The 72089-nt window shown below is 47.7% G+C and overlaps 1 protein-coding gene across 1 annotated transcript; it reads right to left on the bottom strand.

The window, feature by feature from the left end:
- Positions 1 to 13966: 13966 nt before the first annotated feature.
- TUNAR (TCL1 upstream neural differentiation-associated RNA) lies at positions 13967 to 68449 on the bottom strand. Its single transcript, XM_060401464.1, has 2 exons — positions 68238 to 68449; positions 13967 to 16448 (listed from the first exon to the last, which is right to left on the bottom strand). The coding sequence occupies exons 1-2, from the start codon at positions 68247 to 68249 to the stop codon at positions 16263 to 16265; spliced, it is 198 nt and encodes a 65-aa protein (XP_060257447.1). The 5' UTR covers positions 68250 to 68449; the 3' UTR covers positions 13967 to 16262.
- Positions 68450 to 72089: the final 3640 nt, after the last annotated feature.

Below are 72089 nucleotides of genomic sequence, written 5' to 3'. Positions count from 1 at the left end.
CGCTTGTTCCTTGGAAGAAAAGTTATGACCAACCTAGATAGTATATTCAAAAGCAGAGACGTTACTTTGCTGACTAAGGTCCATCTAGTCAAGGCTATGGTTTTTCCTGTGGTCATGTATGGATGTGAGAGTTGGACTGTAAAGAAGGCTGAGCACCGAAGAATTGATGCTTTTGAACTGTGGTGTTGGAGAAGACTGTTGAAGGTCCCTTGAACTGCAAGGAGGTCCAACCAGTCCATTCTGAAGGAGATCAGCCCTGGGAGTTCTTTGGAAGGAATGATGCTAAAGCTGAAGCTCCAGTACTTTGGACACCTCATGCGAAGAGTTGACTCATTGGAAAAGACTCTCATACTGGGAGAGATTGGGGACAGGAGGAGAAGGGGAAGACCCAGGATGAGATGGCTGGATGGCATCACGGACTTGATGGACGTGAGTCTGAATGAACTCTGGGAGATGGTGATGGACAGGGAGGCCTGGTGTGCTGCGATTCATGGGGTCGCAAAGAGTCGGACACGACTGAGCGACTGAACTGAACCGAACTGAAGACCTCAGCCCAGAAAGGGAAGTGATGCACTCAGGCTTGAGGGACTCCTATTCTTCTTCAGATCTTACTGGACATAAGCTTCAGTCTCTAGGACCAGCTTCCTGTCATAGCCAGAAATCGAATGAGCACTGCAGGGTAGTGGTTAAGCATTTCAATCTGCTTGGGTTTAAACTGAAGCTCATCTACTTATTAACTTTGTCCCATTAGCAGATCTGTTCATCTGTCCAAGCCTCAGTATTCTCAATCGTAAAATGTAGATGATATATGAAACTACCCCAGAAAGTGTTGCAAATACTAGAGTGTTCAGTAACTTTTAGCTATGATGATGATGATGATGTCACTGCTTTGCCATTCAAGCCACAAACAGTCTTCCTAATCTTTAGTCTAATTGTTATAGGTTGGTTTTGGACCATTCAAAGTTGGTCACATGGGAGGTTACTCTGATTGACTCAACCATGAGCCAGTCAAGAGAAAGGGGGAGTGTGGAGACATAGGACTTAGAAGATGACAGTTCCTCACATCATGTCTACTACAATCATGTCTACCAACAGCAGAGCAGCATGAAAAAGAAGGAATTCTGTTTTTGCAAACAAGATTGTGGGTATCTATTACAAGATCCGGTAGCAGATTCCCCATTAACTAACAAAGCCACCATTTCAGAACCTCTCACATCTGAATATGCTTTTTAACAAGGCTCTGGGTGGGGCACGAGCAATGCATCACAGGGCCATAAGTCTGGTGAGAGTAATATATTTAACCACAATTGATTAATACTGCTGTCTTTTTCCCATCTGATTTCCCCTCCATCATACCTTCCTCTGGCTCAGGTAATATTGGAGTGGCTGTGAGCATATTTAGTATCTGGCTAAAGGGATGTTGAGTTGGGGACACATTTATTTTTAGTTTTGTGGACTAAATTTATGTCATTCAGTCCCTTTCACATACAGTTAAGCTATTGATAGCTCACTCATGCAGGAAGAGTTTCCAGGGAAATTGTCACTCATTTAACTGACTTAGCTGGCATTATGACTAAAAGTACAAGGCCAGAGATAGATTCTTAAAATGAATACAACCTATGGCACCCAGCAGCAGAAATATGTGGTTAACAAAGGAGGAGAAATAAGGTTTGAAATATACAAGGAAGAAGCTTATCTGGAAAATTTCTGATTCCTTCAAGCTACCAGAGTCTCATAGTTTGGATGGTTTTCAGCACACATGACAACTTGGAACTTAGAGTAGGAGTAATGAGGTCTGCACATGATAAAACTGTTTAAGTCCTGCACTGTGGGTGACATCTTGACATCTTAAAGGGGCTAGCAAATATTTTGGAAACTCAAAAGACATAAGATGCAGGAACTTTATTCTTAATGTGGGTGTGTAGTTGGCATTTTAAAATTTCATTTTCCTAATGATTAATGACATTTTCAAGTGATTATTGCTCATTTGTACATGTTCCTTTATGAAATTTCTATTCTAGTCTTCTGCTCATTAAAAAAAAATGGGATTCCCTTGCTTTTATTAGTGAACTGCGTATGATCTTTGTGTATTCTGATGACGATTAAATTATTATGAACGCTTTCTTCCAGTCTGTTTCAACTTTTCTAATGGTGTCTTTTGATGAACCAAAGTTTTAAATATTATGAAGTATAATTTATCAGTTTACTGTTTTTCTAGTGAGTGCTTTCTGTGCCCCATCTGGGAAATCTCTACTGATCTCAAGACTGAAGTATTCCCTTGTGTTTTCTTTAGGAAACTTTGTAGGTTTAGCTTTTTCATTGGTCTTAGACTCATATCGAGTTAATTTTGAATAATTTGTATAAGACAGGGAGTAAAGGTTCATTTTTCCCCTCCATAAGGATATTCAACTGATTGCGCATTATTTGTTGAAAAGATTTTAATTTCCCCATGAAACTGCACTAGAATTTTGTTAAAAAAAATCAACTGCCATGTTAGGTATGGGCTCATTTCTGGCTTTTTATGTTGTTCCATTGATCCCTTTGTTGCTCTTGACATCAAATACCAACACATCTTGTTAATTCTAGCTTCTGAGTGAGTCTTGAAGTTAAGGAAGTAAACCCTCAAACTTTGTCTCTTTTTAAAAAAAATTAGTTTTTAGATGTCCTTTGAATTTCCATATAAACTTTAGAATCAGTTTGTTTATTACTACCCAGAAAACCTACTGAAATTTGATAGAGATTGTTTCAAATACATAGGTCAAACTTGGGAAAACTGAAATCTTAACAATATTAGCTTCTGGGTCCATGAATATACAATGTCTATTTATTTAAATCTTTAAAATGTCTCTTAGCAAGTATCTATTGCTTTGATCACAGACCTGACATATACTTTTGAATTTATTTTTAGTGACATCATACTTTTTTGCATTAGTATTTTGTTCCCAATTATTTGGGGGAGGGAAGCATTCAGTTTTTTACCACTAAGATAAATTTAGCTATAGTCTTTATTTATGGATATCCTTTAGTACTTTGAAAAAGTTATGTTGTATTCCTAGTTTCCTGGTTTGCCCATAATTTTTATCACAAATGGGTGTTGAATTTTGTCATATTGTTTTTCTGTGTCCATTGATACATGATCTTATGTTTCTCCTCCTTTATTCTGGTATATAAATAAGGCTTTTAAGTTTTTTTTTATTTCTTTTTGAGTCACGTTTGACAACTTGTGTCTCTTAGAGAACTTATCCATTTCATCTAAGTTGTTAAATTTCTTGACATGTAATTGTTCATGCATGCGTGCATGCTAAGTCAATTCAGCCATGTCTGATGCTTTGCCACCGCGTGGACTGCAGCCTGCCAGGCTCCTCCTGTCCATGGGACTCTCCAGGCAAGAATACTGGAATGGGTTGCCACGCCCTCCTCCAGGGGAACTTCCCAACCCAGGGATGGAACCTGAGTCTCTTACATCTTCTCCAGATTCTTTACCACTAGCACCACCTGGGAAGCCCGTAATTGTTTATAATATGCCATTATTATCATTTTAATGTCTCTAGGCTACATAGTGATATCCTTTCATTCCTGATACCAGTAAATTGAGTCTTCTTTTTTTCTTGATCAGTCTTACAGATTTATAATTTTATCAATCTTTCCAAAGAACCAGCTTTTAGTTTCACTGACTTTGTTTCCTATTTTTCTGTTCTCCTACTTCATTGACTTTGCTCTTACCTTTATGCCTTTCTTTCTACTTACCAGGATTCTTACTTTGCTCGTTTTTGCATGGCTTCTTTATTTATGTATTTATTGCCTGTTCTGGGTCTTCACTGTTGCATGGGCTGCTCTCTAGCTATAGCGAGCTGGGGCTACTCTCTTATTGCTGTACAGGGGCTTCTCACTGCAGTAGCTTTTCTTGTTGTGGAGCACAGAATCTAGTGTGTGTGGGGCTTCAGTATTTGTGGCTTGAGAGCTCAGTAGTTGCGGTTCCCAGGCTCTAGAGCACAGGCTCCGTAGCTGTGGCACATGGGCTTCTTTGCTCCTTGGTTGTGGGATCTTCCCAGACCAGGAGTCAAACTCGTGTCTCCTGAGTTGGCAGGCAGAGTCTTTACCACTGAGCCACCAAGGAAGCCCTCCGTGTCGTGTGGCTTCTTCATGCAGATGCGTAGAATATGTGAGTGCTTAGATTTTCTTATTGAAGCTTATTTTATGTTTTCTGATGCAAACAGTAATGTTATGTCTAATATCATTTTTCTTTCTTTTTTTTTTTTTCTTTGTGGGAAAGAGGTATCACTTGATAAATTTTGAGTTGGGAATCAGCGAGTATGAAGCCAACAAGAAATATGACTTTTTTTTTTTTTTTTTAGTTTTTTATTTTTTAAATTTTAAAATCTTTAATTCTTACATGCGTTCCCAAACATGAACCCCCTCCCACCTCCCCTCCCCATAACATCTCTCTGGGTCATCCCCATGCACCAGCCCCAAGCATGCTGTATCCTGTGTCAGACATAGACTGGCGATTCAATTCTTACATGATAGTATACATGTTAGAATGCCATTCTCCCAAATCATCCCACCCTCTCCCTCTCCCTCTGAGTCCAAAAGTCCGTTATACACATCTGTGTCTTTTTTCCTGTCTTGCATACAGGGTCGTCATTGACATCTTCCTAAATTCCATATATATGTGTTAGTATACTGTATTGGTGTTTTTCTTTCTGGCTTACTTCACTCTGTATAATCGGCTCCAGTTTCATCCATCTCATCAGAACTGATTCAAATGAATTCTTTTTAACGGCTGAGTAATACTCCATTGTGTATATGTACCACAGCTTTCTTATCCACTCATCTGCTGTTGGACATCTAGGTTGTTTCCATGTCCTGGCTATTATAAACAGTGCTGCGATGAACATTGGGGTACATGTGTCTCTTTCCATTCTGGTTTCCTTGGTGTGTATGCCCAGCAGTGGGATTGCTGGGTCATAAGGTAGTTCTATCTGCAATTTTTTAAGGAATCTCCACACTGTTCTCCATAGTGGCTGTACTAGTTTGCATTCCCACCAACAGTGTAGGAGGGTTCCCTTTTCTCCACACCCTCTCCAGCATTTATTGCTTGCAGATTTTTGGATCGCAGACATTCTGACTGGTGTGAAGTGGTACCTCATTGTGGTTTTGATTTGCATTTCTCTAATAATGAGTGATGTTGAGCATCTTTTCATGTGTTTGTTAGCCATTCGTATGTCTTCTTTGGAGAAATGTCTATTTAGTTCTTTGGCCCATTTTTTGATTGGGTCGTTTATTTTCTGGAATTGAGCTGCATAAGTTGCTTGTGTACTTTTGAGATTAGTTGTTTGTCAGTTGCTTCATTTGCTATTATTTTCTCCCCATTCAGAAGGCTGTCTTTTCACCTTGCTTATATTTTCCTTTGTTGTGCAGAAGCTTTTAATTTTAATTAGATCCCATTTGTTCTCTCACTGTTTGCAGATGACATAATCCTCTACATGGAAAACCCTAAAGACTCCACCAGAAAATTACTAGAGCTAATCAATGAATATAGTAAAGTTGCAGGATATGAAATCAACACACAGAAATCCCTTGCATTCCTATACATGAATAATGAGAAAGTAGAAAAAGAAATTAAGGAAACAATTCCATTCACCATTGCAACGAAAAGAATAAAATACTTAGGAATATATCTACCTAAAGAAACTAAAGACCTATATATAGAAAACTATAAAACACTGATGAAAGAAATCAAAGAGGACACTAATAGATGGAGAAATATACCATGTTCATGGATCGGAAGAATCAATATAGTGAAAATGAGTATACTACCCAAAGCAATTTACAAATTCAATGCAATCCCTATCAAGCTACCAGCCACATTTTTCACAGAACTAGAACAAATAATTTCAAGATTTGTATGGAAATACAAAAAACCTCGAATAGCCAAAGCAATCTTGAGAAAGAAGAATGGAACTGGAGGAATCAACTTGCCTGACTTCAGGCTCTACTACAAAGCCACAGTCATCAAGACAGTATGGTACTGGCACAAAGACAGACATATAGATCAATGGAACAAAATAGAAAGCCCAGAGATAAATCCACACACCTATGGACACCTTATCTTTGACAAAGGAGGCAAGAATATACAATGGAGTAAAGACAATCTCTTTAACAAGTGGTGCTGGGAAAACTGGTCAACCACTTGTAAAAGAATGAAACTAGATCACTTTCTAACACCGCACACAAAAATAAACTCAAAATGGATTAAAGATCTAAATGTAAGATCAGAAACTATAAAACTCCTAGAGGAGAACATAGGCAAAACACTCTCAGACATAAATCACAGCAGGATCCTCTATGATCCACCTCCCAGAATTCTGGAAATAAAAGCAAAAATAATATCATTTTTCATTTGTTCATTTCTGGCATATATAAATTGTTCGCATATCAACCTTAAATCTTGCAATCTTATTAAATTCATCATTATTTCTAATAGTTATGTTGTGAATTTCATAAGATTTTCTATGCAAACAATAGTATGTTTGTGAATGAAGATTATTTTACTTTTCTTGATCCAACCTTTACGACTCTTACTTATTTTTTCCTCCCATCGCACTGGCTGGGACCTCTGGTATGTGGTTATGTGCGCATGCTCAGTCACGTCTGACTCCTTGACCCCATGGACCTGCCAGGCTCCTCTGTCCATGGGATCTTCCAGGTAAGAATACTGGAGTGGATTGCCATTTCCTTCTCCAACAGGTGACTAAAACTTACTTTCACTTTCACACTCTGGGCTTCCCTGGTGGCTCAGACAGTAAAGAATCTGCCTGCAATGTGGGAGACCCAGGTTCGATCCGTGGGTAGGGAAGATCCCCTGGAGGAGGGCACAGCAACCCAGTCCAGTATTCTTGCCTGGATAATCCCATGGACAGAGGAGCCCGGGGGGCTAGAGGCCATGGGGTAGCAGAGTCGGACACAACTGAGCAACTAAGCATGCAAAACATGCATGTTAGCAAACACGCCAAACGCTTTCATTCCACGGGGATCTTTGGTGCCCCTCTCTTAGGGTGGCTTTTCACCAACTCTTTGCTCTGCTGATTCTCTCATTTTGCACCAAAAGTATTGGATCCATCGGAGGCATTCACGATTACCAGGATTAGATTCATCCCATTCTGTACGTAGAGGTTTCAGAGTGCTGTGATATGAGCTTTCGGTGTATCCGTCGTGACTTGTGGCACAAACATCTAGATTAGTTTTATGTAGAAATTTGTTTCAGATTGTATGTTGTTTCTTTGTTCCTTGATCTTGTTTTCTAAAGTGGGAAGCATATTAAATACTCTTCCAAAAGAGGTTAGTGTGTTCAGTTGGGAACACAGACAGCTGAAAAAGAAAGCTGCCCTTTTACATGGTCACTGCCAGGAAAATCTCCTCAAAACCACTAAAAATAGTCATATTATATATTCTAGTCTATGGAGTAACATCTTTTTGTTATCCTGCCAAGATTAGGGAAATAGTACAGCAGTGATTTCTTTATAAATATTGATAGAGGAGTTTGGCATAGAATATTTAAATTATATCAATGACCAGGCACTTGGTATAAATGCCTAGAATGTGAATTGTAAATATAGTTATAATAATGTTTACAAATAGTGTTTACAAATTCTATTCTATAACTTAATGCTGACAAATAAACTATGGATTTAGTTTTGGAATTGAAAACTAAAAAAGAACAGCTATCAGCCCTAACAGTGAGTATATCCATGCTGGTGTCTACCAAAAAGACCAGCTCTGAAAGGAGGAGAGGAAACAGGATGGAGGGTCTAGAATGAGACACCCAAATTATCTTGCACCCAAATTATTGAAGACATAATTAGAATATTAGTATATTTCATGTATAAAAGTATTTACATTTATATTTCATAAATGAAAAATACTTTAAATTTAAGGAGGAATTGTAAGTCTTGGGGTGTTACTCTCTATCCCTGGAGACTTTATTCAGATATCATTGCCTCTAAAAAAGTGCTCATACACATAATTTGTCTCAAGGCCATACAACTAGTAAGGAACAGAACTCTTCAACTCCTTACACTTTTCAATGCAAGATCACTTTTGCAAGAGGAGTCTAGAATGCCATGTTAGAAAATATGGTTGATTGGGACAATTTACAACCAAGCAGTGCCTAAGACTCCATGCTCCCAATACAGAGGGACCCATGTTCGATCCCTGGTCAGGGAACTAGATAGATCCCAAAGGGCGCAACTAAAGACCCTGCATGCCACAACTAAGACCCAGAACAGCCAAATAAATAAATATTTTGTGGTTATTTATTTATTTGACTGCACCAGGTCTTAGTTGGTTGGTTACTAACATGGTTACTAAGGCTGGCTTCAAAGGAGCTGAGGAGTCCTGTGCTCTGACGTCTTGGGAAATAAGGCTCAGTAAGCACCTTCTGGGTACCAGACCCCATGCTAGGCACTGAACATGTGCTAGGCACATGAGCTATAAACCTGATCAAGTTTTTGCAAGACAGCATCCTATTTTATAGATAAGAGAGCTGAGGCTCCCAGAAGCGAGCCGAGGCTCACTGTGTAGGAGCCGCAGAGACCTAGCGCTATGGTGACCTCTTCTAGCAGCCGTGACTGTGACTCTGTCTCCTGGAAAAGTAAAGAGCCAGCAGAGGAAGGACGTGCTCGTATCCGACTGAGGCTGGAGGCTGGTCTCCATCTGCTTCATCCATTCCACAGAGATTCTTCTGAGCACCTAGAATACAGAAGCTTAAAGTACAGGGCACAATCTGTCTGCACGAAGGAGTTTTCAAATTTCTCATCCTGCCATACTGTTCACAACACATTCACATACATACCTTTGTCTTCCTAAAGAGTACTTTTCTGTTAATATTCTTTTTGAGTAAAAGACAGAGCTAAAATTTCAAATTACTGATGAAGAGCTGATTATACTCTCATTTTAATATAGGGCCACTTCCAAGTCTCCGATACTTAGTTTTTCAATTAAATAGACCTTTGCATCATCCCAGGTGAAATGAATCACTTAATATTGTCAGGAAAAGGATTCTGAAATACCACTGAATCTGATTTTTGTGTCCTTATTGTTATTCCTTAATGGGAAAAGATTTTTAAAGACATGTTTTTTAATTGCTGGTATTAATAGTTAATGGGCTTCCCTGGTGGCTCAGACAGTAAAGAATCTGCCTGCAATGTGGGAGACCTGGGTTCGATCCCCTGGAGAAGGAAATGACAATCCACTCCAGTATGCTTGCCTGGAGAATTCCATGGACAAAGAAGCCTGGTGGGCTACAGTCCATGGGGTTGCAAAGAGTCAGACATGACTGAGCTGCTAACTATTAATAGCTAATAGAAGCTTGCATTCCTTAGTTTCCAAAATGCTATTACATAAAAATGTAATCCCCTGGAGTAGGAAATGGAAACCCACTCCAGTATTCTTGCCTGGAAAATCCCATGGACAGAAGAGCCTGGTGGGCTGCAGTTCATGGGGCTGCAGAGTCGGATACGACTGAGTGACTGAGTACACAGCACAAAAATGTAATCTACACACCAGCACTGAGAGAGCAGACATTAAATTCATGACAGGAAGATGAATATTCTTTCAGAAATATTCAGGATCCATCTCAAGATCAATAGTCAATCAGTGGCAGAGTTGGGACTCAAACACAGATTTTCTGGTTTTGAGCCCCAGCCCCATTTCTGAAGGTCAGCCCAGTTCTTAAAATAAATGAGAGAGTGGTCCCTGATGCGGGGTGAGGGATAGATTTGATGCTCACGCTTACTGCTGAAATACCCACAGGCGACGGAATTATCCACCAGTTTTTCAGGAGGAAAGTGTGGGAGGAAAGACTTATTGCTCAGCTCTGGTGGCCAAGCTCACATCAAACCAGAGTGTCCCACTGAAGCTGAGTTCACACATCTCTTTAACACAGAGGCAGAATCTTTAGAACTTCAGAACCCCAAGTTCTACAGCAGAGTCGTCAGAACTAAAAACACTAAAGTTGGACTCTTAAGAACAGAAAGCAAAGAGACCAAGGAGAAAGCAGGGCCAGTCTGATCAGGTAATGTCTCAGAGGCCAGGACAATAGAGGCTCAGACGAGAAGGTAATACAACCAGGAGAAGGATAAGCATGTTGGGCTGTGTCCCCTGATTCCTATTCAGAATTATAAATACCAGTCTCTGGGAACTGACTAAGGGGTTAGCTAAGCTAACGATGTACGAACTCCAAAGGAACCTACTAGTTTATCCTGGAATGTGCAGGTTTGTGAGGAGGTGTTTGAAGTCCACACTTCCTGGGCTGGAGGTCCCAGAGATTCAGAGACCTGTAGGCATTCCAGGAGTCCTGATTTGTGGCTGGTCCATACCAGTAGGTCATCAGTTTGTGCTTTTGATCTTTTGTGATAGAAGCATCTTCCTGGTTTAGAAAAAGATGTCAGCTTGCAGGTCAGGCAGATGTGAGGAGCAAACTGGATCACCTCTGCTCGATTTAACTTTGATTCCTTTAGTCCCAATGCATGCCGCATGTGAAGTCGTTTCAGTTGTGTCCGATTCTCTGTGACCCTACGGACTGAAGCCCACCAGGCTCCTCTGTTCACGGCATTCTCCAGGCAAGAATACTGAAGTGGGTTGCCATGCCCTCCTCCAGGGGATCTTCCCGACCCAGGGACTGAACCCACTTCTCCTGCATCTCCTGCACTGGCAGACGGGCTCCTAACCATTAGTGCCACCTGGAAAGCCCAGTCCCAGTGAGACAGATACTAGTTTAAAATGTTGTCTTTTATTGCTGACTAGCTACTTCCAAGTACCTTAGAACCATTCAGCTGTTACCCTTTGGCTTCCTGCTGTCTGCTGAGCGTGGGGAGTGGATGGGATGCTTTGAATATCTGAATAGGACGTTGGGTTGTGCTGTCCTCCAGCAATTAGGGGCAGCTGGCAGAGCTGATGTCCAGGATTTGGAGCCAAGTCTCTGCATACCTGGCAGGCCGCTGTCCCAGGTAGGGAGAGGCATGCTGCAGAGACATCCAATCACGACTCTTACCTAATTTTGCATTCTCCATTATTGTCTAATAGAAATAAAGTAAATAAGCACACCTGTTAACAGCGAGTCTTGTAGTGAAAAATTATATATTATGTGATCTTATTTCTCATGGCAACATGTAGCCCTTCTATGAAAAGCACCCGCCAGTTTTGTACAACTTGTTTACAAACAACAGAAAATATTAAGTCTGTCCATTCCATCTGCTTCCCACAAGAGGAAAGAATCATTATGTAGTAAGGTCAGAAGGTACCCCAGTCCACAGGGGCATCTTTCTGGGGCCGTCTCATATAGAGGTCTTTCCTTTAGGGGGTGGGGCTACAGGGCACTCCAGGAGAGTCTCTCAAAAGAGAAGGCAGGAATTTGGCCTCTGGAACTTTCTCGTCCCAAAGTGTGACATGATCATAGCCAGTCTGGGTTCCCAAAGTAGCTGTTAGGAAACTGTTTAAGCAGCCAGTGAGACTGTCTCTATGAAAAACAGTGAAACAAGGCGGGGGGGTGCTTTCTGGTGTTCCGCAGGCAGTTGACAGAAAAAGGGAGCCCTTAGACTAAGTGTGGGGATGGCAACAGCGAGAGACGGTGAGCTGGGGCCCTGGGGCTTTGAGGCGGAGAGGGATGGGAAATGAACAGAGGACGGGAAAGACAGAGAGAGAGGAGGAGAGCGAGAGGGGAGTGTGGGAGAGAAAGAGACAGATAGGAACTGCTCCCACATTAGACACATAGAGGTGTTTGTTAGAAGCAATGTGAATGTAAGTTTTGATCCAGTGTTTCTTTAGCAAATGGTACTCATACCCAGGGGCTTCCCAGGTGGCCCTAATGGTAAAGAACATGTGCGCTAATGCAGGAGACATAGAGACATGGGTTCAATCCCTGGGTTGAGGAGATGCTCTGGAGGAGGGCATGGCAACCCACTCCAGTAATCTTGCCTGGAGAATCCCATGGACAGAGGGAGCTGGAGGGCTACAGTCCATGGGGTCACAGAGTCAGACACAACTGAAGCGACTTAGCACACACACACACACACACACACACACACACACACACGAACAATGACATGCGGGTTTAAGTGACATTCTTTGGCTGCAGAGGTGAAGGTAGCAGCTTCTGGACCCTTGGCCACATGACGCCATGGTCCCCTAGTCAAAGTGAAATTGCTATTTGCTCAGTCGACTCCTGGAGACCCCGTGGAACCCGCCAGTCTCCTCTCTATGGAATTCTCCAGGTAAGAATACTGGAGTGAGTGGCCATTCTCTTCTCCAGGGGATATTCCCAATTCAGGGATTGAACTCGGGTCTCTCACATTGCAGGCGGATTCTTTACCATTCGAGCCACCAGGGAACCTTTGCTAAGTCAACTCACCTTTCCAGGACACAGTTTCTGTATCAATAAAAATGAGGTTGAAACTCCTGATGAGACTTGGGGGCTATTAACACCCTCTATTGACAGATGAGGAAAATTGAGGCTCACAGAGCTGGTCATATCGATCATATAAGGCAGATGAAAGTCAGGCCCAAGCTGTTTCTGGCCATCGGCAAGCACTTCGCAGCCCCAAACCACCAGGGGCACACTGCCACGGGTGCCTGGCCCTCCCCTGCCAGAACCCAGGCTTTACGAGTTGCTTTCTGGGGTAGAAGTCAAAGGCATCGATTTAGACATGTTGGCCAGACCAGTTGTGTTATGACCCAGGAGAGGCAGGTGTAGTGGGAACCTGTGTGACGTGACTGGACTGGCCCAAAGACTCCAGCAGAGCTCAGACCCACAGCCTGGGCCACTCAAGGTCTGTGGATGGCACAGAGGTGGGACAGGTATGATTCTGCTGGTTTCGAGCTGTGTGACCTTGGAAAAGTCGATCAGCCTTTTTGAGCCTTTCTCCTCATCTTCCAGGGCTTCCCAAGTGGCTCAGTGGTAAACAGTCAGACTGCCAATGCAGGGGACGTGGGTTTGGTCCTTGGGGAAGACCCCATGGAGGAAGGCATGGCAACCCACTCCAGTATTTTTGCCTGGGAAATCTCATGGACAGAGGAGCCTGGAGGGCTACAGTTCGTGGGGTCGCAAAGTGTCGGACACAACTGAGTGAGTGAACACACACACACTTCATCTTGTGAGACGGGGTAGGCATGGACATCTCACGGCTGTTGTGAGGGTCCCTGAAGATGGGTGGGAAGTCTCAGCCCTTCGGCTGGTCATTTGGGTTGTTGCTATTCGTGCCAAGGCTGGGCTCGGCATACTAAGCCCCAGGGCCACCAGCTGCCTCCCCATCACATCCCCACGAGACGCCTTGAGATCATGGAGGAAACTATGAGTTTGCCCAGTCCGTGTTCTTGGGCTTTGCTAAATGAGGGCAGAAATGAAAGTCTCTCTCTACAGGAGAGAGCGCTGCCACTCGGGTTGGCAGTCATTGAACAGGCAGCTTTATTTCCAGGCTGTGGATTAGGACAGTGTAGAAGGACCATTGGGGAGCCGTTGAGAGAATCGGAAAGGCAGTTTTTCCCCTCAATAAATTTCAGATTAGCACACTTGAAAAATCACTGGGGCTTCCACAGTTCAAACAAAACAGTTTCATCGGAACACAGTCACATTCAGATTTGTCTGCTTAAAAAAAAAAAAAAAATCAGGACATCCCTGGTGGTCCAGTGGTTAAGACTTCACCTTCCAATCCACGGGGTGTGAGTTCGATCCCTGGTTGGTGAGTTTGGATTCCCAAACAACAACAACAACAAAAAAACAAAACAGAAAATAGGAAAACAAACAAAGGTAAAACAGAAACAACATTATAACAAATTGAAAAAACTTCAAAAATGGTCCATATAAAAAAAAATCTGAAATAAAATAAAACAAAAATACACATAGGTAAAGGAATGACGTGAAGGTTTAAAAATACCAGGACGCTGTGGGGGGAAAAAGGACATCGATAGATTTTTTTTTTTTCCATTGCACCTTTATTGTTTACTTTGTTCACTGTTCAAAAGTCTCACAGTCTTTCTAGAACCACACGGAACCCGTGAGGTGGCTCCCTCCCGCGACAGTCCATTATATTTCTAAGCAGCCTCCTCCTGGCCTCCCTCCTCAAGTCCTCACGTGGCCAGCGTTGTGCCAGGATGCAAGGGGTTCCCAGGGGTTATTTATTCTTAGGAGGGAAGGAGGGTGGGGGCAGAGCTGGCTCTCAGCAAACCGTGGGTGTGCATCCAGTCCTGTGGGCCCTTTCCTGGCCAGTCCCTGCCTCTCCATTCCCTCTTTGCCCAGCATTTGATGCCCCTCAGCAGGCTAGGGAATCAGACAGCTCTGGGAATTTGCGTTCTGACTCACCACTACCAGCTACCTGACCTCGGGGAAGTTTCCCCATCTGAGTTCCCCTTTCTTCCTCTAAGATGTGGGACAGAGACTCTCCAGCTCATTTCCTGTGAGCATTCAATGACTGAAGGAATACAGGGTCTGGCATGGTGCCTAGCACACAGTATGTCCTGAACACACATCGACTTCCGTTCCTTCTGGTGGGGAAGAGAAGACTCCTGATGAGGGCCAGGTGCTCGGGGTATCTGCTTTAAAAAGAGCCTGGTCTTTAACACAGTCCAAGAAGTGACTCTCTATGTGTGAAATTTCAGACACCACGACATCAGGAGGGAGAGACCTGGCGGTCACCTCCTGGACATCATTCGACTCCACCTAGGCAGCCTGCTGCTCCTTTTGCCCACAGGTAAGGCTGGCACTGGCAGAAGGAACACTACCCTCTTTATAAGGCCGTGCTGCTGCAGCCAGTGAAAGGCCCATCTCAGGCAGGCAGGAGAACAGGGCACATTCATCCTGATTCAACTGCCCCTGCCAGGGAGGAAGTAGCTTCATGTGGGTGTAAACCAGGAGCTTGAAGAAATGTAGCAATCTTTTAGGGTGACCGGTGCATCCCCTTCTAGTGCTCTTGAAAAGTCACTTGTTGCAGGGGTGTGCTCTCAGCCTGAAACAGCCAGGTGAGCTCTTACAGGGGGGGAGTCCGAGTATCATCTACACCCCCACCTACTTTGCAAAGGCTCCCAGGAGGCTCACTATGGGAATTACGTCCCTAACGCTGAGCTTTCCCCGCCTTGTCCTTCCCACCCATCTTTCATGGCATGTGGCCATTAAAATCAAATCTCATCCACAAATGGTCACAAGAATGAAATAACGCTGCCAATGAGAAGCTGAATACTCCATCCTATAGTTGATCCACAGATGTAGCTGCGCCCTTCCTCCATGGTATTCCTTGTAAACAAATTTTTTTAAGCTGATCTATATCACTCAGCCCTGTTCATGCATAATTCTCAGTAAGGATACGGTACATCCAAAGTCCACACGCCCACGACCATTTTACATCTCCGGTATAACAACAAAAAGTCGCTCAGTGGACAATCTTAAAACATGCACCAACCAAGACCACAGCTGGTCTTATGGGAAAATGTCCTCCAGATCGAAAAGCATGAGAGGGAAATGATTCCAGATGAGAACGAGGACTAGAGCGATTACACAACAGAACAACTGCAGTCTAAGGTAGATACAGCAGGTAAAACCAAGGACAGCTGTATGGATCCAGGAGCGCTTCTCCAAATATTCGGTTCATGCTAAAAAATAGAGCACATTTATTAAAAATATATATTTATAAACCTTGATATGAACAGATAAACACATCAAGCCAATGAAAAAAAGAAAAAATAAGTTATCTCCCCAGTATCAAATAGTTAGACACTTTTGATGAATGGGATGCTTGTCAAAGATTGTCCCTGTGGTTTTTTGGTACCAAACAGTTCATTGAGCTAGGAGGAAATATGTGTCCTGGGAGACAGGCCGAGAGCTGTGTCTGCTGTGAGCTGCGTCCACCCCTGTTCCTCTTTTTGAATACGTGACATCCGTTAGTGACCTGGGATACCCCATCTTTGCACCCATCCACTTCCTGATGGTGTCAAAGGGTGGTTTTCCAAGCGTCCTTTCGGGTCCCCTGCCAACGATGTTGAGTTCCTTGCTGTGTGAATGAGTTTTGGTGGATTCATTGTGCTTTAGTGTCTGCTCCTTGCAGCAGGATTGGTTGATTTTGGTGACCCTTTATCAAGTTCGAAGGTGCATCTGATTGGGCGGTATGTGTCGGTCAAGGCTGCTTGTTGGCGCAGTGTCTGGTCACCGATCTGCCAACACACAGGACTCCTCCTGTCTTTTGGCCATCCCGAGGCCTGAGGACCCACTGGGCCATTCACAGAGTGGTGTAGATGTATACAAATATGATGACGATCAGATTCAGAATGGTCCCAATAATCCCCAGCATCGCCAAGACACTCTCTTCTTTACTCTCTTTTTCCTGGCCTCCTCTGTCTTCGTCATTTCCACTCGTGATTACCATCTTGGTGGCAAATGTCTTTATCTTCCTCCCTAGACTAATCTGCAATTGGAAAGAGGCAGCACAGAAAAAAGACAGTTTATAAGCATCCCTCTCCAAAGCCTGGCAGACTGGGTGGGGGAGTGATTTTATGTCTGGGGACTAGGTGTTGGGTGGGCCCGAAAAATCTCTCATGGAGAAAACCTTGGGACGCACTGCTCTTTGGCCATGGAGAGATGGCTGATCACTTTCAAGGATGAAGACTCTGACACTGGCATAAGGAGCTCAGCCCCGGGGCTCAGCTTGGCCACCACCCATTCTACTGGGATTTTGCTTCAGTCATTTTCCTTGAAGCAGAGACAGACAGCTGCACAGTTGTCCAACAAAAGCCCGTGGGCTCTCCCACAGCAGTGGGAACTTGACACGTGTTCACGTACTAGATCCCACCCTGGACAAGCGCAGTCTTGCACATGCATGAAGCGGGCAGGAGGGCATCATGGTCACAGTGTGCTTTAAACACTGGCCGCCCTGTGAACAAGGGTGACCAAACCTAGGGAGGGCAACTTACTGAGATCAGAGAGGATGGAGAGGGGGGAGGGGGACAGCATCATAAGAAACCCACATCACCACCAACAGGAGCACACACTGGTAAAATCATTCTGGAAAGTTCCCTGGCATTACCCAGAGAAGCAAAGAGATAGTCCCCAGCTGGGCTGACCTCCTACGTGTTCATCTAAGAGAAATCCCTGTACCTGTGAACCTGGAGACAGTGACAGGAATGCTCCTGTGAGCTTCAGCTGGGAAGGCAGAGGACCAGAAGTTACCCAAACAGGCATCAAGAGTTGAAGAAACGGACACGTGGCTCCTACGATGGACGCGTCCATACCAAAGAATATGACACGGAAGTGAAATGAACGCACAGCGGCTACACGCGATGGTGGGGATGAGGCCCCATCTTGTACGAAGAAGCATGGTACAGAGAACATCCACAGCACGTGTCAATTCATAAAGACTCAAATAAGGCACATCAAACAAGTATACTTAGCGACACACACTTTGGTGTTTGTAAAATGCAAGAGAATGACCAACAGAATTCAGGAGAGTGGCTACTTACAGGAAAGGACAGAGCGGGAATCCCCTCAGAGGAGCAGCAAAGCCCTTCAGTATACTGGTCATTTTCCATTTGTGAGGCTGTGCGGGAAGTATGTGGAGGTTCATTTTTTATCTTTATCCTTTCAACTGTTTCAGAGATTGCCTGACATATATGATGTATTTTGTAATAACTAAGATATTTCTATTTATTCTTTAAAATCATAAACATGACCATGCAGGGGGCCTGGTGGGCAGCTGAAGCCTTCTTTTCCACTGATGACTAATTCAAACAACGTGGGGGGTGAAAATGACTAATGTGTTTGAGATGGCAACAGCAATAGCCTGTCCTACTTGATGAGATGGGACAGGGACCGGGACAGGGACCAGGCCAGGGTCCCTGGCTGCACCTCTTCTATTAGAGAGCTGTGTCTTTTCGAGCTAGAAGGCTTTTCAGGCTCCAGAGTGGTGACAATTAATTTTCTGTCAATCTGACTGATTCCTGGATCCTGGGGTGCCCAGACATTTTTCAGACATGATTCGGGGTGTGTCTGTGAGGGTGGTGGCTGGATGAGACTGACATTGGAATCGGTAGACTGAGCAAAGCAGACTGCCTTGCCCAGTGTGGGTGGGCCTCATCTAAGCAGTCGAAGGCCTGAATAGCCAAAAAGGGCTGAGTGAGAAGGAACTCTTCCTGCCCGACTGCCTTTGAGCTGGGACATCAGCTGTTTTCTGCTTTTGCATCCAGACGGAAACCTAGGCTCTTCCTGGGTATTGAGCCTGCCAGCCTTCAGACTGAAATGAAACCATCAGCTCTCCTGAGTCTCCTGGTTGCTGACTCACTCTGCAGATCCCAAGACTTGGGGGTCTCCATAACGACATGGGGCTTCCCAGGTGACACGAGGGGTAAAGAACCTGCCTGCCAATGCAGGTTAGACGGAACGGATGCAGGACAGGAAGATCCCCTGGAGGAGGGCATGGCAACCCTCTCCAGTATTCTTGCCTGGAGAATCGCATGGACAGAGGAGCCTGGTGGTCCAGAGCATCGCACAGAGTTGGACATGACTGAAGTGACTTAGCACACATAATGATATGAGCCAATTTCTTATAACAAACCTCTATCTATCCATCTATCTATCTCTGTCTCTCTCTCATTGGTTCTGCTTCTCTGAAGAACTCTTGACAAGTCAGTTCAGGGGTCAAAGGATATCTCAGGACAAACATATTAGAAGAATCACAAAAAGGACTCCAGGTAGGCAGAGAGGGTGGCTGCCAGGTGAAACGCCTGCACACCTCTTCCTTCCTCTGGGCACATGAACCCCTGCAAGGGCCAAGTCACACCTTGGGAATCTAGTCTGGATTCAGGACACAGTGTGTGTGGATAGATTTCTGTGTGAAGGAAAGACACACAGTGAAGACCAAGGGAACAGATGCCACAGACACGTGTGCACAAATGATCAAATGTGTGCCTTGAAGGGAAGTCTCACTCCCTTCCCAACTTTGGTTTACTTGGCAGACTCAGTGTGGGTTCCCACCGCCCTAAAGTGGTCAGGGCAAGACTTCCATCATTTCAGAGCTATCCACTCTGTCCTAGCCAATGGAATGAAACTCATTGGAATAACACCTGTATACAGGATGTAATTTCTAATTAAAATTGCTTCTTAAATGAAAAAAAGTAGCTTTGGCTAGGCAAAGCTTCTAGGCTGGATATGTTTGGTTTTCTTTCTTTTTCTTGCCAGTACAGTTTTGTTTTTTTTTAATGATGTGTAATACACAAACAGAAAAGTGCACAGACTTTAAACATACTTGATGAGTGTTCACACCTGTTAGCTGCCACCAACATCAAGAAACAGAACCTTCGAGTACCCCAGGAGGCTCCCTATTCCATTCAATCCTTTCCTTCCTTCTTCTTGAAAACCGTTACCTTGATTTCTAACATCCTAGGCTAGTTTTGGAGAAGGAAATGGCAACTCATTCCAGTGTTCTTGCCTGGAGAATCCCAGGGACGGAGGAGCCTGGTGGGCTGCCATCTATGGGGTCACACAGAGTCGGACACGACTGGAGTGACTTAGCAGCAGCAGCAGCAGCAGCAGGCTAGTTTTGCCTGTTTATGGATTTTATGGAAACAGAACCATACAGGATGTCCTCTTTTGAGTCTTTCCCCCTTTAACGTTATATTGTGTGTAGCTTAGCGCATTCATTCTCATTGTGAACAGTACTCCATTATATAAACAGGCCTACTATGTATGCATTTATTTTAACTGCTGATGGGCATTTGAGTTGCTTTCAGTTTGAGGTCATTATGCTGTTCTGAACATTCATTTACATTTCTGCTGGCAAACACACATATGCATTTCCCCAATGTTTTAAATGAAAATTTTCACATACAGAAAAAAAAAAATTTATACTGAGCACCCATACACTCAGCAACTAAACGCCACTATTAGCATGTTACAATGACTGTGTGGATCACAATAAACTGTGGAAAATTCTGAAAGAGATGGTAATACCAGACCACTTGACCTGTCTCTTGAGAAATCTGTATGCAGGTCGGGAAGCAACAGTTAGAACTGGACATGAAACAACAGACTTGTTCCAAATAGGAAAAGGAGTACGTCAAGGCTGTATATTGTCACCCTGCTTATTTAACTTCTATGCAGAGTACATCATAAGAAACACTGGACTGGAAGAAACACAAGCTGGAATCAAGATTGCCGGGAGAAATATCAATAACCTCAGATATGCAGATGACACCACCCTTATGGCAGAAAGTGAAGAGGAACTAAAGAGCCTCTTGATGAAAGTGAAAGAGGAGAATGAAAAAATTGTCTTAAAACTCAACATTCAGAAAGGGAAGATCATGGCATCTGGTCCCATCACTCCATGGGAAATAGATGGAGAAACAGTGGAAACAGTGTCAGACTTTATTTTCTTGGGCTCCAAAATCACTGCAGATGGTGACTGCAGCCATGAAATTAAAAGACACTTACTCCTTGGAAGAAAAGTTATGACCAACCTAGATAGCATATTCAAAAGCAGACACATTACTTTGCCGACTAAGGTCCATCTAGTCAAGGCTATGGTTTTTCCTGTGGTCATGTATGGATGTGAGAGTTGGACTGTGAAGAAGGCTGAGCATTCAAGAATTGATGCTTTTGAGCTGTGGTGTTGGAGAAGACTCTTGAGAGTCCCTTGGACTGCAAGGAGATCCAACCAGTCCATTCTGAAGGAGATCAGCCCTGGGATTTCTTTGGAAGGAATGATGCTGAAGCTGAAACTCCAGTACTTTGGCCACCTCATGCGAAGAGTTGACTCATTGGAAAAGACTCTGATGCTGGGAGGGATTGAGGGCAGGAGGAAAAGGGGACGACAGAGGATGAGATGGCTGGATGGCATCACTGACTTGATGGACGTGAGTCTGAATGAACTCCAGGAGATGGTGATGGACAGGGAGGCCTGGCGTACTGCGATTCATGGGGTAGCAAAGAGTTGGACACGACTGAGTGACTGAACTGAACTGATACTTGCTTTTAGTCACTCACCTAGAGCCAGACATCCTGGAGTGTAAAGTCAAGTGGCCCTCGGGAAGCATCACTACGAACAAAACTAGTGGAGATGATGGGATTTCAGCTGAGCCATTTAAAATACAAAAGATGATGCTGTTCGAGTGCTACACTCAATATATCAGCAAATGTGGAAAACTCAGCAGTGGCCACAGGACTGGAAAAGGTCAGTTTTCATTTCAATCCCAAAGAAGGGCAATGCCAAAGAATGCTCAAACTACTGTACAACTGCAGTCATTTCAAATGATAGCAAAGGTATGCTCAAAATCTTTCAAGTCAGCCTTCAGCAGTACATGAATTGAGAACTTCCAGATGTACAAGCTGGGTTTCAAAGAGGCATAGAAACCAGAGATAAAAATGCCAACATTTGCTGGACCATGGAGAAAGCAAGGGAGTTCCAGAAAGCCATCTACTTCTGTTTCACTGACTACACTAAAAGCCTTTGAATGTATGGATCACAACACACTGTGGAAAATCTTTAAAAGATGGAAGTACCAGACCACCTTACCTCCCTCCTGAGAAACCTATATGCAGGTCAAGAAGCAACAGTTAGAACCGGACATGGAACAATGGACTGGTTCAAAATTGGGAAAAGAGTAAGACAAGGCTGTATACTGTCATCCTGCTTATTTAACTTATATGCAGAATACATCATGTGAAATGCCAGCCTGGATAAATCACAAGCTGGAGTCAAGATCACCAAAAGAAATGTCAACAACCTCAGATACACAGATTTTACCACCCTGCTGGCAGAAAGCAAAGAGGAACTAAGGAGTCTCCTGATGAAAATCAAAGAGGAGAGTGAAAAAATTCGTTTAAAACTCAACATGCAAAAAATGAAGATCATGGCATCTGATCCCCTCACTTCATGGCAAACAGAAGAGGAAAAAGTGGAAGTGGTGACAGATTTTACTTTCTTGGGCTCCATAATCACTGTCAACAGCGACTGCAGCCATGAAATTAAAAGACACTTGCTCCTTGGAAGAAGGAAAGTGATAAGAAACCTAGACAGTGTATTAAAAATACAGAGATATCACTTTGTTGACAAAGGTTCGTAGTCAAAAAGTTACGGGTTTTTGCAGTGGTAAAGAATCTGCCTGTCAATGCAGGAGACGCTGGAGATGTGGCTTTGATCCCTAGGTTGGGAAGATCCCCTGGAGTAGGAAATAGCAACCCACTCCAGTATTCTTGCCTGGAAAATTCCATGGACAGAGGAGCCTGGCTGGCTATAGGCCATGGGGTTGCAAAGAGTCGGAGATGACTGTGGCACACATCATCTTTCCAGTAGTCATGTATGAATGTTTCAGTTGAACCATACGGAAGGCTGAGCACCGAAGAACTCATGCTTTCATACTGTGGTGGTGGAGAAGCTTTTGAGAGTCCCTTGGACTGCAAGGAGATCAAACCAGTCAATCCTAAAGGAAACCAAACCTGAGTATTCATTGGACCGGACTGATGCTGAAGCTGAGGCCCCAATACTCTGGCCACCTGATATGAAGAGCTGACTCACTGGAGAAGACTGATGCTGGGAAATATTGAGGGCAGAGGAGAAGGGGATGGCAGAGGATGAGATGGTTGGATGGCATCATCGACTTGATGGACATGAGTATGAGAAAACTCCAGGAGATAGTGAAGGACAGGGGAGCCTGGCGTGCTGCAGTCCATGGGGTTGCAAAGAGTCAGACATGACTTACTGAACAACAGCATTTGTTTTCTCAGACACCTATCCCTGCATCCTATCCAGCCATCTTTTGGGGGTGCATTTCAAAGCAACCTGCAAATATCATTATCTGTGTCAGGCGCTCAGTCATGCCTGACTCTTTGCAACCCCATGGATTATGGCCTGCCAGGCACCTCTGTCCATGGGATTTTACAGGCAAGGATATAGGAGTGGGTTGCCATTTCCTTCTCCAGGGAAATATCATCCATTTAAATACTTCCCTTTAAGTACTGCAGTTTACATGTATTAACTAGAGTCAATGTTTGTTTGCAGTGTTTTCTTTTGATGTAGATCTGTGCGATTTCCTGCTGGCTCCATCCACCTAAGAGAAGAACTGCTAGGGGATAAGGTATAAGTGGTTGTATCCACTCGCTTGTTTCTGAGCGCGAGGACGGCCCCTTGTTTTATCTCGGTGATTCCATGGCCTTTGCATGAGGTCACAAGAAGGCAAAGGGACATCCATTCCCTTCTCTGCCCTGGACAGACATCTACCCAAGCACCAGTTATCTCTCTCATGGGTCTCTTGTTTCCTGTAGTTCCCTTAGCCAGACTTCAAGCCCTGAGAGAGCAAGCTTTTGAAACTCCAACACCGAGCACAGGGCTTGGCACGGACCAGGCATTTGGGGAAACCGCCCTGAAGGAATGTGCAAGTGGGTGCTGCGGGTTGGGGGAGCGGTGGGGCGGGGTGTGAATCTGGCCATCCCCGTCTCTGCAAGGCAGGGAAAAGATCACCAAGGTCGGTCTAAAGAGACACAATTAGTGCTGCCCTTAAAACCCAACACCCATCATCGCGGTCACTCAAGCAAAACAAAGTACCAGTCACGGAGGCTGCTTGGTTTCAAGGCTTAATTTAGCCTCTTCCCCGAGTCAACCCAAGACAGCTCTGACTCAGGAGGAAGTGGAGGAGAATAATCGGGTCGACTGTGTTTACTTTCTGAGGTCTCTGCAGCAAACCGAGAGCCCGGAAGAGGCCTTCTCAGACTCCCAAGAGCTGCATTCCCAAAGTCTGCCTCCAAGGGGCTTGAGTCATCAGCCTGAATCTCCCCAGAGAAATCGCGCTGGGAGTGCAGCCGGACTCCCAAGGGAGCCACCGAGGGTTTCCTCGGAGAGACGTGATTGGAACATGCTTTTCCTTGGGAAAAGCTCTCTGGCCAGGGAGTTGAAGAGAATGAAAGAGGCTGGGGGATTAGCTGAAAACGAGACCAATAACAGAGATAGGAGGGGAAAACAGAACCAAAATAAAACAGAAAGGAAAGTTGGGGACTAGGCAACTTCTGACATGAAGCCAGCTGCATAGGCATAAGCTCATTCATCCAGTCCCTCACTTATTCCTACCTGCCAGGAGCTGGAGTGGGGCGAGGGGAGTGAGAGTTAGTTGCTAACGAGAAAGGCATTTTGGGGGGCATGACAAAAATGTTCTAGACTTAGATTTTGGAGATGGCTGCACAACTCTGAATTGTACACTTTGAAGAGGTGAATGCGGTGGTTTGTGGATTTTATCTCAATAAAGAGGTTTATCTCAAAAAGAGAGCATTTGCAACAGTAGTGGAAATATAAATTACCTAGAAATCAATCTAACAAAAACATGTAAAATTCTTTAAAAAGAAAAGTTTACAGACATAAAGTTGCACCTCCATAAGAAGGAAGGCACACCATCTTCAAAGAGTGTGAGAGTCAATATCTAGAAAACAGGAGTTCTACCTAAGGTGACCTATATACAGAGCTACCTCAGTCAAAAATTTCTACAGGGTCTTTGGTGCTACCTAGCAGGCTGATTCAAAAATGTATATCAAAGTGCAGAGAGATAATAATAGAAAAATTGTTTATTAATGAAAAATAAGGAAAGGGAACTTGCCTTATAAGACATCATGAATTATTATACAGCTTTAGGAGTTAACCCTTAGAAAAATAAGTCCAAAGAACAGAAACAGCCGCACATATATGGACACTGCTCATCACAGGGGAAAATGGGCTTCTGGATAAACAGTGCTGGAATAATTGGGTAACCATATAGGAAAAAAATCAAACCAAATTTCACCAGTTCCAGGTGGATTGCAGACAACTGAGAAAAGGAAAACTTAAGAACTTTTATAAGACAATATAAGTGAATATCTTTATGATCCGGAGGCAGAGGATACCTTATTGAGACATAAAAGCTCAAACTATAAAGAAAAATAGTACGAAATTCGAAAGCATTAAATTTAATACCTGTTTATTAAAGAAATGTCCTAGTTAAGCCATAATCTGGGATATATATATATATATATACACATACACACACACGTGTATGTACTATGTGTCTACATATACATACTATATACACTGTATATCATGCATATCATGTTAGTGTCATGCCAGGAAGAAAATGAGAAAACTCACAGCAGAAAACTGGGCCAAAACCATGTTCAGGCACTTCTCAAAACAGAAAGTAAGCACCGAGAAGCTAAACCTCAGTAATCAGAGAAACGCAAATTAAAATACGATGAGAAAAAAAATTAATAAAATACAGTGAGTTACTACCCAACAGGCATGATGGACAAGAGGTAAAAAAATCAGAGAAAACCATTCAATACTGATAAAGGCTGTAAAGCAACAGGGAGGCTTGTTCACCAGCTTCGGGAGTACCAGGGCTTTCCAGATGGCTCAGTGGTAAAGATCCTCCTGTCAAGGCAGGAGATGCAAGAGACACGGGTTCGATTGCCGAGCTGGGAAGATCCCCTGGAGAAGGAAATGGCAACCCACTCCAGTATTCCTGCCTGGAGAATTTCATGGACAGAGGAGCCCGGTGGGCTACGTCCATGGGGTTGCAAAGAGTCAGAGATGACTGAGCGGCTGAGCACACACAGAAGTACAACTTGGTCACCGTTGCTTTGTAAGGTAGGATGCTATCATCTTATAAAGATGAGCGTACTCAGACCCTGGTGACCCACCATCCCACCTGTGGGCACATACCCGGGTACACCTGCACCAATGTCCAGAGCAGCCAAGAATGCTGACAGACAGCAATGTCAGTGTTCGCAACATGTTGGGAACAACACAAATGTGCACCCACAGTGGCCTCTCATACATTCTATATGGCGAGAACAGGAGTGAAATGCTGCAGCCTGCAAGAATAAATTGCTACAACGGAGATTTAAAAAGTAAGCCGCCAAAGACTGCATAAAGGATATTTCCATCTATATGAAGTTCAGAAACAGGGGAAACTGAACAAGTTGTTTAGAGATAGAGTGAGTGAGTGAAAGTCACTGAGTCATGTCTGACTCTTTGGGACCCCATGGACTATACAGTCCATGGAATTCTCCAGGCCAGAATACTGGAGTGAGTAGCCTTTCCTTTCTCCAGGGGATATTCCCAACCCAGGGATTGAACCCAAGTCTCCTGCATTGCAGGCGGATTCTTTACCAACTGATCTATCAGGGATAAAATTACAAAGAAAAGCAAGAGAATAATAAAACAAAAGGCCAGGGGAGTGATTACTACCAAGTAGAGAGGGGGAGTGGATGGGATTGGGGACCCCTGAAGTACTGGTAATATTTCTTAAGTGGGGAGGTGGGTACAGGGTTGCTTGTTCTTTACACCTTACATTTTCTAAATAGACTTTTGTTATTCATCCAATAATTAATACAATTAATTATTGTAATTATTTCAACTGAATTATTTCAGTAATTATTTCAACTGAATACTTACTAATGAAACAAAGCTTATAATAAAAACAAATTTAGAATTCATTAAAACAACTTAAAAAAAAAGATCCACAGGGTTCTAAAGACTAGAAGTATTGAGTGCTATGTAAATATGTGTGTGTAAATTTCAGGGGGATCCCTGTGCTCTGTAACCAGGAGGGGCACCCTCTCGGCAAAGACCAAGGTGATGTTATGGAACTCTGCTCAATGTTACGTGGCAGCCTGGATGGGAGGGGAGTCTGGGGAGAATGGATACATGTGTATGTACGGCTGAGTTTCCTTGCTGTTCACCTGAAACCATCACAGCATTGTTAATTGGCTATATCCCATACAAAAAAAAAAAAAAAAAAAAGACCAAGGTGATTGTGCAAGGCAACAATGCCTCAGGTTTTGAGAAACTGATATTCAGTGGGAAGAAATGACAATGCAGCCCTCAAATGTATCTGACATCCTATCTTGGCTCTGTGGTTTCCCAGCTGTGCAAGTTGGGCAAGCGGCTTCACCTCTCTCAGAGACTCAATTTCCTAATCTGTAAGGTGCGGGTTAATACTCGGCTTGTAGGACTAAATAGAATGGCTGTGAACTGAACTACTGAGATTAATGACGATGATGTGGATGGTGACTGGCACTTGTTCTCGTGGCCCCATGAGCCTCCTTTCCTCCAGCTAAACACCGCCCACCTCTAACTGGTTTGTGCAGTCTCACCTAATCACGATCCTGCATCTGGAAAGACCCATTCCAAAATCACAGCATTTACGAGGAAAACAGTACTCCAGGAAAGGTCTTCCCAGCCCGGTGGGGCAGGGCTATGCCCTCCATCCTTCTGGGGCAGCACACCCACCAACGCTGCCCAGAACCACACTGGCTTTGGGGTCACTACACCATGCTATGGAATCGTCATGCTACAGAGCCACGTGGACCTCTTCCTGTCCGAGCGAAGTGAGTGTTTGGAAGCCAAAGCCAGGACTGAGTATTGTGACTCTGTTACATTTCAGCAGGCTGACTTTTGCCCATGGAGCCACCCCGTGAGGCCATCTCAGCTTCCAGAGAACCCCTTCTACCTACCCAGTCCTTCTCCTCCAACTTCAGATCGTCCACAAACTGGACATGCACACCCTCCACGCTGTTGTCCAGACGATTCATGTCCCAATTTTTGACCAGATTTCCAAGGTAATGCTAACGTGTTCGTAGCATCACAAGTCATTTGACTTCTACTGTTTGCTTTCCCCTTCTATGCATATTTCTCTATCTTTTTTGTAAGATGCCGTGAAGTCCAGCTAAGATCTCTAGGTCTACCACGCCAGTGACCTTGCCAGAGGAGGACACGGCTGAGAAATGCAGTCCTAGGGACTCACATTGGGTCCTGGTGCCCTAGGCTCCCCCAATTCACTTGCAGGGTCCCCTTCTCTACAGCCAATCCCTCAGAGCTGCTTAGTAAGTCACACATCTTCCTTCAGCTGCCACTTGGCAATCAACAGCAAACAGGGAATGAAAAAAAAAAAAAAACCTCACAGGATTATGAAACATTGCGCAGCAGTTTAAAATGAGGATCAAAAGACCAAGTGGCCTAAAGGCAGATGCCCCAGCTACGAGACGGGGGAAGAAAACCCACAAGATATTGCAATTCAGTCCTACTTAGGATTCCAAATAATAGTTTTAAAGCCTCACTGGAACAGGAGAAAAATGCCTGGGGGGAGACTATTTTGAAATTTTCTGTCATGTAGTTGATTATGTTATTTTAGATGTGAAGAGCTGACTCACTGGAAAAGACCCTGATGCTGGGGAAGATTGAAGGCAAAAGGAGAAGAGGGCGGCAGAGGATGAGATGGTTGGATAGCATCATCGACTCAACGGACATGAATCTGAGCAAACGCCAGGAGATAGCGAAGGATGGGACAGCCTGGAGTGCTGCAGTCCATGGGGTCACCAAGAGTCAGACCCGAATGAGCGACTGAATACACGTAGTTTATATTCCCTCATATTCAAAACACATATACGTGTAAATAAAACCATGAAGACTCCACATGCTTCTGCCTTTCTAAGAGCCTTAGAAAATTCACTATACGAGTGAAAAGGACAAAGCAGGCAGCCTTCTCTGTGACAGTATCTCTCTGCTGGGGGAAGGAAGTGGGGAGGGGGCTGGAATTTGAGCTGGGAAAGGGGTGTGGCTGCGTGTGGGAATGCCAAATGTTAAAAGTTCTGACAGTGTTTTTGTTCCACCAGAGATACTCAGGCCACATGGACCTGGCTTTGGTACCCTTTAATTCTAGCAGAAATTCGCCAGTCTTGGGACTAAACCTGTGCTCCCCGACATGCTAAGAGGCACCACTCATTCAAGACAAGGAGGGAGAGACTATTTCATTCAAATTCTTTCCAGGACTCGCTGACCACCTTCCCAGGAGCGGCTCTGGCTCAGCTGTAATTCCCAGTGTTTTTCCATCTCAAGGAACATTTTTATATTGTCGGGGGGAGGAAGTTTCATTCCATCCTATTTAACAAGGATGAGCTTTTGCCTGGACATTCAGAAACGCTGGATGACAAATCCAGTGGATGATGCCAGAACATTAAAGAACCACTGACATCTCCCTAGAGAACAGATCTCAGTGGTCACTTAAAACACAGCATCCCCTGGGGAACCTATAGACCAGGATTCCCATCAGTATCCTCCAAGCATCCACAGAGCATCCACCAACAGAAAACCAGGTCCCTCGGGCATCTCGTGACCCAGGGAGGGGGAGCCATAAACATCACTATGGTGATGTGAGCCCTGGGCACCGGGGAACGCACAATGGGGGAGTCCCCACTCACCTGAGAGGCATGCAGGGAATTCTCCCAGGAAGATGGGAGGGAGCTAAGCTGAGACCTGAATGGCTAGCAGGACTAGTTCAGCCCATTGTAGGAGAAAACTAGGCGTTAGGAGATTGGCAGGTGCAAAGAAAAGGTGAATGTGCGAATGGCCACATGCAGTGAGTCTGGGGCGATGAAGCATCCCGGTGAGTCTGGGGACAGCTGAAGTCTCAGGGGGAAGAAGAGGCTAGTACAGGGGCTCTTGTAAACCACACAAAGAGCTTTGGAATTTATTCCACAGACTATGCAATAAGTACATGGATGCTCGTTTCATATTTATTGTCTCAACCACACATATACACTATTTATACGTGAGATGGGCTTCCGCAGTGGCTCAGTGGTAAACAGTCCGTCTGCAATGCAGGAGACACGGGAGATGCAGGTTTGATCCCTGGGTCAGAAAGATCCCTTGAAGGAGAGCATGGCAACCCCCTCCAGTATTCTTGCCCGGAGAATCCCATGGACAGAGGAGCCAGGCAGGCTATAGTCCACAGGGTGGCAAAGAGTCAAGACTGAGCGTGAGCACAAGCACGCAGAGAAACTTCATGAAAAAATTGCAAAAACCCATTTAGCTCCTAAAATCAGACCCCAGTAAGTAAAAAATGACAACTTGCTCTCCAAGATGAAATGTTCGGACCAGGTGGCCTCCAGCTCTGCCTCAGGAAATCAGCCGGGAAGCACTGTCCAAGGCACAGACACCCAGCATCCAGGTCAGGTCCTCTGCAGAAGCTGGGCAAGAGTTCTCCAGAGGACAAACTCCTGCCCATGTGCCCACACCCAGTCTAAGCAGCCACAGAACAGCCTGTGCTTCATTAGATGCTACTCAAGGCAGATGGCAGCTCGGACACACCTGTGAATTTACCCCGAGGGTTCCAAAGAGTCATCGAAGAAAGAACATTTGTAAAGCATTTAACCTACTCAACAAAGGTTTACAATTGTTATTATTACCATTACTGAGTTCAAGTTTGTACTGCTCATCAGAGACACGTTGTTGGGTCAAGGAATAGCTACTTTATTTGGAAAGCTGGCAGACTGAGAGGATGGTGGACTCATGTCCCAAAGAACCATCTTGCCTGAGTCAGAATTTGGGCTTCTTTTATACCAAGAGGGGAGGAAGTAAAGTCAAACATTTCTTGGTTCTGGTCAGCCTCCAGAAGGGATGTGCTAGTTTTTCCCTTCCTGCAGTTATTCATAGGTGGGCCTGGCCAAGAGGTTTCCTATGAGCTAAACAAAGTTGTTTTAGCTTAATGTTCATTACCTGGGAGACAGGGTTCCCAGAGATGGGCCATTAGGTATAATGTAAGCTCATAGGCATCATCCCTTTAGTGATTAACTTGTAATGAAATACAAAGGTTCTCCTCTATTACATCATCATTATCATTGTCTTTTACTGACAAATATGCTGGATCTGCACATGAGACCCGTCATGACCTGACCAGTAACTACTTCTCTAGCTACCCAAGAAGATAACAATCGTAGCTGCTAATCAGTAAGTACAAGGTATGGGCCAAACTCTATATTGTCATCCAGCCTGTCAGCCACGTGAAAAATATTCATTGAGCACCTTCTGTGTGCCAGACCCTATTTGAAAGTACTGGGATACAGCAGCAGCAAAAAGAAGTGCTTGTCCCCTTTAAGAGACACAGAATTGAGACTCAAAATAGTTACTGAACACCTACAACATGCCTGGCACTGCCCTAGGCACTAGGGATATGGCCGTGAATAAAACAAAGAACTCAAAAACTGAGTCAGGATCGAACCCAGCAGCCAAAGTACCACTCATCCCCTGCCTCCCTCTCATGCCTCTCTCTCTGGTCCTACAGCCCCCTCCCCTTAACTCCCACCGTGTTCTCTGACCTCAGCGCATCTGCCCACTCTTCTCCCAGCTTGGACAACTGCCATTCATCCATTCAGGTTCAGCATACTTGGCAGCCTCTCTCCAAGGATCCCTTCTTGATGTCGGGAGGCCCACTGCAGACTGCGTTTTGAGCATACCCAGTCCTATTCTATAACCATCGCTTTATCCAGGTCCTTCCCTACTCAACTGTGAGCTCCTGAGTCTGGTTCATCTCCGTGTCCCAGCCCTCCCTGATCTGGAGTTCTAATGGTGCTCAGTGTACTGAAATAGCAAGTGAATGAATGAATGAATGAAAAGATGGACTCAAGGGAGCCTGGGGAAGCCCAGGGCATCTGTCTTCTCTTGTCTGCCATCTACAAATGGCGACACCATTTGCACTCAGAGTGAGCAATGGACAGACTGGGACCAGCCTCCTACCTGCTCCTAACCTGGGGAAGAGCCAGGGCAAATCTCTCTGCACTCAGCTCACCCATGTGGTCAAGGAGAGTGTGGGTCCAGATAATAAGATATAGGGGCCCTCGTCAGTCGTTGGGCTTGTTTTCTTTCCCACCTTGAAGTCTGATGAAAGGGAGGCTTAGTTTACTATGTGGAAGGTAAGAAAAGTTTAAATACTGATATAAACAGAAAAAACAGCTCCCTGTACTAACCCTTAAGGGACTGGTTCCAAATAAGAAAAGGAGTACTTTAAGGCTGTATATTGTCACCCTGCTTATTTGACTTCTATGCAGAGTACATCATGAGAAACGCTGGACTGGAAGAAATACAAGCTGGAATCAAGATTGCCGGGAGAAATATCAATAACCTCAGATATGCAGATGACACCACCCTTATGGCAGAAAGTGAAGAGGAGCTAAAAAGCCTCCTGATGAAAGTAAAAGAGGAGAGTGAAAAAGTTGGCTTAAAGCTCAACATTCAGAAAACGAAGATCATGGCATCTGGTCCCATCACTCCATGGGAAATAGATGGAGAAACAGTGGAAACAGTGTCAGATTTTATTTTGGGGGGCTCCAAAATCCCTGCAGATGATGACTGCAGCCATGAAATTAAAAGGCACTTACTCCTTGGAAGAAAACTTATGACCAACCTAGATAGCATATTCAAAAGCAGAGACATTACTTTGCCGACTAAGGTCCGTCTAGTCAAGGCTATGGTTTTTCCAGTAGTCATATATGGATGTGAGAGTTGGACTGTGAAGAAGGCTGAGCGCCGAAGAATTGATGCTTTTGAACTGTGGTGTTGGAGAAGACTCTTGAGAGTCCCTTGGACTGCAAGGAGATCCAACCAGTCCATTCTGAAGGAGATCAATCCTGGGATTTCTTTGGAAGGAATGATGCTAAAGCTGAAACTCCAGTACTTTGGCCACCTCATGCGAACAGTTGACTCATTGGAAAAGACTTTGATGCTGGGAGGGATTGAGGGCAGGAGGAAAAGGGGACGACAGAGGATGAGATGGCTGGATGGCATCACTGACTCAATGGACACGAGTCTGGGTGAACTCTGGGAGTTGGTGAGGCCTGGCGTGCTGCGATTCACGGGGTCGCAAAGAGTCAGACACGACTGAGCGACTGAACTGAACTGAACTGAACTGAACTGAATCAGTCTTTCTCCCACTCAGATGAGAGTACACTTTTTAGTTTTGGGAAGAGTGCATTATATTAGCCTAGACTTCCCTAAGATCATCAGGCAGCTCCAGGGCAAGACTGCTTAAACTCAGCAGTGAAAACAAGGCACAACCCCACCAGCCAGATCACACCTGCCTGCCTACTACTCCCTCTGGGCCAAGGACCCCACTTGCCAGGAGAACCCACTCCCAATTCTCAGGAGAAGCAGGAAGTAGGGAAAGAGGTGGGGACTCTGGGGAGCTGTATCTGAGTTCCAATTTGGCCCCCAATGAGCTGTGTCACTTTAAATACATTATCCTCTGTCTCCAGTCCTCATCTGTAATCAATTCAAGATGGACACAAACCTTGACTTTCAAGAAACAAATATTTTCCGACAGTGGAGGGTAAAGCTTACTGGAGGGAAAGTTGGCAACACCCAGTAGAACTGCATGTGCACTTATCTGCCAAGCTGGCAAGCTCATTCCTTGGACAGAGCTCTGAAGACATTGCCCAGCACTACAAAAATATCCATGCAGTTTATTCAATGCAACATCATTGGAAAATGCAAAAATGTGATAAGTAACCTAAACACTCAGACACAGGAGGGGAGCTGAATGAACTCTGGTATAGCCACACGGTAGAGTACTATGCAACTGTAAAGAAGGAGGGCAAAAGAGTGATACGAACTAATTTGGAGATCATTCCGGGACTTACGGTTAAATTAGAAAAGCAAACAGTGAGAGTGGAATGCTGCAATTCACTCAAGAATGAGGCTATAAGATATACAACCTGCTCATCAGTACAGAGGAAATACAGAAAGGCTAAATTAGAAATGAAAGAGATGGGCTACCTAGAGGAGGTAAGAAAGGGGTAGAGAGAAGTCAAGGATGAGATCAGATTGGCAGGGATGAAGAGGGAGTGACGTGTCTCCGAGTATATCTTTTGGTTCAGATCTGACGGAGAAGCACCGTGATGTTTCATATGATCTTCATACGCACACACAAAAGCAACTAAAAATGACCAAGATGTGAGAGAAACTCAAAATAGGATGTCAACACTAACAAAAGGACCAAATAAATAATATAACCACACTGAAGAGGGTGGGAAAGAAAGGCGTTAACTTCAGTGGCTTTGGAAAACCATGTTTTTGAATGTGTAGTGTGGCATTGAGGATAGAAGGTGTTGTCATCACTTAGTAAACGCATTTCTCACAGGGATGTGGGTCAGCAATTCTGAAACTACTCTATATTGGAGTTAAATACATGTATCTGAGATAATGAGAACTGGGCTTCTCACTGCTGGAGAAAGGAATTACAAATAAGGAAAGGAGGGAAGGTTAAATGAACCTTGTGTCGTTGAACCAGAATTAGAGCTATCAAGATAGACTTATGGTTTTTAATATACATACAGGTAGGTGGATACAGAAATACAGATGAGGATATATTCATGTGTTAGTGCATCACCATGTAATTCCCAGCTGTGTCCCTGCGAGGGTCTAAACGCAGTGACACCTCAGTAGCAGTGAGCACACCCAACACCCAGATCTTGGTTTCTATATACCATTCTCCAATGAAAGGAACCAGGACCCTTGGAGAAGCGGCTTGCCGCAGGATTTGGGAAAGGAAAATACAAGATAACTTTGAACATCTTACAACTTGAAAAAATAAAGAAATGCTCACAAAAAAAAAAATGAGTGGGGCTGGTCAAAAACACAAGTGCAAAACTGAAGGTGTTCTTAATATGAAGCCAAAGCTGGAACAACGTAAGCAAGAAAATAAATAGCCACAGCAACAAATCATAGCTTATAGAATAATGTAAATATCCAGGGGTCTATATAGCTATAAATAACCACATAAACAAATAAATGGGGGAGAAGAGATGGTTCTTTCTTACAGTAGAATTCCAAGTAATAAAAGCAGAAATAAAGAAGGAAACAGAAAATTATCATTAGGCAAAGATTACAGTAGTAACTGTTGTAGAAAAGACGCATTGATGGAAGCTAAAATTAATGGGTGAAAATTTAGGGAGAAACAGAGTTTGCTTAGTCTCCTGGGTAAAGTACCTCCCTCAAGACATCTATTAATCAGAAAGGAAAGAGAGGAACTTGACAGTGGAGAAGCCTGGCAGACAGCACCTTAAACAGGTGGCCAAGGTCAACATCACCAGTCATGAGACACGGACACTATGAGCCCCTGATAGGAGGAAGCGAGCAGGACATGGCATCACCTCCGTGGGATCCCCACCAAAAGTGGACCACCTCTGAACATCGCACAAACCCAAACTGAGGGTCATTCTGCAAAATAACTGATCAGTGCTCTCCAAAAGTGTCAAGATCATGAAGCACAAGGAAAGACAGACTGGAGGGGATGAAGGAGCCAGGACAATTAAGGGATGTGGGATCCTGGGTGGGACGCTGGAATAGGAAAAGAACCTTCATGGGAAACCTGCTGACATCAGAGTAAGGTCTGCGGTTTAGTTAGCAGCCGTGTACGATGCTCTCTGCCTGGGTTTGCTCACTGCACTCTGACCACGCAAGATGTGAGCTTGAGGGGAAGCTGGGGGAGAACTCTGCGCTGCTTCCACAACTGTAAGTCTAAGTTAGTCTTTTAAGAGGCAATGCTTAGCATCATCATTCAGTTACTTCACAACTGCTTCTGCCAGATCACCAGGCCTTTGCCGGGCCCTACACAACTGTCTGTGGCGTGTGTGTGGGCATGACCCCACGGACTGTAGCCTGCCAGGATCCTCTGTCCGTGGGATTTCCCAGGCGAGAATACTGGAGTGGGTTGCCTTTTCTATCTCGAGGGGGATCTTCCCGACCCAGGGGACAACCTGCGTCTCCTGCATCTCCTGTACTGCAGACAGATTCTTTACCTCTGAGCCACTTGGGAAGCCCTGCTAAAGTGCCAGTCACCCAGTAGGGGCTGGGAAGGGCACTGATCCTTGGTGAAAGGAGCTCCAGAACTGAAGGGAACTTGTGGCCCATTTGAATGTCCTCAGCCAGGGCTGGGGTCCTAAAGGGTGCACAGTCAGTCCCTGCAGAGGTCCCAGACTGGGCTGTCTCTCAGGTCCCCCACCCCTCTGCAGACACCCCACCCAACTCGTGCCCTGCTTCTCAGGAGCACCCAGGACTCAAGGCCTCCGCCTCTCAGGGGCTGAGTCTCAGGGCCCTAGGTTCCAGTCACTTCAGAGTCTGCATTTCCAGACTGACTATGGGGCCCCTGGTCAGCACCCACCTGCACTGCACTTCGAACCAGGCCTCTGCCTGAGCGCAGCTCCTAGTTCCCGTCTGAGAAGCTTGCTCGGTGACCCCAGGCCTGGGCTGCTGACCTTCATGTCTGTCCCCATCCTCCAGGGAAAGACTGCTTTGCTCCAGAAGCTGACTGTCAGCTGGCGCTCTGCTGCTGAGGCCCGTCTGCCCCTCAGCCCTGCTCATCTTGTGGCATGTACCCCACTGACCAGCGTCCCACAGAACCCCAATGCCAACTGCTTCCCGGCCTCAGTCTATCTGCCAGACCACTTTTTTCCCAGCTCCCCAAAGATGCAGGTCCTGGCCAACCACTCAGGCCAAGCAGCATATCTCCAGGTGTATCAGGCAAGATCCCAGATCTATTCTCAGGCAACTAGCAGAACCCACATTACACGGAAGTGAGCTGCCAAACACATCCACAGCCCAAGGCATCTGCCAAAACCCTCTTCCCAGCTGTGGTGGGTCACAGATGACCACAGAGCCTCTGACACGCTCTACCCTGGAGGGGCGGACCCACGTCCCCTCCCTTGGGGTGACACCACACAGTTGGCAGTGACCCTGTGCCAGTTTCTGGGTCCAGCCTTAAGACATTGGCAGCTTCCACTTCCTACCCTCTGGAACACTGCACTCTGGGGGAAGCCAGGTGCCCCGCAGGAAGGTCAACATCCCTAGGACTGCCTGCTGCAGAGAGGCCCGATCCTGGCCTGTGGAGAGGAACAAGGAAAGAGAGGCTGAAAACCCTGGCTGTGCCAGCCACCCCACCCAGGTACCAAACGTCTGCGCGGAGGAACCTTCCAACCACATGACTCCAGTGCAGGAGTCCTCACGCAGAAACTGCCCCATCAAGCCCAGTCCACCCACAGAGCCTTAAGAGATAATAACCACTTATATTTCAAGCCACTTAGTCCTGGCTGGTTGTGCAGAGGATGAGACAGTTGGATGGCATCACCGATTCAATGGATATGAACTTGGGCAAACTCTGAGAGATGGTGAGGGTCAGGGAGGCCTGGCGTGCTGCATGAGGTCGCGAAGAGTCTGACACTACTTAGTGACAGAACAACAACGACGGCACCGCAGCAAGAAATAACATTGGCTGAAAGAGGCTTTTGTTTGCAACCCCCCAGGAGAAAGAAGCTTGTCTTCTTCAAGTAACAGCAAGTGATTACAGCAGATAGTTAAACAGGCAGGCTGTCTTCTGGGAGAATAGCAAAGATCATGAACATCAGTTTTCTCATCTATAAAGTGGGTGTCATAATTCCCCAGGGAGTCAGATGAGAACTGGGTGACCAAGCTGGCTATATCTGAGATCTGTGTCCAATGGGTGTCATTGGGTGTGTATGGGGGTGGGGGCTTCATTCTGAAATCCATAGATGTGAGTTCAAATAGATCCAGACACCTAGCAGGGACTCAGGGTATCAAGTCTGGCTGCCCCTCACCTGGACAGTCCTGCTTGGCTAAGCCATCATCTCTCACTTCCTCCTTGGACACCCAGAGGGCAGTCAGGGGAGCATGGGGTGATGGAGCCCTTCCTAGGGGCCAGGCAGTGTTCTGGGCACTTCACATCCATGGACAATTTCAGCCCTCGTAACAATCACAGAGGAGGAAGTGCTGTCATCATATTTTATCAAGCAGCAAAGTCAAGCCAGTGAGAGGAAGGGACATCCCAAAGCAGGTCCCACAGCTGGGAGGTGTCAAGAGATCTGAACACACATCTGGCTTTAAGCCTACACTCCCAAGTACCCTGTTCTATTGCTTCCTGGCAAAAGGCCACAAACCTCCCTCCCTCCATTCATCTCTGAGCCTCAGTTTTCCTGGTGTACAAAATACGATGGAACACCTACCTGCTAAGTGTTGTTGAGAGCTGGACCATAAAGAAGGCTGAGCACTGAAGAACTGATGCTTTCGAATTGTGGTGCTGGAGAAGACTCTTGAGAATCACTTTAGACAGCAAAGGAGGTCAAACTAGTCAATCCTAAAGGAAATCAACCCTGAATATTCATTGAAAGGACTGATGCTGAAGCTGAAGCTCCAATACTTTGGCTGCCTAATGCGAAGAGCCGACTCACTGGAAAGGACCTTGATGCTGGGAAAGATTGAGGGCAAGCAGAGAAGGGGATGACAGAGGATGAGACAGATGGATGGCATCACTGACTTGATGGACATGAGTTTGAGCAAATTCCGGGAGAGAGTGAAGGACAAGGAAGCCTGGTGTGCTGTAGTTCATGGGGTCGCAAAGAGTCAGACATGACTTAGCAACCAAACAACAACAACTGAGAAAATGTATGTTCCTCAATCTCCCCAAAAAATCACACAAGAGAGAGGACAATCCTTTTAAGGAAACTCAAAATGAAGGTCTTGATCGATGAGGAACAGAAGAAGCTGAAATGACTGTGAAGGAATGTGGACCCTTCCTCCTGCAGGGGACATGGAAGCAAAAGTCTCCATTCTTTGCCCCCGACCCCAGTCCAGACTGAGAAGTTTAACTAGCATATGAAACAGATGTGGCCAGAAAAGTCCTTTAAAGCAGGTCCCCAAATCTTCAGAATCTAATGCCTGATGTAATGATGATAGAAATAAAGTGCACCATAAATGTAATGAATCATCCAGAAACCACCACGCCCCCACCCCACAGTCTACAGAAAGATTCTCTTCCACGAAACTGGTCCCTGGTGCCAAAAATGTTGGGGACCACGGCTTTAAAGAAGTGAGTTCCTCACCCCATCTCCTGATTACCCAGCACTTGTGTGTCCCCATTTCTCAATGCCCCTGGGGGAGGTCCTGGGGTTTCCGGAGGACACAGCACAGTGCCTGTAATTGAGATTTCTTAGCACTCAGGTCTTGCTGAGCAAACAGCTCAGCCAGCTAGCTGTGGATCAACAGCCCGTATTTCATGAATATTTTTCTTTGGAGGGTTGTACCCATCAACATTTCACTTTCTCAGGAGCATTTGCATTTTAATGTGAATTTTTTTTCTACACGACCAGACAGCTGGGTGGGGTTTACCATTGACTGAGATACCAAAATCCCATCTCTGCATATGGATGCTCCAAGGGTGTTTGTGTCCTCGCTGGAAATAACATCCATCTGAATGATAGCTTTTCTGAAGAAGCGGCTACTCACATGCAGAGAGAAGTAAGGGTTACAATTTTGATCCAATGCGTGTCTAAAACTGATGGGGAAAAATTTTTTTTAATGGATTTTGCTATCAGGTCTCATCCTCCCCCAAACATATATAATATAGCTCCTGCCTACCTGATTAAATTCCTCCTACTCTCCTTCTTCGTCTTTCCTGTACCAACTGCACCCTCAACCCTTTTGGCAAATACCACCCTAGACCCTTTGCACTTGACATTTTCTCTATCAAACACTTTGGCCAAACTTTTGTGCTGACTTGCTTCTATAGTATTCAAGTTTTGCTCAGATAATCTGCTATCAAAGAACTCTTCCTGGCTACCCCATCTGTAAAGGTCCTACCTCTTCACCCTTCATTCATATACCTACTTTATTTTCCTCAAGGTACTGATCATGACCCAAAAGCATATTATTTTTTATTCTTCCTCTTCTTCCTCGCTTGGAAGATTAGCCGCATGAAGGCAATCTTGTCCTCCAGCGAAGCCCCAGTGCCAAGAACAATGTCAAGTGAATTGAAGAGACTCCATAAGTTGCTTTAAATAAATGCATAAGTGCCCACTTTCCAGATGAGACAGTTGTGCCTCACTGGGGGGTAAACGATTTATCCATGACAGCAGGATCCAAGGGCATCAACCCTTACACTGTCATGAGCCCAAATCTATCAGATTAACTCCTACAGTCTCTACTTGCATGCCTTCTTTCTTTTCTTAATTATTTATTTGGCCACCTCAAGTCTTAGTCACGGCATGTGGGATCTTCGTTGCATTATGCGGGATCTTTCGTTGCAGTGCAGAGAGTCTCTAGTTGCAGCGTGCAGGTTTAGTGGCTCTGGGCCATGTGGGATCTTAATTCCCTGACCAGGGATCAAACCGCATCCCCTGAATTGCAAGAGAGACTTAATCACTGGACCACCAAGGAAGTATCTATATTTGCATAATTTCTATTTCCTGACTCAACCCAAGCACACTGGCTCCCTTGACATCTCCGACACCGACACCGTCTACATGGGGGCTGGTGCCCAGAAGATGCTCAGGCAACATCTGCAGAAAGAAGTCTGAATGCATGAGCAGGATTCCCTGTCTGTGATTCACATGGGGGAGAGGAGACGGGAACATCAGGGGTCTTCCCATCTGACCAGTCCCTGGTTGCTCAACCCCTTTTCTAATATCTTCCCCACAGGGGTGCCCAGATTTCTGCTGGAACATCTCAGGGCTGCAGGAATCACTGCCTCCTACGAGCAATCGCTCTCGTCAGAAAGTTTTTCCGCCAGCCAGACGATAGCTTGTGCTCCTTTCTCTGCTAAGCACATGCCTTTTGGAACTCTTCCTTGAATCACTTCCTACCCATCTCAAATGTTATGTTAGAAAATAAAAGAGAGAATCAATAAATGATCGCTGAAGATAAAAGGCTGGGGGAAAACACGCTCTTAAAATGCTAAAGAAGGCCGAAAAAGAGAGAGAAAGGAATTCAAGAAAAGCACTTGTAAACCGTGCGCCCTCAGTCCTGTCTATCTGCACATAAAACAGCCCAGAACTTCCCGTTACGAGACTGTCTGTCCATAAAATGGGGATGTGGGCCAGATGGGTTCACCGCTTCTAAAGGCAGTGCCGCCCCTCTCTTACTGCCTTTTGTTAGATGCTGACAGGTGGGTCAGAAATCCAGCACCACTTGCCCTTCCGGGACTATTCTCTGCCTGGGACCCTGAGCACCATGTCCTGCATGGGAGCAGCTGACATGGATGAGCACCGTGGCCAGGCTCTCCACTCAATGCCTAGCACAGCCCTGTACACAAGGCAGCCTCCGTCTGAAGCCTGCATCCAACAGACTTACGGCTCCCCAACGGGAAAGAGGGTGGGGGAGGGATAAACTCGGAGTCTGGCTTTAGCAGATACAAACTACTACCGATAAAACAGATAAACAACAAGGTCCTCCTGTATGGCACAAGGAACTATATTCAATATCCTGTAATAAACCGCAACGGATCAGAACATGAAAAAGAATATATGTCTGTATAACTGAATCACTTTGCTATACACCAGAAACTAACACGACATTGTAAATCAACTATGCCTGCATGTTACATCGCTTCAGTCGTGTCCAACTCTGCGACCCCACGGGCGGTAGCCTGCCAGGCTCCTCTGTCCATGGGATTCTCCAGGCAAGATTACTGAAGTGGGTTGCCATGCCCTTCTGCAGGGGATCTTCCCAACCCAGACATACAACCTCCATCTCTTATGTCTCCTGCATTAGAAAGTGGGTTCTTTACTGCTAGGGCCACCTGGGAAGCTCCCAAATACTCCAGTTTAAAAAAAAAAAAAAAAGGGAAAATAAACAGGAACCCAAGGCTGCAAATGGCAGACTCCTCCGCTGCCCTGGGCTCCGCCCGCTGGGGCCCAGCGACCCTAGAGCAGGACTCTCCTTTCCGCAGCTCTGGCCCCGGCTCTGTCCTCAGCCATGTCCTGCCATCCTCACCTAGCAACATTCAGCTCTCGCTGTGCACAGAGGCTGAGACTCACGCCGAGGGCAGACTGCCCCCTCCCACCCCTTGTAATTAGCACTGTTCTACGCTTACAGAAAGACTCTATACACATTTGCGGAATAAACAAAAACCATCAAGGAACAGCCAAAAGCTGCCAATACGTGCCTGCATCTCAGATCCCCTGTGATTTGAGGATCTTCCGAAGCTGAAGGGCTCCTGTGAATTTCCTGTAAGTAACTGTACTGTGTCCTCTCCACAAGTCAGAACATGCTAAGGAGCAAGCTCTCCCTAGAAGGGTAAGTGAACTGAAGTACCCGTGGTTAATGTTTATCCACATTTTCCCAATTTTGCACCTTATCTGGAGTCATGAACTCCTTTGAATTCTTCCCTATGCAGGCAGAAAGCCCTGGGCACCTAGAAGTCCTTCTAGGGGGCGCTGGTACACTGGTACACTGGGATGCCCATGTGGCCTCCTCAACGAGAGGGTCTCCTGTCCCAAGAGGGAGGACCCAGGTCTTTTCTGGGGTTGCAGGGAGCCTGGGAGTGGATTATGCAGGCCTCCCACCTGGGGAAAGGACATGGGGTCTGGGAGAAGCAACCAGTCTGGGACTGATCTGCATGTCCCCCTGACAAAACCATGGGACTCAGAAGGAACTCAAGCAGACCTCCCCCTGGGGCAGCAGAGACAAGTGCATGGGAAATGTGACCCCAGTCAGACAGGAAACGAGAGAAAAGGAGGAAAAGAAGCAAGCATCTGCACCTGAGCAGAGCAGACCTCCCCCTGGGGCAGCAGAGACAAATGCATGGGAAATGTGACCCCAGTCAGACAGGAAATGAGAGAAAAGGAGGAAAAGAAGCAAGCATCTGCACCTGAGCAGAGTGTGGGAAGTGCCCCTGCCCAGCTGTGTGACTGAGGCTGGCCACTCCCTCTTTGCAAGTCTCGCTGTTTCCATCTTTAAATTAAGTGAGGTGGACAAGATACCAGACAATCTGTGGGGCTGCTTCCAGCTCCTGCATCCCATTATTCAATAGCCTCAGTCGGGAAATATATGAGAGAGTAGATTGGGATCAGAAAGCCAGGCACCTGTTGAAGCCACCAGCATCTGCCAGCAGAAATAACTCTTCCTCCTTTGCTGAAAAGCTGGGCCAATTGCTCTCCCCAGTATGGCACAAGGCATGCTGCATCTCACTGATGCTCTGACTACCCTCGGCCTCTTCTGCTACACTTGGTCAGATGAGAAATGCGTCTTACTTCTTTCTGGATGGCCAGCACCTAGCACAGGGCTTGGCACGCTGTGGGCACACCGTAATACTTGATGGGTGGGGCTCCAGCAAATCGCCGGGATGGCTCACAACACCCACTCTGGTGGGGACTGCTGACTGCCTCACCAAGTCCAGGGTCTCCTTTTCCCTGGTACACAGCCAGGCTTCATTTCCCATCCGTCTTGCAGTGAAGTGTGGCCATGTGACTGAGATCTTACCACCGGATGTGAGTGAAGTGATGCATGCCAGGGCTTCGGGAGGTGGAGCAGTCGAGCTGCGCTCTTTGTTACTCTTCCAGCCTGGGACAAATGGTGAGAAGGTCTTAAGAGTATGGAGAAGTCCAAGATGGGGAAGCTGGGTCCCCACGCCACCGCCTGGAGGAGAGTTGTCCACCCACCAGGAACACCCACTGCACTGTTTATGCATGAGAGAGAAACTTCCAGGGTATCTGAGACAGTACATTTTGGGGTATTTGTTATAGTCCTTCTGTTTGCCCTAACATTCTCTCTGCCCTTTTAAAAATGGAAAACTGTTGAATCGGAAAAGCGGAAAGTTACAGAAAAGCTGATGCATTTGCAACATTTCATTTAGAACTGGTGTTTCCAGGGCTCTGAGGATCAAATCTCTCCTCTGCTTATTGACACACTGATGCCACCCTTCTCCCACAACCTACTATTAGCAGAAAATGCCAGGGCTCCGAGAGTCAGCAAAGTGAATGAGTCTGGGCCTAAAATCAATCAAGTCTCTTGAAAAACAGGTACTGAAGACCTACTCGTTATAAAGCACGGGGATGGATGCCCTAAATTTGCTGTCTGTGTTTCCAAACCCTAAATCAGTCTGCGTGGTCTGAGAGGCACAAGTACAATCAGCACAGTCAGAGGTGGCGGAAGAGCGTAACTGACATTGACAGAGTCCCAGCACTTCCAAGACGGATGGAACTCAGAGGGCAGGGTATCCAGACATGAAAGATACAGACCTTTTTATGGGGTGAGGTGGTTAGTCATATATGAAGAGAAAGAAGCACTCAGCTACCAAGAAACAAAGTTTTACTGAAGAGCAGATCAGAAAGCACAGGGTTGGGTACACCAGCTGCACTCTTCCTCCTTGTGGGACCCTGGCCAGCTCCTCAGTCTTTCTGAGTCTGATCACTCATCTGCCCGGGAAGAAACTTACAACAGCTGCTAGACTTTTCTCAACCCCAGATAAGCAGGCACATGAGCCAATGGGCAACATGAGAGAAAGATCCAGATAAGCAAACACAACAACTGACCTTAGAGGGGAGAAATAACTCATGGGTTAAAGCAAATAAAGAAATCACAATTTTTAATTCATATCCTACCACTCAGCATAATAATAGTTATGAAACAGAAATAGATTCTGAAATAGATTTCAGAAACAGAAATAGATTTCCTACCAGGAAAAGGAACAGAGAATACGGGAAAGCCCTTAGGACTTAAAAATATTTCAGCAAAGATGTTTTTAAAAAATGATTTTAAAAGATGGACTGGAAAATGAAATCAGCAAAATCTAGAATAAATAGCAGAAAGTAAAAAAAAAAATAAGAAAATACGAGAAGAAAAAATGTGGAAATACCTTGATCCATTCTGGAAGGGTTAAGGGGCAACAAGTAAGGGGTTCAGAAATGCAGAATGGACACAGATTGGAGATATGTTAAAAAATCAAATATATTATGATCTCCCACAGCTAAGGGACCAAGTCTTCAGTTTACAGAGTCCGTTAAGTGTCCAGAGCAATGAATGAACCAAGAGTATCCTCATGTAGTGCATTAATGTAAAGGGTGAAGACAAATTGCTAAAATCAGCCAGGAAAGAAAAGCGGGAAATAGACTACATGAAAGCCTTTGACCATGTGGATCACAACCAACTGTGGAAAATTCTTAAAGAGATGAGGCTTCAGTGGGAGCTCAGAGGGTAAAGAATCTGCCCGCTATGCAGGAGACCCAAGTTCAATTTCTGGGTTGGGAAGATCCCCTGGAGGAGGGCATGGTAACCCACTCCAGTATTCTTACCTGGAGAATTCCATGGATGGAGGAGCCTGGTGGGCCACAGTCTATAGGTCATAAAGAGTCGAACATGACTGAGTGACTAACACTTTCACACTTTACCTGTCTTCTGAGAAACTGTATGCAGGTCAAGAAGCAACAGTTAGAACCAGATATGGAACAACAGAATGGTTCAAAACTGGGAAAGGAGTTCATCAAGGCTGTTTTCTGTCACCCTGCTTATTTAACTTATATGCAGAAATGCTGAGCTCGATGAAGCCCAAGCTGGAATCAAGATTGCCAGGAGAAATATCAACAACCTCAAATATGCCTATAATGTCAGAAAGTGAAGAGAAACTAAAGAGCCTCTTGATCAGGTTGAAAGAGGAGAAGGGAACAGCTGGCTTAAAAGTCAACTTCATAAAACTAATATCATGGCAACCGGTCCTTTACTTCATGGCAAATAGATGGGGAAGAAGTGGAAACAGTGCCATTTTATTTTATTGGGCTCAAAAATCACCGTGGACAGTGATTGCAGCCATGAAATTAAAAGACCCTTGCTCCTTGGAAGGAAAGCTATGACAAACCCAGATAGCATATTTAAAAACAGAGACATCACTTTGTCGACAAAGGTCCGTGTAGTCAAAGCTATGTGTTTTCTAGTAGTCGTGTACAGATGTGAGACTTGGACCATAAAGAAGGCTGAGTGCTGAAGAAATGATGCTTTCGAATTGTGGTTATGGAGAAGACTCTTGAGAGTGCCTTGGACTGCAGGAAGATCAAATCGGTCAGTCCTAAAGGAAATCAACCCTGAATATTCATTGGAGGGACTGATGCTGAAGCTGAAGCTCCAACGCTCTGGCCACTTGATGTGAAGAGCCAATTCACTGGAAAAGACCCTGATGCTAGGAAAGATTGAGGGCAGGAGAAGGGAACAACAAGAGGGTGAAATAGTTGGATGGCATAATCGAAACAAGGACAAGAGTTTGAGCAAACTCCGGGAGATAGTAAAGGACAGGGAAGCCCGGTGTGCTGCAGTCCATGGGGTTGCAAAGGGTCAGAGACGACTTAGTGACTGAACAGCAACAGAAAATCTGCAAGGGATCTGGAATCAAACTTCTCATCAGCAAGGCAGAAAGCTCTAAAATCTTCCAGATTCTTTAGGAAAATGATTTTGAACCAGAAGTCTGCCCTCAGTGTGAGTATAAAATACAGATATTTTCAGTTTAATTTCCAAGTATCTTTTCTTAGGAGACCCCAACCCTGGAAAGGAGTAAAAGGAAACCCAGATGATCTCAAGGGAGCAGACATGCAGAGGAAGCAGCCTGCTTCAAAAACAGAGAGGGTCTTGAGAGGACAAAAAGCAAAAACAAAAAAACCGGGAGAGGCTTAACAGAGCAGGTGGTATGAACAATAGGGAGAGTATGAAAAAATGAAGATACAATAAAGGCAGATAAAGCAAGAAGGAAAAAGAAAGACAGTGAGAAATTCCAGCGAGGAGGAAAAAACAAAACACAAAACCCTGCATAATAAGGTCATGATCCAAACAAAAATATGACATGATTTTGAACAGTGGACGGAGTTTCAGCAAAGAGAATCCATCGGAATCTGTTATGGAACATTCTGCCATGAGGGACCCAGGGGTTGTGAAGCTGATCTTTGGAGGAAGCAATGGAACCCCAGGACACGGTTTAACCCAGCATCAGACACTTCTGCTAGAGCAATTACTACATTAAGTCACCTGTCGGTTTTGATTTTTAGAGTCAATTTACAACAAAGCATATGGCAGAAAATACAGGACCGGAGGTAAACAGAAACAACCCTGATGCAACATCAACCATATAAGGCGTATGATTCTGAACCTGAGAGGAAAGGCCGGAAGAATGGCAAGACACTGATAACCTCAACTTCCAAAACGTGGAGACGGAAGCGTCATGGAAGGGTAACGGGGAAGACATTTATATACATAAGTAAATAAAAGCACTAGAGGAGCTATTTGAACCTCACTTGGAAATAGTTTTTTTCTCCCCCCAACTTACTTATTTTTAATTGAAGGAAAATTGCTTCACAATACTGTGTTGGACCCTGCCAGGTATCAGCGTGAGTCAGCTGTAGGCACACAAGTGTCCCCTCCCTCTTTAGCCTCCGCCCCACCCCTTGCAACCCCTCTAGGTTGTTACAGAGCCCCGATCTGAGTTCCCTGAGTCGTACAGCAAACTCCCATTGACTGTCTACATTTTACGCACGGCAGTGTATACGGCTCCACGTTTCTCTCTCCATTCGTCCCTCTCCTTCCCCCTTCCTCTCCGCCCGTGTCCATAAGTCTGTTCTCTGTGTCTGCGTCTCCACTGTTGCCCTGTAAACAGATTCATCAGTACCATCTTTCTAGATTCCATATATTTTTGTGAATACATGATCTTCGTTTTTCTCTTTCTGACTTACTTGGCATATACCCCGAGGAAACCGAAACTGAAAAAGGCACATGCTACCCCGATGTTCATTGCAACACTATTTACAAATAGGTAGAACATGGAAGCAACCTAGGTGTCCATCATCAGATGAACGGATAAAGAAACAGGGGTACATATATACAATGGAATATTAAGTTGGAAAATAAGTTTTTTAAAGTTCCCAGGCCCCCCAAAACATCTGCAGACTTATTTTGTGTCTGTATTATTCGGAAAAACAAATATTTTCTGTTGATCAAACAACAACTTTCTGTTGATCGAATGCGGCAGTAGAGAGCTATATAGTTTGCAGACAGTTGAGGAGTGTAAAGAGTAGAGTCTCCCTCCAGCCTTCTCTCTGGGAAGCCTTCCTCACCAAAGACTTCCCCCTCTCACATTAGGCCTAGTGGTGGGCTAAATCCCTGATGGGACCTTGTAGGGATTCTAAATCATTGCTAAAATGCAGTAAGTCTCACTTTGTGGAAGTGTGAGGTTTAGTGACCTATGACTCTGACATGGGGGCTGACTCCTGGGACCTCCTGTGAGGCTACAATGGTAACTACGCGGCAGAGCACAGTTGCCTGGCTGATTTCATCGTGCCAGTGCCTGGACCTGGGCTTGACTCATCCTACAGCAACTCCCCAAGGCCCTGACCCTACACCCGTGAACACACATGCACCAAAAACAGGCCCACGCATGCTCTGCTGGAATCCAGTTCTGTGGACGCAGAGCTGGGCTGGGGCCCAACACTCCTCCCGTCAGCTCAAATCTGCATGCAGATCCGTCTTTCCTGCCCCAGGTCTGCTGGCCTGCCCCTCCCACTGATCCTTGCCAGGTCCCAACACGTTTTTGCCTAGAGCTGAGCTTCCAGGTAAAGAACCCACCTGCCAGCGCAGTAGACATAAGGGACGCAGATTCAATCTCTGGGTCGGAAAGATTCCCCTGGGGAAGGACACGGCAACCCACTCTAGTATTCTTGCCTGGAAAATCCCGTGGACAGAGGAGCCTGGCGGGCTATGGTCCATGGGGTCACAAAGAGTCAGACACGACTGAACTGACTTAGCACTCTCCCCTCCCCAGTTCTTCCTGCCCAGACTGCCCTCTTTGAGGAATTTATTCTGGTTTCAGTACTGGTCTGAGCTCTGACCATTATCCAGAGATGCCGCTCTCTGACCTGACTCCCAGAAGGGTGAGCCTGCCTCATCCAACTCTGCCCTTGGCTCCAGCCCAGTGCCACCAAAGAGATGCTGTCAGGAGAGGGCACACATGGACGAACGCTCCACCCAATGGAAATGCCACACAGTGCCCGGGCACTCAAACAGAGCTCTTTGAATGAGGATGCTTCTGGCCTCTGGATCCTCCCATCCTGCCCATCACTAAATACCTCCAGACCTTGGCTGTACACCCCTCCACTCCCATCAGTAGCTTGCCAAGGGGGCCGGTAGTCAGGCTCCTCTCTTTAGAGCTCTTGAAGCTCTGCAGTGGTACAAAAAGAAGCAGGTCAACTGGTGGAGAAGCCTGCTCTTTCAGGCACAGCCTTAGGGATTTTTTTTTTTTTAATGTAAAAACCTAACAATCTATAGACCTACAGCTCAGCACCTGCAGAAGGTCACGGGCCTGATGCCAAGCCTTCTTCCTCTGTCAACTGGAACAGTTTATACTCAGAAAAAAAAATGTTTTGATGAGCATGAAAGCCACAGAGGCCCTGCAAACCCTGAACCTCACGAAGCTAGACGGCCTCTGTCCCTCCCCTAATCTCAGGCGGCCCGGGGAGGGAGCCCAAAGCCCGCTGGGCTCCATCAGGGCGTGACGATCTAAACTAATTCATTTAGGGGTCCCCAACCCCTCCTTGCACAGATGTTGCACAGAGCGTGTGCTCAGTGACAGCTCATTAGTAGGAACTGCGGTGCCTAATCCCAAGCACACAAGTTCTGACAAAATGGCATTTGTTTCACCCCAAAAGGACACCAAGTCCAAGGACATGAGCTTTTCTTCCCTGAAACACTCTCCTGTCCCACTGACCCAGTGCGGGACCACCCCGCACAAGCTGCCCCTCTTCCCTCTTCTAGAAACTTGCTGTTTCCCTGAGCAGAGTCTGCCCAGTCTGGGCGTGGCAAATTGGCTCTCTGCTTTTGAAAAAACATATCTTAATTTATTTCTTAATTTTTGGTTGTGCCCTGCATGGCATGGAGGATCTTAGTTACCTGACCAGGGATTGAACCCATGCCCCCATGCAATGGAAGCGTGGACACTGAAGCACTAGGCCGCCAGGAAAGTCGACTGGCTCTCTGGTTTGAGTCAACAGGCACAAGGGTGTCTGGGCACCAGGCACTGTGCTAAATCCACCACACACATCACGTCTGCAAGGCGGGGCCTCAGGCTGGAGGATGAAGCAGGCCCAGCAGTGGAGCCGCAGTCAGTCCCGGTCTCACATCTCAGCCTTGGAGGCAGTGTCCGTGGGAGCTTTCTCAAGGACTGCTGTCCCGGCCCCACTGCAGACTAGCTGAATCCTAATGCAAAGCAGAAAAGACCCTGATCCTGGGAAAGACAGAAGGCAGGAGGAGAAGGGGACGACACAGGATGAGATGGCTGGGTGGCATCACCGACTCAATGGACGTGAGTTTGAGCAAGCTCTGGGAGTCGGTGACGGACCGGGAAGCCTGGCATGCTGCAGTCCACGGGGCTGCAAAGAGTTGGACACGACTGAGCAACTGAACAGCAACAAATGCAAAATGAGGAGGCCCAGGCGTCAGGACTCTCCAGAAGGTCCTAGCAGGCGGTTGAGGTTGCGGACTTGGGACTGGGCACGCGGCCTTGGGTAACGGGTCTTCTCAGTGTGCCCATGTATGGCGCACCTGGCGCTCTGCTGGCTGCGCCTGTGGTCTTTCAGAAACAGCCCTGCCCTCAGGGCGCATTCAGGCAGCATCCGGAACCAGGGCCACACACCGAGGGGGAAGCCAGCTCCAAGCTGTCAGAACTACAAGGAGCTAGTGGAGCATGGCCCTTGTGCTGAGGGTCCTGGGCCACTTGGATTCTTCCTGTCGGCCCCTCTTCCTTAAAGGGCCAGGCAGGCAGTACCTTCAGGTCTGCCACACCCATGCCCACTCAGATTGCCCCAGACTTCCATCTCCCAAGACCCGAAATTCCCATCCTCCAAACCTAAGCATCCCAGGCTGCCCTCTCTGCTACCAACAGGACAGACTGCTCCTGCCCAAACTCCCCTACTGCCCCCACCCCATGCCCTCTCTCCTCTTGGGTCTCCTCTAGGTCTTGGCAGAAGACCCCTTCTAGAACTCTCTAAAGGCTCCCTGCTTCCCTGGTGGCTCAGCAGTAAAGAATCCACCTGCAATGGGGGTGATGCAAGAGATTTGGGTTCAGTACCTGGACTGGGAAGATCCTCTGGAGGCGGGAGCGGCAACCCACTCAAGTATTCTTCCTGGGAAAAGTCCCATGGACAGAGCAGCCTGGTGGATTGCAGTCCATACAGTTGCAAAGAGCTGGACACGACTGAGCAACTGACCACACACAGACACACACACACACACACAGACATACACACACACACAGGGTCCCTGCCCATCCTCCTCTCTCTGGTCTCCTCTAGTGACAAGATGTTCCCACCCTGTGGGCCACAGTTGCCGCAGACTGGACAGATCTAGAGCATCGGGCATGTCCATGCTTCCACTTGCAAATACAACAAGTTTACGAGAGGGCCAACTCCACCCACCCCCAATCCTTTCCTCAGATCTGTTCCCACCCATCCCTGCAGCCAGATGGTGAGGAGCCATCCTTGACAATGCTCTGCTCTTCAATCAAGTCCTGCCACTTTCTCCTCAAACATCTCCTACATTATGACCAGAGTTGACATTTCTCAAGTGTGGGGTTTCAATGAACATACACCAGCTCACCATATCCTAAAGCAGCCCTGAAGTGCGCACAAAGCAAAGAGATTTGCCCATGGGCATTTCAGGGGCCCCCAGTGCCTGCCATGGGGTGACTGAGTTTGAAATACGTGGCAGTTCCCACGCATCCAAAGCTGTGCTGGAGGGAAAATAGAAGCCCCTGCCCTGAAGATGTCTGTGAACTGGTGGGGAAAGAACCAGACTAGCTCGAAGGTCTGAGCCACCTCCCCAGACACAGCTGCCCCTTGGTCTCCCTAAAGTCAGAATGATACCCAGACCGAGCAAGCACCAGGTGCCGTCTAGTGCCCTGAAGAAGGATGCTCAAGCCAGCCGGGCCACCCTGCATCCTCCAATACACCGCGTGCCCACGCTGCCACCCACTCACCACATCCAGGCTTTGGCAGCATCCCAAACAGATGCCCAAAAGGCACAACCTGTCCCCGTGAGCTGTAAGCTGGCAGCAGCTGACTTCTTGCCCCATCCTAACTCAGAAGCCAGAGGACTCTCCAGGAGTATGTGCCAAGTCAACCTGAGAAGGGGGCAGGTGAGACCCCCTTGGGCCAGAGATAAGTGACTACTCATAGAACCTTCTGGTTGAAGACATGGTCCACTAGAGACCCCGCCACCCAGGCAGTCTCTCAGAAGATGGATTGTATTTTGTTCCCCCCAAAGATACAATTCAACAAAACAAGTTCAAGTTCTGACCACCAGTACCTGTGACCTGATTTGGGTCTTTGGAGACGTACTCAGGTTAGGATGAGGCCACACTGGACCGGTGTTGCTTAGTCACTGAGTCGTGTCCCACTCTTTGCCACCCCCTGGGCTGTAGCCCACCAGGCTCCTCTGGCCATGGGGTTCTCCAATCAAAAATACTGGAGCAGGTTGCCATTTCCTTCTCCAGGGGATCTTCCTGACTCAGGAATCGAACCTGCGTCTCCTGCATTGGCAGGCGGATTCTTTACCACTGGAGCCACCAGGGAAGCCCCTATACTGGTTAGGATGGGTTTAAAGCCAAAGCCTGGTGTCTTTATAAGAGAAAAGAGAACGTTTGGTACAGGGACACTCGGTACACAGGGAGAACGTCATGGGATGGGGGCAGACACTGGAACGATACAGCTATAGGCCAAACACCACCAAGGACTGCCAGCAATCACGAGAAGCCTGCAAGAGGCAAAGGTTTTCCTCTAAAATCTTCAAAGAGAGCGTGGCCCTGCTGACACCGCGATTCCACTTCTGGCCTCCAGAATGCATTTCTGTCATTTTAAGCCATCTAGCTTGTGTTATTGTTACTACAGTCCAGGAAACTAAGCACTCAGCAAGGACACGGGACAAAGGAGCAGCCAGATCAAAAAGCCCCGCCCACGTGCAGGTGCTGTGCAGAATCACAGGGCTGTGAGCACGGTAGGAAGTCGTCCGTGGGGTAAGACCTGGCAGTACAGAGACCCTGGTCCACACTCCTGCTCCACCCGTGTGACCCTCTGGGCATGCTCCCAAGGCAGTCTGAGCCTTTTTCATCATCTGTCATTTCAGGCCATTAAGCACCACCCATCCACCCACAGAGCTGCAAAATTCAACCAGGCCCGAGATTGGCTTTATGAACAAAATGGTTGTATGAATTACAAGACTTTCATGGGAGAGCTATGACAAACCTAGACATAGGTTTAAAAAGCAGAGACATCACCTCGTTGACAAAGGTCCGTATAGTCAAAGCTATGTTTTTTCCAGTAATCATGTATAGATGTGAGAGCTGGACCATAAAGAAGGCTGAATGCCAAAGAATTGATGCTTTCAAACTGCTAGAGAAGACTCTTGAGAGTCCCTTGGACAGCAAGGAGATCAAACCAGTCAATCCTAAAGGAAATCAACCCTGAATATGCACTGAAAAGACTGCTGTTGAAGCTGAAGCTCCAATACTTTGGCCACCTGATTTGAAGAGCTGACTCACTGGAAAACACCCTGATGCTGCGAAAGAATGAGGGCAGAAGGGAGAGTCAGAGCATGAGATGGTTCGATGGCATTACCGACTCAATGGACATGAACTTGAGCAAACTCCAGGAGACAGCAAAGGACAGGGAAGCCTGGAGTGCTGCAGTCCATGGGGTCGCAAGAGTCAGGCCCAACTTAGCAACACAACAGTAACAACAAGATGGAACAAAGTGGAAGTTGTTCTAAAAGCCAGTGGTTTTCTCCAAGAAGGGAATTTAATGTTCAAAGTCGACGCTACTCTCAAGGCTGCCCTCTAGGGAAGTGAAACTCAGTATAGCTCTCTCACCAGAATGCATTTTCAAAAATCAGTTGACTCATTTGAGTGTCTCTGCATGCTGAAAACATTTGCTCTATTTAAAAGTGTTTTCCAGCAAGGATTTCTCGTTTGCAAACGTTGCTTCCACCTCCACGTTACCAATTGGGCTGTCCTTCTAAATCACAGACTAGTTGGTGTCACTTTTGTGCACTCCACGCTGGGCCGGCTCTGACTGTCAAGGTTCTCTGTGCTCTCCCAGACCTGCGTCCACATTCCTGCGTCCATCCCCCACCTGAGGAGCATGCTTCCTTCCTCGGGCCAGTGCTTCCTTCTCATCCTTCAGGGGCTGACTAAGGAAACACCTCTTTGCGGAGATTTCCAGGGCAGCTCTGTTAGTCTCTGAGCAGCGTGTTCATCATGTTAGCTCACCCATATCACACGCTTCCCTCTGTTATAGACGGGACCGTCCGTCACCTTCACCCAGAAAGACCCTTTTTAAGGAGTCAATACCTAGAATCAAATCTCACTCCTTTTTGTGCCATCTGTGCCACTCCGGACAAGGCTTTGAGCTTCATTTTCTCCACCGCACAAGGTGGAGGCAATAACAATGACTCCGGGAGGCTCGGAATTAAACAGTGCATGTCAGGCTCTGAGCCCAGTGCCAGCACATGTCACTATCATTAAGTGACCTCGGAGGCTTCCCTGGTAGCTCAATGGTAAAGAATCTGCCTGCAATGCAGGAGAGGCAAGTTCAGTCCCTGGGTCGGAAAGATCTGGAGAAAGGAATGGCACCCCACTCTAGTATTCTTGCCTGGAGAGTTCCATGGACAAAAGAGACTGGCAGGTTATAGTCCATGGGGTCGTAAAGAGTCAGACACAACTGAGTGACGAACACTTTCACTTTTTTTCACTTTCAAGTGACCTCTACAGGCTCCTTAATGCCCGTGGGTCCCCAGTGTGAGTCCACAGACCAGGGGGACCCACGGGCATTAAGGAGACCAAGATCTTAGCAACAAAAAGAATGTGTTGATTGGTTAATTAATTAGATTTAATTAAGTGAATTAGTGAAAAATAAATACTGTTTGGAAATACCAATAGTAGAGTCTTCCTATTTTTTCCCTTAGTATTCATCAACTGAGAATGCTAACAGAGAGCAGATCAGAATTTGGCAATCTCATGCTGATCCCTTGATTAAACAAATTTGCCCACCTGCGGACATCAAAAGGCTAGCAACTGCAACCCTACACCATGAAATGGGGAAGTGAAACCTCCCCTCCGCATGCGCTTCCTGGGGAATCATCCCAGTTACATGTAAGGACAGTCAGCTCTCCCTGCCATGTGACTCCAGCGGCCCAGCCACAGGTGCTTAGACCAGAAGCCTTGCACCCGAAAGCCAGGCTACTCAGCTTCTCTCCTGGGAATCTAGGCCCCCAAGGAGAGGGGTGAGTTGTGAGGTCATGCAGATATAGGGCTGAGGCTGCCACTTGGGGATGACCACGACTGAGCCACAAGCTCAGAGGAACAGAAGAGAAAGCCAGAGTTGAGAGATGAGAGCAGGAGGGGTGTGCCAGATGGTGAGACCTCAGGCTCCCGACAGGGCGAAGGGAGACCCCAGGCTCCTGACAGGTGGAAGGGAGGGTTCTGACAGCTGATGGTTTTTCCGTGACTATTTCTCCTTTGTGAGGCTAGACTGCACTTCTTGTTTTGATCTCCATGACAGGCCGATTCCTTATCCACCATCTCCTAGGGCTTATAATAATCCACGTGTTGATTTTTCTGTCTTTCTACCCCTCTGGGTTCCATGAGGGCAGACACTGGGTGAGTCCTATTGGGACAGAGCAGCTGCTCAATGAAAAGTCTCTGGGTGGATGGAAGGATAATTATAAGCCTGCTTATAGGGGTGGGGTGTCTAATTCCTGCCACGCCATGTGCCAGTTAAGACACAGGACTTCCCCGGGAACAGCCCTGAGAGAACTCATCTGTCTGTGCTGTTACCTCTCTAAATCTTCCAGGAAAACAAGAAGTGAGAGAGCCCGAAACCAGAACCAGACAGGGGTGACTGCTCGTGGGCTTATGGGGAAGAAGCCCCTGCCTAAGTCCCTTCTCACAAGCAAGGCCCATCCCCAGTGAAGGACCAGGTGAAAGAGGCGGCCCAGAGCCATCGGAAACGTTCTGTTCTCAGTCCTGGTTCCAGCCCAGAGGATGTAAGACAAGAACCTAGGGCATCATGGTCCAAGGCAGGAGAACGGCCTGCAGAGTCAGCTGAGAAGCAGTGCAGGCTGGGGAAGAAGAGAGGAGAGGACACGGAGCAATGGGAGGGCGGGGGTCGGGAGAGAAAGGAGGCAGGGAAGGAGGTGCAGGGAGGTCTGACTTCTCCACGAGATGCAGCGAGCACAGGGCTGAGGACCCATGAACATGTTTCCATCTCTTTTAAAGTGAGAAGGAAAAAAAAAAATACACTTTGTACTTAGAAGAAAATGTTACAATACATAATACAAAAGTATTCCTCGTGACATTAATTCAATCATGAGATACAACTTTTAATACTTTTTGAGGTGGAAAGGCCCATGGAGGCAAAAGGGCAGGTGAAAATGAGCAGGAGGCCTGGGTGCAGAGGAGGGAGGCAAGGGGATGAAAGAGGTGGTGAGGAGGGGTGATGACACGTGGTCTGCACCAGCGCATCTCTGAACCAACGAGCAGACATCAGACTCTTAGCAGCTTTGTGTGCTTCTTCAGGGAAGATGCCTGGAAGGCGGACAGGAGGGTACAGGGCTTTAGGGAGCTCCAGTTTCCCGCAAAGCAAGGTGGTCAGTGTTTGTAAATATCAGCGGAATGACCAGATGTGCTCAGGGTCTGATTGCCTGAGTCACACCCTACTCAGCCACCGACCACAGACCACCACCTGTACAAGCCACCCAAGCTCTCCACCGTGGCTTAAAACGTGTCTCAAATTCCTCAATATAATTCCCTTCAACGGGGGCCCCGATGTGGACAACCTTAGTGATTTGCTTCTAAGGGACAGCTTATGCCAGAAGTGATGCTGTGTGAGTTCCAAGACCATAAAAGGTAGATACAGACAGCCCTCCCACCCCTGGGTGCCCTCTTGGGACATGCGCACTGGAGCCCTGAGCCACTGTAGGAAGTCCCAGCTGACCTAGCCTGCCTAGCTGGACAGACCATGTGGAGAGACTGCCCAGAGATCCAAGGAGCCTCAGCTGTGCCAGCTCCCTCCCCCACACCCCCAGGCTGTGTGCATGCTCCAGGCCCAGTGCCATGCATGGAAGCGAGGAAGCTTCTGGATGATTCCAGCCATAGTCACAGCCTGACTGCAATCTTACATGAGGCCTTCAGCAAGAACCATCTAGCTGAGCCCAGGTGGCCCCTAGACTCCTGAGCAAAAATAAAGTTTAAAAAGCCACTATCTGGAGATGTTTTATAGGCAGCAATCTCTAAGCCTTAGTTTCCCCATCTGTAAAATGGGAATGATAAAAGTAACTGCTTTCTTGAGCTGTTGCTCAGATTAAATAGTCCATGGAAAGACATTTAGCAGTCTCCACCAAGACTAAGCACCTAGTATGTAAAAGCTATGATTATCATTGTTATTACAACCATTGTACAGAAGAGAAACAGGGCTTGACGGACTAAGGCAAACTGAACACACTGTGACTCAGATTCTGCATGGCTTGACTCCGAAAACAGGTTCAACTAAAACACGCATTCCCCCCGGAAGAGGCTGGGCCAGTAATCAAAATTTTCATTGATGGGACTTCCCCGGTGGTCCGATGGTGAAGAATCTGCCCGCCAATGCAGGGGACACGGGTTCCATTCCTGATCCGGGAAGATCTCACATGCCATGGGATCACTAAGCCTGTACTCCACAACCACTGGGCCACCCTCCTAAAGCCTCTGCTCTGCAACAAGACAAGCCACACCAGTGAGAAGCCTGAGCACCAAACTAGAGAATCACCCCCACTCACCTCAACTAGAGAAAGCCCGCGTGCAGCAATGAAGACCGGCACAGCCATAAATAATAAAGTTTTGTAAAAGGCACTTAAAAAAATCTCATTGAAGAACTGCCATTCCCATCTGGGAGGGGCTGTGTTCTTGACCAGAAAAGCAGAGGAACTAAAGTCAGACACTCAAAACATCTTCAAAATAATCACCCTGCCTATCTGCATGGCACTCAGACATTTTCCAAAACATTTAGCCTCCCTCCACAAGAGGATAATATTTTTTAGCTCTGCTCTCTTCTTTCGTTAAAAATAAGTATAAATAAGGCAGTGAAACCTGTGACACTTGCCAGCAGGTAGATTACTTCTGTCCCAAACTGCCGTAACACACGGGCCTCCCAAGATTATTTATCTAATACATATATTCAAACAAGTTTGGGGGTAATAACCTGGGAAAGTTTGCAAACAATTCCTTCACGTTCCTGAGGGCTGTGACGGATGTATTTTATGAACGGGAACTGTACTTATATATCTGCCTAATAAAGCCTTGAAGGTTTTACTGTTGTGAAATCAGCCGGCAGTACTGCCATCAATCAGCTCTCACGCATTTGGGAGCACCTACTTGATAAGGCAAAACACAGCCGGGAAAGCCAGGTTGCTACAGAAGCTCATCAAACAAGTCCCTTTCCAAGCAGCACCCCTCACTCAGCCCCAAGAGGCCTGGAGTCACTCCAACGCTAAGCGAGCTCTGTCCATGGTGCTGGACTTGCAGGAACAGAGACACTGATGGGGATACCAAGGGTGCTTTGGACTAAACTCAGGTACATCCAAGGAACTTGGAGAATCTGGGTGGCAGGCTTTCCTGGATGACTGATGGGGCTTTTCCAGATACCCCGAGCTCCAAACAGACCGCAGCCTCAGTGCTACGCATGCCCAGATCCTGAGAAGCATTCTAATTTGCTCTGATACCATTCTCTCGAGTCACATATCCACACAAGCTGCAGAACTGCAATGAACCACAAAAGGGCCAGAGACCTAGGGGGTCACTCCCTGCCCCCTCCAACTGGGGTTGCCCAGAACCCTGACTCTGGGCCTGGCTTCCAAGAGGAAAGGCAAACGAGCAAGGAGAAGGCCACATCCTTCCTGACTGGTTGGGGGCAAAGCAGCGCGAGTACAAACTGTCCATTTCCAAGTGGACTTGCGCCAACCCTGGGCACTGGCCAACTTCAAAGATCATGACCGGCTCCAGACTGATTTGATGCCCTGCTGGGCTCCAGTCCCACTGTGTGACCTTGGGCCAGTTGCTTCACCTCTCTAGGTCTCTATTTCTTGACCTACAAATGGGGCCTTTAAGAGGGTGGAGCTGTGTCCCTTCCCCCAGCCCAAATTCCCAGACAGTGAGCCTGCCAGTGGACAGCAGTTCTTCAAAATGCCCATGATGCTCTGCCCTTGGCATGATCTGGCAGTCAGCCTGCCCTAGGGAAGGCTCTTTTTCCAGGGCCAAACTCCCCAGAAACAGCTAAGAATTTGCCCGCTGGCCTACAGGACATGCTCTGTATTTCCCTCTCCTTCTCTTAGCAACAAGAAGGTGGAGGATAGAAGTGGCATAAACACATTCACTAGTGACCCCTGGGACCCTCTGCCTTGTGCCCACTCCACCAGCTCTGCAGAAGTCATCCGTCCTGCCAAGGATGCCAATTTCAAGGCTAACGATTAGATCGGCACAGGCTTGGGTTCTTGACACTGACCCATTTCCCATGCATCGAGTCCAACACCGGAGGGAGCTCAGGGAGGCCGGCCGGCAAACACACACCCTGGATTCTCTCAGCTGTGGATGTAGGTCTGGGAGCATCGTTTTTAGGCCAGGAGCAGCCTGAATGCACTTGCAGAGTCGCGGGGAGACCCATGGCTCAGTGAATCAGGCTGGGACACTGCCCGCTCCATTTCCTGTTGGCTGGAGGCCACAATGGCTGGGCAGCGAGTGCCGCAGCTAGCGGCTACCTCGCTCTCCCTCAGAGTCCAGCAGGGTCGGTGGAGCTGGGGTCTGGGTAGTGGGGCCAGACTGTATCTATCCCTCAACAGATACACAGCAGTAGCAGGGTGCAGGTCACAGTCACACTCATCCAGACAGTCACACTCATTCCACAGAGACAATGTCTTCTTTTTATACATCTGTGTGTTCTACACACCTTCACTGTAATGTAGACTTTATCAAGGAAGCGTGAAACAGGATCACCAGCTATCTTGTTAAAAGCCACACCCTTGCTCAAGCACTTCCCATGGCTCCCATCACCTGTGAGACCCAGTCTTCCAGACACACTCCCATGGGGCCAGGACTGACTCACCTGTGCTCCTGCAGCCTGATGCTACAGCCTTGCATCACCTGCTCATCTACCTGCAATGGCCCAGCCTCTGCACTGTTGCTCTTCTCTTCCCTCCTGCCTGGTATGCCTCTGGGCTTCGTCTTTGCTTGACAAATCCCTACTTGTCTCTCAAGACTCATGGCAAATGGCCCCCACCCTCCCCCATCTAAACCCACCTCTGCCTTCACAGTGCACATCAACCACTCTAATTAGCTATAGATAGTCACACGTTTCCCCAACGGTCTCTGAGTCCACTGAAGACAAAGAGCATCTTGCCAGGCTCCATCCCCACACCATCCTTCCTGATGGGCTCTTAGTGACGGCCTGGTCCCTGTGTCCACTGCAGGAATGTGCAAGATGGATGCTAAGAGTGAACATGCTTCCTTCTGCAAGATTCAAGGAAAAGCGCCTACTGTGGGCAGGACCCAGAAGGGTCTGAGGTTTGCATGGCCTTCTTCAAGCGATATACTGCCACAGACTGGCTTCAAGGGACCCTGAATTAACATTGTGTGTTAACCCATCTAAGATCATCTTTATATCTTCCATCTCTATAACAGGTCATGCACTCAGCTCTGCTTGGAGACAAATCTTACGAAGTGGTCCATCTCTCCCTCCTACTCAGCACACAATATTTCTGAGTGTGGTTTGCTTCATGCAGGCCCCAAGAAAGCCACTCTGATAAACCTTCCACCTCTTCCTTGGTGGAAGATGGAAGCCAGAGGACTCCAGCCCAGGCCTCACTGTTCCATCTGCATGAAAGCAAGAGCCAGTGCCAGAGATAAAAGCAAGCAGACGCCAGAGCCACTGCGTCTCTCATTTATGGGGGACCTGCAATGGTGCCTGGACATAGCTGGTGCTCTGGGCATGTTTCTGGAAGGAAGAGAAGGAGGGACAGCAAGCCCCCACCCCAGGATTAACTGTGGCTGAAGAAACATCTCACCCAGTGGAAGGAATGGAATCAGGGTCTTTTTAGAAAAATTCCTCTGGAAGAGAACTCCAGACCCACTTTGATGACCCCATCAGGGATGAATCACCCTATAATATGGTGCTCTGAGTTAAAGGGCTGCTCCTAAAACAATGCGTATGTGGCGGAGGGCCTGGAAGCTGAGACTGGCCCCGTGAGCATGACAGCATCACCTGGACAAGGTTTCAAAGCCATGGGGGCACGGAGCATGGCAGCTCATCAGGGCCGCTCCCCACCTGCTGAGCCCCCTTATCCTCCAGCCCCCAGGTCCCGTGGGCTCCTGGAGAGTAACAGGGCTGCAGGCAGTTGTGAGGGTTTCAGGAAAAGCATGGAAGCCAGTGTGCGGCTAGAAGGGGAGAAGCAAGGGGCGGGGCAGGCGAAGTCGTGCAGGGCCCTGGAGACAGCCCCTGTCAGTGCTCTCGGGGACACTGGCGAGCTCCCAGCAGAGAAGACCAGGATCCTTTAGAGGCTCCCTCTGGCGGTGCGGCGGCTGGAAAGCAAACTGCCGAGGGTGGCGGGGGAGGAAAACAAAAGGTTGTGAGAGAGATAAGAGCAGCCGGGGTGGAGGTGGAGAGACAGGTCAGTATGAGTCGGGTGCAGTATTCTAGGTGTTTGGGGGCAGGAAGGGGCATGAGTGATCAACCACCTGCAAGAGCCAGGGGTTCTCACTTGCTTATTGCTCCTGAGCTAAGAATTACCAGGAGGGTGCTAAAAATACAGATTCTGGGCCCCTACCCTCTGAGGTTCTGACTCAGTAGGTGCACAACAAGACCCAGGAATCTGTATTTTAGTAAGCTCCCCAGATGCTTTCATGGAAGTGGCCCCACTGTATCCCACTTGGTAAAAACCCTACGTTATGACTCAATCCTTGAACCTAACAGCCAGTGGAGAGTCAGAGTGGGATGGAGGCTTGTACCCTAGGGCCCAGGTGAGATGAGAGGGGGAGCCAGGCCGACAAGTAGTCCCCCTGACTCCCAGGCTGGGCCCTCCTCCCTGGCCTCCTTGCTCCACTGCAGATGGGCAGGGGTGCCCTCCCAGGCTCACAGGAGCCATGCACAGATATACTCCAGCTATCCATCGTCTATCAGTTTGGCCCCAATGCCCAGCAGTGCCTAGACAGAGCTGGTGTACAACAGATTTTTGTTCAGCCATTGATGATCAACACCTGTCCAATGGGAGAGTGATGGGGGCGGATCTCAGTGATCAAGCAGGACCAGAGAGGCACACAGGATGGAAGAGATGGCAACACTCCTGGACAGATGGACAGGGCAGCTCTCCAACTCCACAGGGATGTCCTGGAGCAGGCCAAGGACAACCAGACCTCATGGAGAAGCAACCTCAGCATCTGCAGAGATTTTCGGACCCATGTTATCTCGGTAAAATTGTGAAAAGCCTCAGCCTTCCCTTACAGTGAACAAGTTTATCCTTCCACTTCTGCCTTCCAGGTGGAGAATGCAAGCTTCCATGTCTATCTTTAGAGTTCTAGCACTGCAAAGCCAGGCTAACTCTCTTAGAAGTTTTCATTACAGCCCTCTCACCAAGTTAATAGGAACATGGGCTCATAAACTGTTTCCAGTTTAGGCACGATGCTCTCAAGGCACATTCACTTTATTTAAAAAAAGACTTTTTAATATCAATCATTAAAAGATGGTGACTGTCATTATCATCTATCTTCTGAATTTAAAAAAAAATCAAGAATCTTTCAATGGGGAAGGGGGTGCATGTTGAGGCCCATGTGACTTGTGTGCCTTATCTGTGGCAGAATGAGACAGTCTTGGTCAGGCTCCCAGACTATATTAGCAGATACAGGCTCAAAAGCTGGGATGATGAAAAAACAGGAAGCCCTGGGCATTCCTTATGTGTGCTTCTGCTTGGAGGTGCTAAATGAGGCATACAGAGTGGCTCATCACAGTTTATTAAGAAACTGAAGCAAGTGAGAATACACAGACCCTCCCCAACAGCCTATCTGACCTGTGATTCTGGTTTCAACGATGCTGAGTGCAGAAGCATTCAGCCTAGCAAATACTAAGACAAGTCCTCAAAGTCTACCAGAAGGGTTTACAAAGGTGCAGGCTTTTTAACCCCATGTAAGATTTCATTGACACTTATCACAAGCCACATATGAAGATGGCATGAGACATCTAGAATTCTTTAGTAAATTTATTCTGTGATTCTCGATGCTGGAAATGGATGTTAAATCATTTCTACTTACTGGCCCCAAATAACTGTTCGTAGGAATCACCAATCAGAGGCCAGGGACTTTACTGCCTTCTTGCCTCACCCTCCAAAGCCTCTGTAGTGCCACTTTTGTATTCTCTGTCATTGAAGAACCACATACTGAAAATCGGGCCCAGAACTGAAGCTACCAGGAATCTGTTCACTCAAGGTTTGGGTAAAACCTTGCCATCTTTGCTGATAGCTCCACAGATCTGGAAGAGTGTCATCCATACCCAGGATGGGTCTGTGGGTCTCTATGGGTCTCACTGGGGACAAGCCATGTAATTTCTAGTTCACCAAATCAAAAACACTGTGCTGGCTGCTAAGACATTTTGGTACTTTACCGATGACAGATGAATCACAATTGAGTTTTTCAACTCATTCTGTCTGCTTTTTTCTCATTAATCACCTACCACAAATCTCGATGCTCTTGGCATATAAGCCATTTAGGAATCCAGAGGAGATGGAGGGAGGGTCCTTTTTGTTAAGACATCACTTGCTCTGATGTAGGCAAGGCCAGAATCGGTGCTGAAAGGAATTTAAACTGCTGGTGAAGACAGTCAGCTTGAGTATCATTGCTAGCATGTAAGGATGGGTGATTTCAACGAGCTCCCTTTAGCATCTGTTTAAACTTGTGCGTTGCAGACAGGATTCTGGAGTCTCCTGTCCTGAGTATGGATGACACTCTTCCAGATCTGTGGAGCTATCAGCAAAGACGGCAACAGCTACACTAACGTGGGTGGGCTTCTGCAGGCTCCACCAAGTTTTGGCTACGACTGAATCTCTATTCCAGGGCTTGAAAAGTTCCTGAAACTGACATTCCCTCCTCCAAGCCCTGGAAATTCTTAAGAGCTGGAGGTGGGTCTTTACATGTTCCTCCTACTTCCTTCTCTCCTTTGTCGTGTGGGGGAGGATTAACCCGTGTGGCATCCTGGAACCGGAGTCATACTCATTTCGGAAGCTTCTGTTACATAACTTTTAGTCTGTGTCCCTTTTTGTGAGGCGCAGGCTGGCACTGCCTTTCAAAATATCCCACGTGTCAGCCTGTGATCGCTCCCAGGGTGACATGGGATCTACAGAGTTGTTTTAGCTTTCTCCAAAGAACCACCAACTCTAACCTTGATAGGGTAATACTTGACTTACTTCTAATGATCTTTTGAATCTAATACATTCGACACAGAGTTCAAAGAAACTCGACGTCCTGAATGCAGAAGTCTTTTCAAGAACTGGATAGCTCCCCACCACCACCCACGTTACCTACATCAGAGCTTCATGCTCTCTCTGTGCCATGGTGCTATTTAGAAATTCGACAAGAAAAACACAATTTGGTTTCCAGACACACTGCAGCACCCATGGAAATGAAGTCTGAGGGGCAAGGGCGGGGGTGTGTTTTCAACCCCAGCCCTTGAAATCGTGCTTTTTTCTGCCATTCCACAACTGTGACCCTGAGTGACACACTGCAGCTCTCTGAGTTCGGGCTCTGAATCTAGAACAGGGGTTCATAAGATCTACTCTGCAGCAGAGTCGGGAGGATTAAATGTGTAAAGACTGGTGGTTCCCTTCTTCCACCCTCTTTATCTGACAACAATTGCAGCTTCGCTAGGAATGCTGACCTCTGACCGCAGACTGCTTAAGTGTGACAAGCCAGCCTGCCCAGGGAACCCAGCAAAAACACCACTGCCAAATCGACAAACTTCTCACCATTTCTCAGCTTCAGCTGAATTCAAGGCTCTAATTAAAGTACTTTCCATTTTCAAAACAACTGCAAACGGTAATTACACACTTACCCTCTTACCTTCCAGGAACAGCCTGAAAAGACTACGGAGAAACCTCCACAGCCCCTGGACCTCAAGCTATACAGTTGGAAGTGACATTTCTCATACTCCGTGGGCCCAAATTACGTAAGGGCTCCTGCAGCTCCTGGCACAGGGACCCTAGAGAGGGTCCTGGCTCAGCCCTCTCAGATGCGTGCCGAGACTCCACCCTGCAAGGCGCCCTGATGGGGAAACTGGCATCACTGTTTTTGAGATGAAAAGTTGTTTCATCACATACTCAGGGTAGTGCTCCCCCTTAGGATAATCAAGACGATTGTTTGTAATGGCCCATTCTTTACTGTTTATACGGATGTTTAATAGGAAACGTTATGTAACCTTAAAGCACAGAGCATTCTGGAGCTATTAATAACCAGCTGCATCTAGATTCTGAGGACTCTTTGGGCTTAAGAGTTGAAGAGGACCTCCTGGCACTAATATACACACATGCCCAGGGACACAGAGACACATAAACATACAAGCTCACGGCACAGACGTAAATGAAGACCCCAAGAATGGGGACGACTCGTCCAAGGTCACAAAGCCAATTATCAGAGTCGAAAATAATTCCCAGGTCTTCTGGCCTCTGGAAGATGTTTCTTTTCTCTAGACACCCCCGCCCCGCCCCATAAGTACCTGTGTACCTCCTTAACCCTGTACAAGTACCACAGTGTCCAAACTGGGTTCTCACAAGGCAGGGGCTAGTCAGCCCCAATCAAGAGTTCCTGGTCTAAACACTCCAGCTAGAAATGGGACACTCATGAGGAAACATCTTGTCATTCATTTGTGATAAGACCCCTCCTGCCCTCTCAACAGAAACAGGAGGCACTGAAATATATTTGAACATGAGGCCATTATAGGTATGGTATGGAAGAGGTCCGCTTTAGAGATTTTCCAGAAAAGAAGTGGGTTTAAGACAAAGCAGAATCGAAAATGGAGATTTTGTTCTCAATCGCACACTTTCCCACCAGGAAGGTTAAAAAAAAAAAAAAAAAGAGCAAAAACAGAGAGAACTGATGAATTAAAAACTATAGATGAGGAACAAGGGTAACATTTTCCTGTGAAACTCGGCTTTGGGTAGCAACAGCATGATATATGACACAAAAACTGTTCTCTCATAATTACATTATCATTTTCAAAAGGAACTTCATGAAAATTGTTTCTCTGCATTCATTTTTATTCAAAACCTCACCCGTTAGACATGAGGCGCTAAAACACACAACGTTGGGAGATTAATATGCCCACACAAGATGCATTACTTGCCATTCACAGACCCTGCGAGCTTGTCAAAAATAAAAGCTCTGCTCTGGTTCTGTGAACAACAAACAGTCATAAAACCCACTGGGAGCTTAGTGTCTGGGGAAAAAGATGGGACATGCCTGCTTCATTGGAGATTCAGTAACACTTTAAAAGGTTCATTAATCCAGATCTTTAAAAGACCTATGACAACTCCATTAAGAGCCCATAGGTCAAGTTGATGAATTTAGCTGTAATCAACAGGCAAAGACTAAGTCAAGGTCTAAACAGCCTTGTGGCCCGTTTCATGGGACAAACCCTCTGAATACCTGCTGAGGCAAGCGCCACCATTCGCTAATACAATCAGCAAACAGTGCAGAGAAGAGCGTCTAAAAATCACTTTATTTCCTGGCATTACTGGGTTAGTCGGAGAAGGTTTTACCTTGCAACTACGATGGATTCCTTCTGGAAAGAACAGGCAGGCTCACCAGCTGGCCGCTTTCAAGCCGGCTGGACATCCAGCTAATGTGCTGTATTTCATCAGTTCTTAGAGATCAATGTCATCTCTCCAAATGCAATGCCTAACCTGCCCCGTAACCCCAATCTGGCACCTTGGGACGTTTGACAGCTATCACGCTTTAGCCCAATAAATAATCCACTAAAGCACGGCCCGGGCTTCACCTCCTGTGGATGCAACCTGAATTTTGCAGCTCCCTCGGGCACTACGTCCTGCTCTTGGAGATCAACAACCTATTCAGTGTGGAGCTATCCATCCAAATGTATGTGTCTGACTAGCTCACACACCTCAGCTCTGGCCTGTGACCCACCCTTCTCCCACTTGAAGAATCATTTCATTGGAAGGGATCTGAGGGTTCACCCAGTGTAACTCTTGACATTTCACTATCAGGGAAACCGATGGCCCTTCCCTGCCCTGACACCAGGACCCTCCAAGTCCTGTAGACAACTAAGTCTAACACTTGCTGACTCAACCAATTAAACAAGGCATTCAGATGAGGACCAAACGACTCTGTGTGGCTTCCCCCTTGAGGGTCGCTCTAAGTGCACTTAAGCAGACAGTTAAGAGCGGCAAAACCGGAGAGCTGGGAGCAAGCAAAGGCTTCCAATCTACATGAAAGCCCCCTCTCCTTTTCTTCTGGATTGAGCTGTGGGAAGTTCTGCTGACAAGGAGGGTTGGCAAACATGAGCCAAGATGAAATTTCCAACAGGGCTGATTCCTACACAGTGGCCATCTGGGATCAGCCAGTTAAGTAACCATCTCCAAGACTTACACAACCAGGGGCAAGAGCCTTGATGAGCCCTCACCCTTTAGAAAGGTTCAGAACTCAGTTCTGAGGCCAAGCATGTGCTAGGCACACGCAGCGCAGAAGCAGCACACAGGAGGATCCCAATGCCCACCTTTTTCTCCTTTAAGTGGTCTGGGAGAAAAAAGAATAAAAGAAAGAGAGCACCCAGGGGAACATCTCTTCCTCCCACCTGAACAGAAGTGGCCGAGCACGTAACAATTCACATTAAGGCTGAGCAGTTGCATGAGGAAGGGAGGGATAAAAACATACATGCCACCAGCGATTTATGGCATCCGAGCAGATACTCATCAGCACAAGCATTTTCACACAGGCGCAGCAACTCCAGACAAAAGCAGGTAGCGGAAGTGCTGGGACAGGTGTGTTTGTTACAAACGGATCAGCTCTCCAGGGAGCGGGGGAAAGAGCTCCCTGGTTGTCAATCTGTGGTCTCCCTGGTTTGCACTTCCTGGCCCTGTGACCTTGACTAAGTCATCAACCTCCCTGGGCCTCAGTTTCCTCATCGGAGCCAGAGAAGAAGGGGAACCCACTTCCTCGGGTGGTTTGGAGGCTCCCTGCCTTGCACAGCCTGGACACCCTTTTCCAGGTCACTATATATGAGTCGTCTCCTTCCCACAAATGATGAGACTGAACCCAGGTTGCCTATGTCATTATCTCGACCAAACAGGTCTCCTGCCTGCGTGTCAAGCCCGTATCCACCTCCCTGATGGCCCAGGGAGGCACCAGGTCTCGAATGCAGCCCGACAGTGTTCGGCCTCCAGGCAAGGCTTGGGGAATGGGAGAATACAGGGGTTCAATCGGAAGCGCCGCGGGCAGGCTCTGGGCGAGTGGGGGCCAGGCAGGGGCTCAGAGGCAGCCTCCGGGGTCCGCGGCAAAGGGGCTTTGTTCCGGTGGCGGAGGGCCTGGCTTACCGAGCAGCGCATCCGGAGGCGGGCGGGGGGGCGCGCGGGGCACGCAGCAGAGCCACAGCCCGGCCGGAGCCCGGGGCGCCCAAGCCGAAGGAAGGCGAAGAGGAGGAGGAGGAAGAGGAAGACGAGGTGGAGAACCAGGAGGCGGCCGCCGGCTCCCGCCTCATTCTCCCGGGCACCGCCGATCCGCTGGCCGCCGCCTGCTGGGGCTGGCCGCCCGGCGCCGGACCCCGTGCGCGCGGCTCATGTCCCCGTCCGCCGCTGGCGAGGTGTGCGCGCAGCCGGGTTCTCTCCGGGCGGCGCCCCGGGGCTCCTCATGCCCCGCGCGGGGCTCGGCAGGAGGACCTCGGGGAGGCGGCGCGGAGGGAAAGAGAGGAAGAGAGAGCGTGAGTGCGCGCAGAGCTGCGCCCCGCGGGTCCGGGGGCGGCGGGCGCCCGGCAGGACCGCGCTGCCCCACCCACCGCGCCGCTGCGCCCGGCTCTGCGCGCCCGCCCGGTGGGGCACGGAGCCCCAGAAACTTTAGCACATGGCCGGTCCGGCGGCCGTTCCCCCCCACCCCCTCCATCTCGCTTCCCCACCCCGGCCCAGGTCCCCGAGAGCGGCTTACCGGCGACGACGGCGATCGCGGCCGCGGGGTGCCCAATCTGCCGCGCGCGGAACTGTGCGCACCGGCTGGGAAGGAGGGAAGGGCTGGCGGCGTCGAGGTCCCTGCAGGGGAGGGGCACCTCGGCGGCGACCGGCCGCGCGGGTTTAAGGGAGCCGGGGAGGCGGGCGGCGTGCCAGCCCCGGTCCGCAGGCCCGGATGGGGGAGGGCCCGTGCGCCCCCCGCCCCCGCCCCGCGGCGCCGCTGCTGACGACGCGCGCGCGGGTTTCCCCGGCCCGGGGTCTGCGGAGCCAGCCCCCGTTACTTAGCGACTCGCTCCGGGGAGCCCATGCTGACGCGCGCGACTAGCGGGGCTGCGGCAACCGAGCGAAGGGGAGGGGAGGGGAGGGAAGGGGAGGGGAGGGGAGGGGAGGGGAGGGGAGGGGAGGGGATAGGAGCTCCCGGGTGCGGGGGGGGCGGTGCGGGGGGGGCGGGTGGCCGCGGCCGGAGCTCCTCCCTCCGCGTCCCCTTCTGCGCTGGGGAGGGGGCCCCGGGGAAGACGTCCACAGCCCGGCACTGGAGGATGCGGGGTGGGGGAAGGCCCGCACCGAGCTGGGGCGGATGGGGAGGGGGGCGCCGCGGAGATGCGCCTTCCCCTTGCTAGGGCTGCAGCAGCAGGTGGCGGCGACGTGGCCCGTGGAGACCCGGTGCCCGAAGGCGCTCAGACAAGGGCCGGGCCGGGCACGCGAGGACTGTGGCAGTGGGCGCGTGGGTGTGTGCGACACGCTTCCACCCACGTGGCATACTTGGGGACCTGGGGGACGCCGGCGGAGGAGGAGCCTCCTCCTTCCTCTGGTCTCTCTCCCTCCTTCCTGGATTTCTGCTCCTGCGCTGCGCTGACTGTCTCTTCCTCTTGGAAGCCCGGGTCACTCAGCTCGCTGCTTTCAGCTCCTCCTTCCTTAACGCCCAACAGATGACCCAGGATGTCAGATGTCGGGAACAGCTTCGTGCTGTTCAAACCAAGCTCGGTGTTGGCAGTTCCCCACCCTGCCCCCTCCCTGTATCCAGTTGCGGACATTGGGGGAGGGCCCTTTAATCTGACTTGGGGTACCTTCCTATTTTGAGATTTGGGGCCCCTCCAATTGCCTGCATTATGCAGAATGTGTCCTAAATTACTTCCCACCTTTCACAAAACTGTGTTCCTCCACAGACCTGGTAGCTAAGTATTAACACCTGAAGTGCACCGTAAATGTGAACACGTGTTAGCTGTAAAGCTACAGCCTGATCCTCTGGGAGGCCCCCAAAATTCATCCCAAAGCCAGGGAAAGTGGGCAAGAGTTTGTGAAAGACCTCATCGCAGGCAGGAACCGCTTTCCCAGGTGGAACAGATGACTTGTCCAGGTCCACTGGGTGCCTCAGAGCAAGCAGAGTCCAGGCCTCCTGATGTCCCAGCACCCACATCCCCACTGCCGCTCTTCAGCCGCTAGGTGCAGGCAGCCTCACCTCCTTCCTCCTCGGAGGACCTCATTTCTGCTGCCTTCCCTCCTGGACCAAGCCCATACCCCTTTTTCACCCTACTGTCCTCTCTGGTATGCCTGCCAGGAGAAAGAGGCAGCTCACCCACAGAGGAGAAGGGATCTCCCCGTCTGAGAAAGCGCCCATATCCTAGCAGGGGCTCTCACCAGGGCAGATCCCCCCCCCATGAGGGGTTTTAGAAAATACCATGCCCCGAGTGGGTTTTTTTGGCCCTGTGACAAGACTTTTCCTAGTTATTAGTACTGCCATCATCATCGTGAGTATTACTGAGATGCCATTAACTCTTGTTGAAAAACCCTGCAAACCCATCCTGTATCTTAAGAGACAGAGGTCCAAGGACTTCCCTGGTGGGCTAGTGATTGAGAATCTGCCTGCCAATGCAGGGGACACGAGTTCAACCCCTGGTCTGGGAAGATTCCACATGCCGTGGAGCAACAGAACCTGTGCCCCATGACTGCTGAGCCCACGTGCCTAGCGCCTATGCTCTGCAACAAGAGAAGCCCCTGCACCGCTGCAAAGAGTTGCCCCCGCTCACTGCAACGAGAGAAAGCCCTCACACGCACAGGGAAGACCCAGAACAGCTGCAAATAACAAGTTAAAAAAAAAAAGAAAAGAAAGAAAGAAAAAAACATGAAAAATGGAACAGAGACCCAAAGGCAGCACTTTTCTGAGAAAACCACTTGGCATCGCAGCCCATGCCCCACAGTTGAGATCCAGCAAATTCCAGTGCAACTGAGAGCAACATTTCTGACTTTCCAATCAGTTTTTATGGGTGGTGGCAGCCTGGCAGCTGGTCTGCAGAAACTCCAGAAGGACTGCTTCCTGGTGCCATATTGGCAGCTGGCTCTTCCTTCAGCCTAGACTTTCCAATATGCAGCTCTAATTGGACATCTGATTTGGTCAGGGAGCCCAGTGCCGACAATAAATACAGGCTCAGGGCTTACATTCCATGCACAGCCTGTACCGGGGCCCCCCTGTTCCAAGAAACAAGGCAGCCTGTGGGGAAATGTGATTTGACAGTTCGAACATCTCATTCACTGTTCACTAAGATCTGAAAAATAATTGGCTTGTGTCAAAGTCAAAGCCAGCACATTCATCCTTTACAGTGTGTGTGTGGTGGGGGCAGAGGGGAGCAAGAAGGCAACAGGCAGGGCTTCCTCTGCATCATATTGTTATTCCTCACGCTTTTCTCAGTAAAGGTGGGGAATATATGAACACGTTGCGGCTGAGGAAGCTCGTGAGTCCCAAGGGCCACATCTTTGCATGAAGTCCATCTGCATTGCAGTGCAGGAACTGCCCCCCTAAATTTGTCAGGAGTGTCCCCTGGAGGTTAGGCAGAATGCTGGGCACCAAGGATGCAAAGATGAATTAGATAAGCCCTCTGTCCTCTGGGTCTTCCTCAGGACATCTTTAGAGGGCTTAACTCATGCCACGTATTAATACTAAGGGTTTTATCTACAAGAGCTCCTTTTAACCTCATTAACCCTTCTCTGCATGCGTGTGTGCCAGGTTGCCTCAGTAGTGTCTGACTCTGCCAGTCAATGGACTGTAGCCCACTAGGCTCCTCTGTCCATGGGATCCTCCAGGCAAGAATACTGGAGTGGGTTGCCATGCGCTTCTCTAGGGGATCTTCAAGGGGACATAAGGATCGAACCTACATCTCCTGTGGCTCCTGCATTGCAGACAGATTCTTTAGCACTGAAACACCGGGGAAGCCCCAACCCTTCCTTGAAGGA

The sequence above is a fragment of the Ovis aries genome, chromosome 18 (assembly GCF_016772045.2).
Source record: "Ovis aries strain OAR_USU_Benz2616 breed Rambouillet chromosome 18, ARS-UI_Ramb_v3.0, whole genome shotgun sequence".
NCBI classification, from domain to species: domain Eukaryota; kingdom Metazoa; phylum Chordata; class Mammalia; order Artiodactyla; family Bovidae; genus Ovis; species Ovis aries.
The sequence above is the reverse complement of the archived record's forward strand: the minus strand, read 5'-3'. Positions and strand labels throughout refer to the sequence as shown.